Source organism: Eriocheir sinensis, chromosome 21, assembly GCF_024679095.1.
Source record: "Eriocheir sinensis breed Jianghai 21 chromosome 21, ASM2467909v1, whole genome shotgun sequence".
In the NCBI taxonomy this organism is placed as follows: Eukaryota; Metazoa; Arthropoda; class Malacostraca; order Decapoda; family Varunidae; genus Eriocheir; species Eriocheir sinensis.
Window position 1 is genome coordinate 17815894 of NC_066529.1, and position 72089 is coordinate 17887982.

Sequence of the window (72089 nt, forward strand, 5' to 3'; positions counted from 1 at the left end):
TGCCGTTTAAAAAGTGCCCCAGATGGTGACTCTTCACGCCACCTGGTGACGGAAGGGCAAAAGAAAAAGTGGTTACCTTTTGAAGGCTGAAGGGCAGTATACCATTCATTCACCATGGTCTGATCCCTCACTGGACTCGCGATCACCAGCCAGTACCCTCCCGGAATAAGCTTGGAGTTCCGGTGACGGAACTTTGGGTCTATAGCTGGAATCTCACATCACACTCTCAAACACCCGGGAGCCAGGACATAACCGCCTTGTGTGTGTGTGTGTGTGTGTGTGTGTGTGTGTGTGTGTGTTGTCTGATACGTAACCCTCGGCTCTATTCGTCGCTCTGAGGAGGGTCGGCCTGATCCATTCTTTGCTCGAGCCTTTTACTTGGATCAGCAACGAGCTCACAGTGCTATTCTCTCTGAATTCATCAAAATTTAGCTGACTTTTGTAAGTTCTTGCTCAGCCTTCATTTGATGGAAAGAGAAGCTAATACAATACTGTAGTATTCCCTTCGTGTCACTGGACAACACTGAAGATAAAACTAAAAAAATATTTCTACAGACAACAGGGCTTGCAGTGGTGTGCTAGATCGAGCCCGGACGGACCAGCAGAAGCGGTGTAGACAACGTGGATGACCGCTGGCAGTCAAGAGGGTAAATCAAAACAGCAAAACCGAAATTCCCGCCAAGCTCACACTCGTTAGTCACACCCTCGAGACCTTTTCTCCATGGGAAGTGCATGTGAGGGACGGAGGTGTCCAGAGTTCAGGCGCTAATACCATTTTTAACATAACAGAAATACAGGCAAGCACCAAATGGTACTAGCAATGCTCACATCAAAAAGTCATAACCTAGAAACGTTTACGATCAATTTCGGTCTAATTCCGTCCTCCTGGAGCTCACCGACACCCATCCGACCTTAGTTGTCAATCTAGATAATAACAGACGGCCAAACACATAGGAAAGAAAGAATAATAAATGCATCCCTCCCTTATCTGCCAAGCCTTGAAACAGCTAATCTTTCGTGAGCTGACCCCCAGCATGATCAACACTCCGCTTGAAGCTTCCTGGACGCTCTTCTGCCACGTGGGGCAGCGTCCTTGATGACAGACGCGGGCTGTGTTCCGAGGCCTCTCACCTGCCGTTCCTACCTCTCCAGCATGTCTTCTTCGAGCCTCACTTTATTGGTGTCTCATAAAGCATTGCCTTTTCTTTTTTTCTTTTTTTTGTGCATGCATTGTTATTGAGTTGGGAAAGATGAGACAGAGAAGCAAGGGTCGTGTATTTCGCAAGATAAATAACAAATTAAATATTTCCAACAAACCTCTCAGAGTAAATGTAAATCTTCAAAGAAAATGGGTCTGCCTTAGCAGCCTTACTCTACTCCCTTTTTTTTTCAAAGCCATGATGATCTCTATATTCATGCCAAGCTCCGGACAACCAACAAACAGCCATAGATCGCCTCGAGTGGCCTGACAACATGTCCAAATAAGAGTTATGGACCTAACGACCCTCAAGGCCGCTGCCGAAGTGCCACGTGCGCCTTACCTGGGTGGCGGCGGCGACAACGAGGGATGGGATGGTGGCTGGGAGGGTGGAGGCGGTGGTGGTGCTGGCGAAGCACTCCCCCGACCAGCAGTGAGTTGAGTGTCTCCGTCTTCAGCTGGGGAAGACGAGAGGCGCTTGCACCAAGGAGCGATCGAAGAGCTACGGGGGACAAGTGACTACTGCACTGACTCCGTGGAGGGACGTGGATAAAGGCTAGCTTATACACACACACACACACACACACACACACACACACACACACACACACACACACACACACACACACACACACACACACACACACACACACACAGAGAGAGAGAGAGAGAGAGAGAGAGAGAGAGAGAGAGAGAGAGAGAGAGAGAGAGAGAGAGAGAGAGAGAGAGAGAGAGAGACGCACCAGTATATCGCACTCCACTCCTCGTCACGTCTGCCGCACGACTGTTCACGCCAGGACTGGTGTCTGCCGCTTCTTCAGCTCCTTTCCAACTCTCCTTTTTCTCCCTCCTCCTCCACCTTTACCCCCCCCTTCCCCCCTGCTGTTCACATGGAGGCAGTACCACAAGACAACGCTCGACGATGAGGCTTGGCCGCCGTAATTGGGCTTTTTGTGACGCAATAGTTAAGGCAACTCACAAAATCAAGGAAACACTAGCTCACGATCACCAAGAGAATTATTGAGAATATTTTTTTTTACCTTGTCAGTCATATTTTGCGGAGTGTCATGGATTCGTCAAGAGTTTGTAGAATAAACATTGTGTTTTGTAGTTTCGCTTTCTCTTGCGTCTTTTTTTCTATCTCTCTCTTACTCGACAGATGTTTCTCGCGTGAAGCATTAATAATGTGATTATTTAACTCGACCAACACCTTTCTAGCAATTAATGTTGCGGCCAGCGGGGTTGTGGTTGTGTTGGGAGAGAGGATGTTGGAAGACACAGTTTTCGCCATGTGCCTGCGAAGGGTCGGAGAGTGACGGTTTCTTTGAGGACAAGGCAAGATAGACTAAAGGCGACCAGTGGCGGCGATATCACGGCGGGAGGCGGCACAAGGTTTGAACGTGAGGTTGTAAGACTATAGACGATGCAAACAACGCGAGGGAGTATGCTGCATAGGCTGTTCCCTTTCAAGAATCGCTCTCGTGTTCTCTTTTGCCGCTTCCTTGTATTATTTAACACCATGGTTCAGTTACCCCCTCCAGAAGGTCTAACCTTTTCATGCAACATTGTAAAAGCATGTCATACCTACGAAACTCAAATAATGTCTTCAAAATTTAAAAAAAAATGACTGTGAATCATACCCAAGAGGAGTAATTTCGGTGTTTCGTGCGCGCATTGCCGCCACCACTCATATCGGGACAACAATATTAAAAATAAGAGGGGGGGGGGGGGGCCGGGGCGAGAAAATGAAGTGTTTTCACTCGGTCACTGTGTCTCTTTAACGGGGTGAGCATTATATTCTACTGACGAAGAGCACGGTCTGTTGTTGCTCCTACAACCAGACTGCTTCCTCCAAACACCAGCCAAGGCACGCTGGGGCACCCTACGCAGGCAAAACGTATACACTAGGCGGGGATGACGACCAACGAGGACATGTCTGCAAAAATATTCCTACACACACCTCAACCAAAAGGAAGCATATAAAATGTCAGTCACTACCGAAGAACAGCATTTACTCAAGGAAGCAAGCTTAAGTCAAGAAACCTCGCCAAAACAAAATTACTTGACCAGGGAACTTTCTTTCTTTCCGACATTTTATCAAGCCAGGTGGGCAGGCTGCTCGCCACAATTTAGGAAAGTAAAAATATAATAAGCAATAATAAGCAACTCCGAAGCTTGCGGAGCGAAAGCGGAAAAACGTGGACGTGGGATTCGTAGACTAAAGAATGAATATAATGATGATTTCATGGCTCTGATGATGCTGGAGAAAACATGGAAACATGGAAGAGTAAGCAACAGAAGGCCTGCTGGCTGATATAATGAGGCTGCCAGCTTTAGTGATTTAGTCAATTCGTCAGTCACTTCGTTGACTAACTGAACGGATTAAAACACTTATGTACGTTCAACAAAGCGATTAACGACCTGTACGATTCTTAGAGGAGTAGATCGTTTCCGCATTAACTACTTCAGCAGGAAGGAAATTCCGGTGGACCATGACTCTCTTCGAAAAAAAAAAAAATCATGCCGATGTCTGTACCGCATCGCCTTGCTTCAATTGTCTGACCGTTGATTCTCGAGTTAGTTTGAAGTACAAAAAGTTTGGAGTGATCGACCTACATTAGATCCCCCCCCCCCCCCCAGTCATCTCTTTTTAAACGTAAAGGTTGAGTCACTCGAGTTCTTCCTAAGTTTGGTGTTGCCCTTAACTATGGTAATATATTTTCGTGGCTATGATCATGATGATGCCGATGATGATACTAATGGGGATGATGGAGAAAAAGAAGAAGAAGAAAAAGAAGAAGAAAAGAAAGAAAAAGAAAAAGAAAAAGAAGAAAAAAAAAGAAAAAAAAAAGAAAAAAAAAGAAGAAAAAGAAGAAGAAGAAGAAGAAGAAGAAAAAGAAGAAAAGAAAAGATAAAGAAAAAGATAAAGAAAAAAAGAAAAAGAAAAAGAAGAAGTAGAAGAAGAAGGAGAAGATGATGATGATGACGATTATAATACTAATGAAGAAGAAGAAGAAGAAGAAAAAAAAATGACGAAAAAGATGATGATGATGATGATGACGATTATAATACTAATGAAGAAGAAGAAGAAGAAGAAGAAGAAGAAGAAGAAGAAGAAGAAGAAGAAGAAGAAGAAGAAATGACGAAAAATATGATGATGATGATGATGATGATGATGATAATGATAATGATGATGATGATGATGAGAAGAAGAAGAAGAAGAAGAAGGAGAAGAAGGAGGAGGAGGAGGAGGAAGAGGAGGAGAAAAGGAAGAAGAAGAAGAAGAAGAAGAAAAAGAAGAAGAAAAAAAAGAAGAGGAAGAAGAAGAAGAAAAAGAGGAAGAGAAGAAGAGGAAGAAGAAGAAAAAAATGATCATTATTATTATTATTATTACTACTACTATCAGCATTATCATTACAGTGATTAATATTATCATCATCGTCATCACCATTATCATCGTTATCATCGACGTCATATAAGCAGCAGCATTGGCCGAACAGTATTACTAAGGCCTATTTACCATTATGAGTGATTGCAAGCCACCGCCACCAGCGTTCTTACCACTGTTCTCACCACAATTATTCTTCTTCTCGCCACTGCCACAACTCACTGTCGCCGTCCATCTCTTCGCTCCAATCACCGGCACACACACATCACTCGATGCCTCCTAAGGCACCGCCGCCACAACCACATTATCACCACACCATATACTGTGTCACCACGTCTCCCTGCTCAGAGCTTAGGCAACTTTCCTGCGCCAAACCTCTGCGGTCGCGGAAGCTGTGTGAAGGAAGAGCGGGGAAAGGAAAGAAACGCAGTAAGAGGGAAGTGTTGCTGTGTTATGAGTGTGCCTGCCTGCGCTGGAGACCGAGGATGCGGAAATGCGTGAGGTAGAAGCTGATGCAATGACGGACGAAAGGGGAAAAGATGTGTGTGAATATTTGAAGATGGCGGTGTGTGTGTGTGTGTTACAGAGAGAGAGAGAGAGAGAGAGATTTACGGACCACACAGACCCTATGGTCCAGATTATAGGTGGTCTGTTCTTAAACCTAAATGATTTTACATTAATCAGATGGCTCCAAAACTTTGCAATTCTACTTTAGTAAATATCAGTTGAAGAAAGTGACGGTCGAGCTTGTTTTTAAAGGAGTCAATCGTGTTACATCGGACCACTGAAGGTGGGAGCTTATTCCATTCTCGCACTACAACGTTGAAGAATAATTTGGTGGTCTGAATTTACTTGTTTTCATATAAGTTTTGAGAGAGAGAGAGAGAGAGAGAGAGAGAGAGAGAGAGAGAGAGAGAGAGAGAGAGAGAGAGAGAGAGAGAGAGAGAGAGAGAATTAAGCAAAAGACTGTGAAATCGAATAGAGGTGTTGGTAATGCCTGATACCACGTTGGTAAGGCTTTTGGTTAGGGGGCGTACCCGACGACTGTGAAATCGGCTCGAAGTGAGTTTAATTAATAAAACAACTCTTCCTTTATAAACGCATGAACACATTACACTTTCCCTTCACAACAACACGTGCCTTGCCTGACGCCGTGAGAACCCAAGACGACCACCCTGGGGAGCTCTCGGCAGGTCTTCACACGTGTACTGCAATTGAAGATGAGCGCCACCTTCTAACGCGGGCTTGCTTTCCTTTTACCGATCATCCTTTTGTAATAGAGGCGAGGCTGAGTGGCTGACTGGGTTGTATAATCCTGGCGCGTTTGAAGCAAGGGCAACTAACTCCCCATATACCCAATTGTTCTCATGAGGCAGGTTTTTAGACAGATTCGGGTCGGATGCGGATGCGTGATTGTTGGGCTTGTGTACTAAAGTCCAACAGGATGGTATGCACTTTCACTAATTAAGTTTTCCATCTGCTTGTAATTTAAGACGTGAGAGCCGTTGTGGGCGTCATTCATCTAGCTGCCGTCTCCAAGCACTGAGAGACCATCAAAATGTCAACACTTGTGCGCCTTCTTAAAGCGGAGTCATGCGTGAAGCGGTGCCTCGCCTCCTGCTTACTTTCAGTCATAAAAGAAGCTCTATGAACCGAGCCAGTGGGAACAACACCTCATTATGTGTTTTGTTAACACACACACACACACACACACACACACACAATCCAATTATGCTGCAATTTCGAAAAACGCCTCGTCTGCAAGAGAAGCATGATTTCACATTCGCGCAAACAGGAAATTCCACTCGACGTTGGTCAAATGTCAGTAAAAGTATGAGCCGTGTGGCAGGTGGCGCCTGGCGGTCGGGAGACAGGCGGGACGCTGCCGTGTGGGCTGCGAAGGAACGGGTGTACTTGATTGTATTCATGCCAATTGGTAGTGAGCATGATTTAAGATACGTGTGTGTGTGTGTGTGTTTGGAGGGAGTGACAGAGAAGGAATTACTGTTTGCCAGAAAGTGATCGATCTCATTCCATTTATCTTTTTGATTTATTTTTCGTAGGCCGGGCTTGCAGTAAATGTTTATGCAAGATGGATGCAGTGCCTTTGACAGCAGAGTACCCTTCAAGGCACTGTCGCGTACCTTCAGTGGTACAGAGCAGTACGTTTAATAGCACTGGTGAGTACCTTTAATAGCACTGGGAGTACCTTTGATAACACTATACAAAAAAAAGTAATCTTGTGGCATCAGAAGGTAGTTTCCTGTGATAGAAAATGTGCTCTTCGGTACTGCAGAAGGAACTGTCCCGTGCAATCAAAGGTTGCCTGCAGTTCTAATACGAGTACTCTCGGGTACACTCAAAGGAACTACCACCAAAGGTACACTCCAGTGATAACAAAGGTACTCTCCAGTGATATCAAAGGTACTCTCCAGTGATATCAAAGGTACTCTCCAGCGATATCAAAGGTACTCTCCAGTGATATCAAAGGTACTCTCCAGTGATATCAAAGGTACTCTCCAGTGATATCAAAGGTACTCTCCAGTGATATCAAAGGTACTCTCCAGTGATATCAAAAGTACTCTTCAGTGATATTAAAGGTACTCTCCAGTGATATCAAAGGTACTCTCCAGTGATATCAAAGGTACTCTCCAGTGATATTAAAGGTACTCTTCAGTGATATCAAAGGTACTCTCCAGTGATATCAAAGGTACTCTCCAGTGATATTAAAGGTACTCTTCAGTGATATCAAAGGTACTCTCCAGTGATATCAAAGGTACTCTCCAGTGATATCAAAGGTACTCTCCAGTGATATCAAAGGTACTCTCCAGTGATATCAAAGGTACTCTCCAGTGATATCAAAGGTACTCTCCAGTGATATCAAAGGTACTCTCCAGTGATATCAAAGGTACTCTCCAGTGATATCAAAGGTACTCTCCAGTGATATCAAAGGTACTCTCCAGTGATAACAAAGGTACTCTCCAGTGATAACAAAGGTACTCTCCAGTGATATCAAAGGTACTCTCCAGTGATATCAAAGGTACTCTCCAGTGATATCAAAGGTACTCTCCAGTGATATCAAAGGTACTCTCCAGTGATATCAAAGGTACTCTCCAGTGATATTAAAGGTACTCTCCAGTGATATCAAAGGTACTCTCCAGTGATATCAAAGGTACTCTCCAGTGATATCAAAGGTACTCTCCAGTGATATCAAAGGTACTCTCCAGTGATATCAAAGGTACTCTCCAGTGATATCAAAGGTACTCTCCAGTGATAACAAAGGTACTCTCCAGTGATAACAAAGGTACTCTCCAGTGATATCAAAAGTACTCTCCAGTGATAACAAAGGTACTCTCCAGTGATATCAAAGGTACTCTCCAGTGATATCAAAGGTACTCTCCAGTGATATCAAAGGTACTCTCCAGTGATAACAAAGGTACTCTCCAGTGATAACAAAGGTACTCTCCAGTGATAACAAAGGTACTCTCCAGTGATAACAAAGGTACTCTCCAGTGATAACAAAGGTACTCTCCAGTGATAACAAAGGTACTCTCCAGTGATAACAAAGGTACTCTCCAGTGATATCAAAGGTACTCTCCAGTGATATCAAAGGTACTCTCCAGTGATAACAAAGGTACTCTCCAGTGATATCAAAGGTACTCTCCAGTGATATCAATAGTACTATCCACTACTATCAAAGGTACTCTCCACTATTATCAAAGGTACTCTCTACTGCTGTCAGGTACTTTCCAGTACTACCAAAGGCACTCTCCTGAACTATCAGTAAAATATTACTAATAGAATAATTTTCAAACATGTTTTTAGTAAGAAAAATTAAGTTTTATATAAGAATTTGAGAAAATAGTTTGCAGCATTCCACCAATAACAATTTTATAAATCAATAACAAGAAATTCATAACTTTTCATAAATTAAATCAGTCAGCCATTGACCCCCACAATGGCTCTGTGCCCTGTGGACCATGGTGGTGAAATCTGTGTTACAGAGACCCCATGTTAGCCTATAAAATGTGTAGCTGGTACTAAGATAACAGAGAAGTCATTCTTTTCTTCCTTTTTACTTAAAATAACTGAACTCTGCTCAGCTGGGGAGGCAGCTCAAGGCCCTGATATCCCATACACAACTGAGACTGGCAGGTGACTAACTCATGATGGTAAGAAGGGGTTGAAAGGTGTTACCTTGACATGCAAACTGACCCAGTTTGGGAGATGTGTCAGAGCTAAGTATGGTGCGTGGCACTTGTTCAGGACAGTCCAGATATGAATGTGCTCCTATTTACAGGTTATGGCATTCATGGTCTAGGCCAGACCACCTCTCAGACACTTTTAGTACCTTCTGGGAGCACTCATGGTCTGTCCTCAAAGCATGGGCAGGTTTTCCACACAGTCATTCCCTCAGTCAGTTTTTTTACTTACTTTTTATCTTCATTTAGTCATTATTTCTGCCTTCAGTCAGTCAGTTCTTTTCGAGTTTTCCCAAGTGTTAACTGATCTGAGATAATCACCAAAGGATGTTCTCATGTGTATTTGGCGTCAATTTGTTTTTTAGATTTTTTAGTAATGGGGAAACAGACAAACAGACAGACCGAGAGAAAGACAAGCCATTCTCACTGGTAGTGAGATGGGCAATAAGAAACTATCCATAATCCTTGCAGACAAAACATGAAATATTAAAATATTACTAAAGTACCCTCTCGAGTTTCGTGTTTGCTTCATTCCGAAGGTATGGCGCTAAACTCGAGGATTGCGAAACTCGAGGTACTGAAATCCATGTAAAAGCACTTATTGGTTCCGACTCGTGGAAAATAATGACTTTTTCTGACTTTACTTCCTTAACTGTGATCACAATTTTTTCAACTTTACTCCCTTGTTATCTCAAAATACATACCTTGTTAAAAGGCAGAAAATGGGAAGTAAGAACAGATCACTTTGAAGCCCCAGTTGAAGGCGGCTGCCTTACAATTGGCTGGCAGTTCTGAATACACGCTTGTGATCCACGTGGTGTCGTCTGCTAAAGTAAGGGCGGTCGCTCGCAGTCACCGGCTGTGGGACAGTTGGACAAACCTAGATTTTTCTGGTAATTTTCTGTGTTATGAAATAATCTTTTTTTTTTTTTTTTTTTTACTTTGCCTGTTGGGTAGGTATCTTCCTGGCCTGGCCTGGCCTGATGGTCGGGTGGAGGCAGGCCTTCCCAGGTGGGGCCTCTGCCTGGATGGCGCCAGCCATGCAAGCCAGTCAGTATTGCATTGTGCCATGCACATCTTCCATACGCCGTGGCCCTGCGGTCTTGATGGCTCTTGCTTCCTCTAGAGTCTCTCCTTTGGTCTTCAGGGACAGCATGATTGAATGTTTTTGTGCCACAAAAATCCGGGTGAAAATCCAAGTGGCGTGTGGGGATTCGTTCCCGCGTCGTCGTCCATCACCACGGTGAATGTGGGCCCAATGGCAACATCTTAAATACCTGCAAACCCAAACTGCTAACTCTTTCTGTTAAAAATCATGAAATCACTAATATCATGATAGACTCTTCAATGCCTATTGAACGTAAACCGCTGCCACCGCCGCAAAATAGCTCGCAGAGTGGTTCAACTTGCTTACTGTTTCCTTATTTCCTTTGCCGCTCACAAAGATCACAAGCGGACAGACTAGAACAAAACCAAGCAAATTAATACTTTCAATGCTGTGTATTCCCACAGCGTGCATGCGTGGACAGCAGAATGACTAATTTCATCAGGGAGATATTTCTCGCAACACCGGCCAGTGTAGTGGACCTTCCTCTTCTTTTGACCTGTAACGCTTTGTATCACTTCTTAGGTCCTCCTTCTCCACACTTTTATACTTCACAACATGCACTTAAGTCCGCTTTCACAGTCATTTTGTTTGTTTTGATCGTTACCAATGGCGGCGGTCACCGCTATAGTATTTCCACGTGAAACTGGCCGATGGGGTAGTGGCGGCTGCGGGGTTAGCCTAGCCCCGCACTTACCACTTACTCTCAACATCTCTCGCTTTGTCTGCAGCCGCCACTACCCCATCGGCCAGTTTCACGTGAAATACTAAGCGGCGATCGCCGCCATTGGTAACGATCAAAACAAACAAAGTGACTGTGAAAGCAACCCTTAGTTACTTAACAGTGCGCACTTATACACTTCACCCTGAACTTGGGTGTTTTTCTGTCCTTTTCTTTCCTTGATTTTGCTTTTCTATGCCCTTTTGCTACTTTCACTATTACTTTTCACCATCGCTGCCATGCATTACAGGTCAAAAGAAGCAGAAGAAGAAGAAAAGGAAAACAACACCGGGAGATCTACAATTTTCATAGACTTGATAAAAAGATTTCTGGACTGTGGTTCCACAGCACGGGGTGTTCTCTTATCTTGTTAATCAAGTAGTAAGCAAAGCAGCTCTGCCAGTCCATTTTATGAATCTCTTGGTGGGCCATCTTCCACTGCTCCTCACTCCTCAGCCACTGCCGTCGTCTGTTTGTTTACATGCAGCCGTTTGGTACCCACGTACTCACGCTCGTACTCACAACCGTTTTCCATTCATAAGGACAACCAACTCTCTCCAGGTTGGGCATACAGGCAACCGCGGTTGTCCATGGCCCCAATGGTTGGACACTGCCTTTTAAGGCAGCATGCATGACACCGAGGGTAGGTAGATGTGACCCGTACATGTCAAAGCAACATGAAACTCATGGCGGTAATGTGCGAAAGTTGTGATGGTAAGAATTTAGGACTAAGCGCTAAAGTCGAGGATCGCGAAACTCGGATAGCGCGAAACTCGAGAGGGTACTGTATTTGTAAGCCCCACTCCTGAGAGCAGAAACTGGCTTGACATAAAACTATTATGGTGAAAAAGATTTTAAATTATTACTTAATTTTCCTACATTATCAACACCTCACTGGAGAACAAGAAGGCAAGCTGTAAAAATAAGTATAAGATGTAAGATGTTGAGGGAAGAGAAAAACAATATATTAAGCCATTCAGTTTCATATTTACAAAATCTTCAGGCATTTGCATATTTCTAGCTGTTGTTAACATGTTCCTTTACTATAATGAGACACAATTACAAAGATACAAAGGACAAAGGAGAACTTGCCTTGAAGTCCAATAATTCTGTCCCTCCATGCTTACTGTGCAGATTCTATGGCACCCAACTCTTTCAGTAACTCCTCCTTCTCAGCAAAGTAATTTTTGTACCATTCAATGTGGGCCTTCTTACGCTCCACCGTCAGATATGGGTTTTTGGAAAGTCCTGTACACACAAGCTCCATGAAGTGCCTGATGGGGCCTCTTCGGGGACACCATCCCTCCAGGTGCCTCTCAAGGAAGACATGCTCATGAAATCCTACTTTCTTCTCCTCCTCCAGACCTGCTTGGAAAGAAGTAAATAAATTCAAAATATCTTAACTAGGGAAAACATTTTTCATGTGCATTAGATCTAGAAAAGAAAGTTGGGGGGCAATGATCAATCAGCATGAAAGTGGCCATCAAATTTACAAATTTTTATGATGAGATATGCTATGCTGACTGCAGTGATCCTATCAATACTGTGCCAAGAGCGGCAACTTTGCCTTTACATCTAACACCACATGAACAAACTGGAAAATATGACAGCATGAAGCAATTTCAAGGATTAAAAACTTAGTGATTAGTGATTTTTTTCTGATTATAATTGATAATAATCACTTGGTTAAAATTATTTGATTTTAATCATGCCAACCCTGGTTGATAATAATCATCTATATTTGCATTGACAATATAAAAATGACATTCTTCACATTTCAAAAGCCTTACAACATAATCTTTTATTTTCTCCTCCCCCCAAAAATATGGTTAACCCATTACCATGCATGGCATTTTTGCAATACCTTGACATGTAAATATTAATCAGTCCAGAAACTAACTATCTCAGCAGCTCCCTACCATATATATTTCTACATTTCAGCAACTGAAACACTGATGTTCTTCATTGCATATTCAGCTGAACTTACCTATTTCATTGTCTACTGGGAAGGTCCACAGCTTTCCCTCTTTGGTCCACTGTATCATCTCCACAAATGCATTGGTGGGAGGATGTGCCGTGCTCAGCTGCAGCTCATGGGCCTGCAGCCGCTCCCATGTTGGCAGCACTGATAACGGGGCTGGACTCTTGGAGGGGACAGTCTCCTTGCCAAATATCCCCAAAGGCGGAGCCCCAAACAAGTCCACCGGAGTCCTGTAGGAAGGAAGGTAATAAGAGGAGATAAATCAGCTTACAAGAAAACACACAGTGGGTTCATTTTATTTATCATTTATAGCAGGAAAATATATTTCAACTAACTAACTTTTGTTAAATTATTTGGTGACAAGAAATGATTATAAATTTATCATAACTACCAAAATCACTAACTTTCCATATCCCACATACATATGCAGGGTGAGGAGAGTAAACTTTATGAACTGCAAAATGCATCTATCAGGGGACAAGAATCACGCAGGAATTTGGCCACATGACCCACACCCTGCTGTATATACTCCACCACTGGCAATGACTACAACCTGCTCATTGACACTGTGACATTCTGCAGCTCATCCATAGTATAATGTGGCCAGTGATCTCCATGACAAAGAGTACAGATCGAAGCTCATTCACTCCACCATTTACTCTTTCATAAACTTTCATATCACTTCATCACTCACGCCCACTTTGGGGTCATTCATTTCACATTTTAAATTTGCACAGTCAGCAACATTACCAATATATTTCCTTTTAAGATCATGTAATCTGCTCTCCTCACAAACAGCAGATGTTCATTCATTTCATAATCAATTGTCTTCCAAATTCTTTTGAAGCTTTATAGTCAAGGGGACACCAATTCGCAATCCCTAAGACAAACAGAAACAGAACAGCCAGTGGCAATGTGGAGAACTGTCATACACTGTCAAGAATTCTGAAACTCTTATTTCCTATTTCACATAGAAAAAAAATGCATTATGCATGCATATGTGCATGTTATGCACCTGAAAGGTGCCCTGCACATTATTATCCAGATCCAGATTAACATCTCTAAAAAGCCTTCACTCCATCTAGCAGCTTTCCCTTTGCTCCACATGACCCACAAAACCTTTTCTGATAATCTCACATACGGTTCCTCCTGCTTTTCCTGACAAAGTTTACATAAGGGAACCCTAAGGTAATAAGGATAAAGAGCAAACATTACAGGGATCAATATACAGGATAGGAGGAATAGGAGCACCAAAACTAACCTGGGTACAGAGGAGGCTGGGGGCCGAGCTGATGTCCTGCGGTGGCGGGTTGTGTCCTGCTTTGTGAACTGGCTGGAGTCTCTGGTTCCCTTGTCATAAGGGACGGAGCGAGGTGCAAATTCCTTCTGTGACTTTGGCTTCCTCTCTACCTTCATCCCAACAAACAATTCACTGCATCAAGGAAAACTGTCAATTAGTGCCAATCTCATCTTACAAGCAAATGAACTGAGTTTCTAATCCTAAATAAATAAATAAATTTAAAACATGAAATATATTCATAGGATACATAAAAATATCATATCTTGTTGTAAACTGCCATAAAAATCTTTCATGTGCTATATATTTTGAGGCCTGTGATAGTGCTGAAGCAGTTTCACTGAGTATGTGGTTAGCTGAAAGTTATATTGATTGTGAATGTCAGTGCCTTTTAATTAAATTGTTTTAATGTTAAAGGAGTGATGAATCAATGAAATTTATGGAGTACAATGTGAGAGGTACAATAGAGGGAGACTGAATGTGTTATATGTAATAGGAAACCTAATGAAGGGGTTGAAGATAAGATATGTGAACCTGGTTTGGGAAGATATGGAAGGTGTTATAATATGGAAGAGTGGATGGAGTATGAAAAAGACAAGGTTCTATTCAGTGCTGGGCACTTCCTCTAAATAGTCCACAAATCCGCAACAGCAGAAGTTCCATTTCATTTGCGGATTTGCGTTTGCGACAAATAGGTCGCTAATTTGCGGATTAGCGTTTGCGGTATTACTTCCTCTAACCTCCACTAACATGTCAGTGCTGGGCACTTCCGCTAATTAGTCCACAAAATCCACTAATCCGCAATAGCGGAAGTTCCATTTCATTTGTGGATTAGCGTTTGCGGTATTACTTCCGCTAACCTCCACTAACAGGTGGAGGAGCCAACCCAGTTCAGCCCAGAAAGCCTCAATCTGATAGATACTTCAAATATTAAAATAAAAACTGATTAACTTCAAAACTTTTTTTAGCTGTTGCCTTTTCCACTTTTTACAAAAAGCATATTCACATAAACCTCTCAGGGGATCTTATTATAAACATCATAAGTATCTTGAAGGAGATAGGGTATATGAATATGGACTTAATTGTGACAGTCACACTGATGAACTTCCTTTGGTCCTTCTCATTAAAAAGAAGTTTAAAATAGATGCTTATCAGATTATTACAAATTAATTAATATGATTACAAATTGTCCATACTTGAAGTAGCAGTAGAGTATTTATGATCACAACTAGCTACAGCATTACATCACAAAGAGTGAAAAGAGATTCGAGAACTATTGATAATATAATTTTTGTTTGCGGTTTGCATTTGCAGTGTCAAGTTTTGTGGTGGAAGACTGCAAATATTGTGCAGATATTTGTGATAGTGGATTTGCGATTGTGATTTAAACTAAATCTTGAAATTTGCGGAATTGCGATTGCGAAAGTTATGGAATAAGTTAGCGGATTTGTGATAGCATAAGTTCAAATTCGTTAGCAATGCCCAGTTCTGGTTCTATTGACCTGAGAGAGGGGGGAGACTGTGCTGTTGTCTCTGGGGAGTGGAGACGCAGGGTGGAGAGGAGTTCAGACTCAGTCGTTTCTGCATCTCCACCGAGGCTTTTTGCCACTTCTTTTGTTGCCGTTACAAGTTGAGGATCTGAAAGATTATCATCATTAATATCAGAGTACTTAATATAAAAAAATAAGTACAGTCATACCTCGGCTTTCGAGTTTAATTCGTTCAGGAATTGTGCTCGCACACCAAAACTCTCATAAACCAAAACTTATTTCTCCATTGAAATTAATGTAAATCCCATTAATGCGTCCCAAATCTGGACAAAACATTATATAAAAATCATTTAACATGTTGTTTTATCCAAAATTAAAGTAATTTTATTAACAAATAGCAATGATAAGTAATATAAAACACAAATCAATGCGTCAAAATTGTTGCGGAGACTCCCGCAACCGCTAATTACGCTCGAGGTGTAGGCTTCGCTCCGGGGTGTAGCAGCCACAGTTTCCCTATTCTTGAGGCACAGGAACTACGTTTGGCCACCAACATGAAGCTAACCCGACATATGACTGCTAAGCCTATTCCACTCATCCACCCCTGTTGTTAGTAAACCAATTTTTGCCTATGTCCTGTTGAATCTTATCCAGCCTTCATCCATTTATAAACCTCGATCATGTCTCCACACACACCCTTTCCTTTTTCTAGAATGCAAAGTTTGTTGTGTTCTTTAACATTTTGATATCCATTCTATAGTAGGGTGAGGTTGTCCTACACTCAGATACTACTGCACTTCACATTGAACTCCCATCTGCCATTATGCCCAGTCCCATATATAATCTTGAGTTCATATCATCCAAGATGGCAAGTGAACGGGAGTCGGTCACGTCCAGGAGGGCATACAAGCCGCCGAGACTTGCACCCCGTTCATGTTGCGAGCATAATATCCGCCGATCCTGTTTTCTTCTTTGCAGCACCATCCCTTTTAACCTTATTTCTTGGGGACATTGTTAAAGCACAGAGAATGCACACTGTAGTGCTGAAAACACTTAAGATCACATACCAAAGCACAAATCCAATCGAACCCAAGTGCACGGATGTTATCTCTACAACTTACCACCGTTTCCTTTAAATATGGCACGCCATTTGTTTCACATTTGGCTGTCTGAATGGTTAGGCAGATAAAATTCAGTATTTTAAAACTGTAGAGTGCATTTTTTTGGTGAACCACAAAACCAGTCCATACAATTATGTTTGTCAAGGGTCGTCCTGAAATACGTGTAAAATACGCAGCGTAACTTCCCTCCCCCTTCCTCCTGCCTTCACCAATGGGGCAGCAGCTGTCACTCATGGCAGACTAGAGAGATTTTAGGGTTGCCACCTGTTCCTTAACACTTTCCCTGCGATGTGTACCACTGGTGGTACATCACGCATTTTCAACGGTTGCGTGTTACACCACCCGTGGTACATTTGCTTGCAAAACAATAAAATCTAAGTATTCTTAAACCTAGTTTTCTTTTGTTTTAGCATATAATATCATTCAATTCATATTAACATAGGATGGAATGAAATTATGACCAACAAAACATTTAGTGTTATTCAGTTTAAGCACAGAATAATTTTTTTTCAAAATTACATTTATCCTATGTGAAAACTTTCCAGTATTCAGCTAAATTTGGCCTCTTAATTGTAATATTTTTTTTTCAAAACCCTTGTTAAAGGATAAAGTAAAATAAATAGGTTCAGTATCACCAAAGACCACACCATACCTGGCAGTCAGTCGGTTGGTCAGTCAGTCAACCAGTCAGTCAGTCAGTCAGTCGGTCAGTCAGTCAGTCAATTAAGCATTCAGTCAATCGGTTGGTCAATGGTTCAGTCAGGAAATAAGACAGAATCTTTTCTTTTTGCTTATTTAGGTAGACTTTCTGATAGTCAGTCATCCAGTCAGTAAGTCATTCAGTGAGTTACAGTGCGGCAGCTTAGTAAAAGGATGGGAACATGCCGGGCAAAAGCACCAAATTTTTTCCTGGTAGTCTCCAGGGTGATAGCTTTGATTCTAGAACCGGCACCAAGTGATCCAACCACCTCGTCGCCTTAACTGCACACAGTTAGACATTTTTGTTAATTTTTCTGTGAAAAAAATAAACCGTTTATTTTCAGATCATTTTTTTATTTTATATGCATTAAAATGATGATATTTACCAAAATCAAGTGTTTTCTTCTTATTTCAATACATTTCTTGACTGCATCGTGGCAGGAAGATCCATTCAGTTGTATTAGTACAGGGGTATATGGAATGAGGTTCACCATATTTGGGTAGAGGCAAAGTTTTGTGCTAGAAGGCTCCTCGGTCTTAAAACTAGTGCTCTGCAGCGTGTGATTATAATCATAGTCCTATTTGGCATGTGCATATTAATGGGCGTGGAGGTAAATCAAGTGACTTTTACTTGCTGAATGTGCAAATAATATCACTCGTAACACACATGTCACGTTAAACATACTGTACATGTAATTATGTTTACAACAGTGTCTGCTCTATGTTTCAGCTTACCACGTGTTGGAGGGTTGAATATGTGCCAAGATGGACTGGTCACAGTGCATAATCTGCCAGAAACGAACATCTGAACATCTGCGTTGTCCCTTGAATGCAAGAGGAACAGATACCACAGCAGTCACCACCTATGCATCCTTCCTGGAATATCTGACTCGCTTCAGATAACTTAACGCCCTGCCAGTGCCTCTTCCCTTTGGTGCTGACATAAGTGTGGAGGAGTTCTCCACCAACCGAGCACAGTGGCACAAGTCCTGCCATTCCCGATTCAATGCCAACAGATTGGAAAGGGCCAGACAGAGGGAAAGAGACAACACCCCTGAAAGTAGTGTGGCAAGCAGACACCGTCGCCTAAGGCGGTCTCTTGACGAGGCCAGCTGCATCTTTTGCACTAAGCAAGAAGGTACCTTGCATGAGTTCAGAACTCTAAGTGCAGATGAGAGTGTCAGGTCTATGGCCAGAGAGTTGCAGGCGACATAATTGATGGATAGATTGAATGGATTGGCGACCTCATTGCTGTGCTTTTTTATTTTTTACAACAAAAGAGCCGGCTCAAGGGCAACAAAAACAGTGTATAAAAAAAGCCTGCTACTTGCCACTCCCAACAACAGAAAATAGTAGAGTGGCCAAAAGAGAGGTCAATTCTGGGTGGAGAGGTGTCTTGATACACTCTTCTTGAAGGAGGACAAGTCATAGGCAGGAGGAAATACAGACGAAGGAAGGCTGTTCCAGAGTTTACCAGTGTAAGGGATGAAGGAGTGAAGATGCTGGTTAACTCTTGCATAAACGGTTTGGATAGTATAGGGATGAGCAAGAATAGAAAGTCGTGTGCAGCGGGGCCACGGGAGGGGGGGAGGCATACAGTTAGCAAGTTCAGAAAAGCAGTCAGTGTGAAAATATCCATAGAAGATAGAGAAAGAGGCAACATGGCGGCGGAATTTAAGAGATAAAAGACTATCAGTAAGAGAAGGAGAGCTGAGCCTGATGAGACGAAGAGCCTTAGACTCCACGCTGTCCAGAAGAGCTGTGTGAGTGTAGCCTCGTCACACATGAGATGCATACTCCATACGCAGCTAAATATCATTTGACTTGCTTGACTGATTTTAGAAATTGGCATCGATCCCTAATCAGAACAGTTCCAAGGATGAACTAGCAACTGAAAAGAAATTTAGAGTAGAAGATGGTACATTCTGCTTCAAGTTTACCACACTGAGACAGATGTATGAGAGTCGTCTTGCTAACTTCGGGATCAAATGTGAGATCAACAAGGGACGCTTCAAGACCAGATTTTGAAGAATTTTCCACATGCTCAAGCCAAAAGTGATGCAATGAAAGGTGTATTAGAGCTTAAATTGTATGTTGCTTTAAAAAAGTGCATTGAAGTGTATGAGAGTTTAAATAGTTTGATTAAAAAAACTCAATTGAAATCTAAATGCTGAGTTTATTTTTCTTTTTGTATATATATGTTTTTGTTTGTTGGTCTCCTTTGTAAACTGTTTGGCTACCTGTCGCGGTGGATCATTAGTGACACCTGGTGATGATTGGCGTAAAGTTATAATACACACAGCTGTTTCAAGGGTGCGGGTGGTGGTAAAGGTTAGTGTGTGTGTGTGTGTGTGTGTGTGTGTGTGTGTGTGTGTGTGTGTGTGTGTGTGTGTGTGTGTGTGTCATTGATGGGCAATGCTCCTGTAGGAAGGTTCACTGGAGGTGTACAGAATTATGCAGTTGCAGATGTGAAAAGTAGACTCCAACTTCGTACCATTTTTCCTGCTTAAACCATTATTATGGCCTACTAACCACGCAGTAATGCCTGAAAACACAATGAATAAAGATATGTCAATATTGTCCTGAATATTGAGCAATTAGAAACGCTACCAGAAGCCGTTCTCCTTTTTCATGATTTTCGCATCCGCAAAATGGCGTATTTTATAAAATGAGCTCATTCAGGCATCTGAGAGTTCGGATTGCTTGGTGCCAGTTCTAGAATCATAGCTAGGATCCCAAACTATGCATGAGTAAAGTTTGGGGCTTTTGTCTAGCATGTCCCCATCTTTTTTAAATATGGTGACAAGCCGCCACACTATTAGAGAATAACCTAAAAATTTAGTCATCTTATTCTTCAGCTATATATACCTTTAGTGAGTCAATCAGTCATTCAGTCAGTCAATCAGTTTGTCAGTCAGTCTGTCAGCTAGTCAGTCACTCAACATATAAAGTTAAAATGTTAGTCACTCAGCAGCTTTTTCTTCAGTTAGTCAGTTAGTCAGTTATTAAGCATCAGCCTACATCTGGAATTCAGTCTAAAATTTATTGAGTCAGTTCAATGGGAAGTCAGTCATTCATTTATTTAGTCAGTCAGCCAATCAGTTAGTAAATAAGTGAGTCAGTCAAAAAGTTAACTATTTATTCAGGCAGTAGCAAAACAGTAAGTTAATCACTCACGTCATTAGTCATTAAGAAATTAGTCAGTCACTCGGTCAGTCAGTAAGTCAGTCAGTACAGCAGAAAAAAGGGAAAAGAGAAATGTAAAAGAGAGATAGATGAAGAAAGATTAACATGATAGAAAAAGAAAGGTAAAGAGAGGGATGAGGGAAGGAATGGAAGAAGAAAGAAGATTTTGTAGGATAAAGTAATACTAAGAATAAAGTGTCACAAGATCTCATAAGATAGGCTATATCTTGTAATGAATCAACAAGTAGTGTGCTCCACATGTGGTACAAGACGCATGCTTTTGAAGGAACAATGTGTGTATGGCGGCTTGCGCCAAGGTTGGAGCAAAAGGAGCGTGCTCCACTGGTGGCGCACCACGCAATGTGATGAATGAAGAACAAGTCTACGGCGTAGTGTACCACAGGAGAAGCACAAGTTTTATTGTCTCAGTGGAAGCTCATAATCAGAGTGAAGCTGCACACTCCCTCTCAAGTCGGTAGCTCGCGTGGTATTGAGGCTGCGCCGAGCTGAACCAAACGCGACAGGGAGGAGGTGGTGGGAAGTTCAAACGTGGTAAATGTGTCAAAATATGGATTCGTTCTGTATTGGAGAATGAGATGTTGTGTTCCTTATTTTTTAGCTCAAGGTGGCAACCCTAACTGAGACTATTCCCATTGTTTTCGTCTTTGAGCACTCTCATCTTGCGGCGAACAGAGGGAACCCACACTCATGTTTTCGACTTGGTTGGCTAGGCTGATGTCAGCTGATAATCGGTCTATCGGCATCCTCCCCTCCCCTCATGAGCCATCACCCGGCAAAGGTTTGTGGTTCCTCCTCGGAGGGACGTACGCATGACCCCGATGGCCTCCATATAGCCCGTTTCCCCACCCTTGAGGTGGCAACAAATTAAAAAAAAAAAAATTGTGGAAACAGGATGCTCATATACCAAGTCACTGTTCATAAACCAAAGCATTTTTTTTAATTTTGATTTGTTCGTAAATCAAAACACTCATAAACCGAGGTTTGACTGTACAAGGAATGATCCAATACAATCTTTTATGACCCATTTCTATCTACATCAGTTTCAAGAGGAGGACAGCATGAACAACAACATGATGGATATAAATCACAAAAGGCTGTAAAGAGACACTTACACAAAGATTTTAAGGATAAAAGTAGTTTACTGGAGGAGGAATGTGGGATTTGGGAAATACTATGCAATATGCAATCTAATTTAGAGTCAGCCAGTCTCTGGGTAGTTGTTCACATTTACTAACTAGTATCATGAAGAAATGTAGCACAACGCAAGATGTTGGGTTGAAAGGCTGGCTAGTGGCCTGCCATTTAGTGACTTCCACTATACCTCCAGTTGATGACTGTATTACACAAGAGAGGCTGAGGCACACTGGGCTTCATGGCTCTAATTGCAGTGTACAGTTTTACTGAGATGTGAGAAAATAAGGAAGAGGAAGTGCTCTATGCCAAACTCAACACCATATCAGACCATTATTTAATCTTTCATTTAATCTAAATTTTACGGATCACATGCGACCATTTACATGAAAGAATTTAACCAAGCTTTTTCCTGGACTTTAATGCATTCAAAACCCCATCCCATATTCCTGCTTGCTACCCTCAGGCTTGTCTCTACAGTAAAATGTATGACTGCTCTCAACCACTTTGTTTCTCATCATAATTTTGATCTAGACATACACTGGATTAGAAAACAAAACAAAAATTCTCTTTAGTCTAGATAAATGATTGCAGAGTACAACATTATTAGAACCCAAGTTATGCAAGGATGTCACTCGTCTGCATGTTACACTCAAAGCCTTCAAAAATCTATGTGAAAGTTCTCACCAATGTCAGGTTCTGTCTGGCTGGGTGGAGTCTTCTGCTCCCCACGTTTGGCCTTCTTCCGAGCTTTGGGACGCGAGAGCTGCACTTGAGGCTCTACAGGAGTGGGGTCAGACTGAAATTTTTATAATCATATTACTATTTTTCCAGGACAAGCGAGTTGGGCAACAATTTCACGTGCATCTCTACTAATAAAGGTGAGTAAGGTGTCAAATGTACTGAATTCTATCCAAACTGAAGGAGAAGCCTAGATGTTTGTTATCAATCTCATGTATGAAAATACAATACTAAGTGCACTGAGTAACAGAAACACTAATCTATTCAACTGAAATATATTCTCACTGAAGCCAAAGAGGAGAGGAGATCATGTAATTTTTTCTGTCTGGTTGCTTTTTTGTCATCAATCTTGTTTTTTTTTTTTTCAACAGATTCTTCTTTTGCAGCAAAGTCATTGCTTGCTTCAGATGGCTTTAACTTTTCATTCTTTTTTTCTAAAACTTCAGTTTCATGAGGAAGCCCTTTGTCGTCAGCCTGAGTTCCTGCAGTCTGTGATTTTGATAAGTTTTCTTTAGCTTCAGCATTCTTATCAGCATCTGTTTCCTTGACTCCCTCAGGTCCTTCGGGCTGCTCAGGGGGCACTCGGCACAGCGGTCGGGTCAGGCAGACTGGCTGACCTGTCAACCTAGAAGGGTGTAATGAGACTGTTTTATATACAAGGATAAAGTTTTATTTTCTAAAACAAACAAATGATTCTCACGTTGATATTTACGTTTACCTAAGGCGACTTGCCCCCAATAATTAGTAAGACAATACTAAACACTTTTAATTCATGGAATAAGAAACAAATTTTGCTGCTATAGCCCTGCCATTGTTTCCTATATTACTGCTGTGATTTTACCAATAAAGACAAGTGAAGGCTATCATCATCACAATGTGTTTCATAAACTTTCTAATTTATTTTCAAGTATGAGATTAGACTTTCCTTACTCTAACTATATCAAATGTTTCCTCCTAATCAACACAGAGCAAAAACTAAGCAAGAGAAAAACGTTAGACTCATTAATAAGACAGAGGTGGACATAAAAAATCTTAGGCTAATCTTATCTGCCCTTTGGGAAATGCCTTCAGCAACTAACCTTATACCTTAATCTTCTAGGGGCAAAGAGGGGCATAATGTACTGTCCCGCCAACTTTGTCATACGTGTCAGAGCCATGGACATGGAGCGCAGCACAGCAATTAAGAATACGTGCAGTGGAAATAAGTTATAATTATAAGAGGTACATGTGGTGTTTCAGGATGGGATGGAGAAGCGTGTATCAGAGGTTTGATATGGGTGTGACAGCGATGGGGGTTGATTGTGTAGTGGTCGAATGGATGAAGAGTGGTATGCTGAGATGGTCTGGACACATGATGAGAATGAGGAAAGAATTTGTGAAGAGGGAAGGATTGAGGGAGGGGTTGTGAGTGGATCAATAGGCTGAGCAAGTATTGGAGAAAGAGAGTTGGAAGTAGCAGGACTGAGTGCTGAGAGGGAGTGCCACAACAGGGAGAGATGAAGACACTTCTGCTACGACCACCCCCTGGAGTGAAGTTCCCATGAAGGAACAGGGCATCGGAGATATGGATAGATAGAACAAACAGTTAAGATTTACTTATGCACCTTTCCGTATCTCATCTCCTATTTAACCAGCTACACTTTTGTTGTCATATAGTATGTCCTCTACTAACCTTCAAACCTCCCGGGAAAACCTATCACTCTGAACGAAACCATATATATTAAAATCAATGATAATCAAATCATACTCGCCCGCACTATGGGAGAGGGGTCTGCCATTCACCCGCAAGTTTGAACATGGCACGTCATGGCTGACAGAACAAGCTTTTCTCACTCATTTAAGACATTTTAAATGGAGACCTGGAGGTGCTGCAAATGTTTAGGGAACATGGTGTTCTTCTTACCACCATTATCTACCCCACTTGTGGCAGGCTTTGTAATTTTAACCCTTCAAGAGGCACTGTTTATTACAAACCAGTGAGGAAGAATGCAAGCAGGAAAAACCTTCCTGGAATGTGCTGCATTGCTCTACAAACACTCAGACTCACCTCAGTAAGGTATGTAAAAATTAAAATTATGGTGAGAGGAATTGTGAAAACACAGGGGGGTCGGCACTCCTACGGAATCCGGGTCCCACCTGGCTCAGCTGCTACCCGCGGGCCAAAGTTGCCAGTTATGCATTTTCTGCAGCAGTGTTAGCACGCTGGGCAAACAAGCCATCTTGGTAGCGCTCCCTTCCACATTGTCATACATTCACACACTCTCTAACTCTCTACCATACATTCTATTGCATTTTCAATCATGCTTGTAATAAGATATGAAACTACTTTTTACCAAGTATTCCGATTTTTTTCGTTAATACTGAGTAAGGTAGGAAGAACAGGAAATACTAAGGTGTAAGAAAAAAGCTAAGAATGAAGCTGCCATATAATTAGTGTGCCAGGGGTCGGGAGCTGTGTAATTTCTGGCATTTTTACCCACATATACCTCAACATTGCCCAAGGATAAGGAGCGTCAGGCACTGGGAGGCAGAGCCATTAATCAGTGAGTCTTGCACTACACCCCCGCTCCAGCCAATCACACACAAGCCTCAAGGCCACTCACCCCATAATCCCGATTCTTCTTCGCTGCCCTTTTTTAGAGTGCAATGGAAAGTGTGGTAAAGAGTTAGAGAGAGTGTGAGTGTATGACATGGCTCGCTGACAATGTAGAAGGGAGCACTGCCAGGATGGCTCGCTCACCCAGCGTGGTAACAAAGCAGCAGAAAATGCATAACTGGAACTTTGGGCTGCGGGTAGAAGCTGAGCCAGGCAGGACCCAGATTCCATAGGAGTGCCCAAAACACATCAACATCAGTCAGAACAAAAATTATTTATATCCAAAAATAGGAGGGCTAGTTAAAGAACATCTTTACCGAACTAACCACCCTATGAAATCTTTTGCCTCTCCTATGACCCTACCACTCCCTTCTGTGTGGAATACAGGATACAGCTGTGGATCTGAATCTGGATCTGGATATATGATGTGCAGGGCACCTGTACAGGTGTATAACACACATATTTGTGTTGGCTGTTGGGGGGACAGGGAAGCCGAGTGTGCAGGGGAGGGAAGTGAATCAGGTATAATTGTTAATGTTGTGGTGACAAGTGAGTATGTATATATATATTTGTTTTCTGAATGAGTCTATTGTATCGCAGTCTAAAATCTGATGTGACCTTCATCTCTTTAATGTCTGTCAGTAAACTCCCTTCTGAGACAGGACCTAATTACAAAGCAATGCGTTATTAGCCCTATATGCGGAGACAGGTTACTATATATTTAACAATATGCTGTCCTTTGTCTCAAGTTGTAACTTTCAAAACATGGCATGACAGCGCGCAGGCTTGGTGGCGACCTACTCTACTACCTGTAATTCTGGATAATTATCTTAATTTCTGCATTTATTTCAATCTAACATGCGCCCCGGAGGTTCAGGCGTGCCGATCAGATTTTTACTCAAAATTCTTGAAAACTACCTCATTGAAAAATTAGAAGAGTCTAAAGTGGATCTTCACCTCCCATTTTATCTATCTACGCCGCTTTTTTTTCTAATTCTGCCCAAACCAACCTGTGAATGGAGGTGAATAGCCGAGTGAAGGCAAGCGGCCGGAGCGAGGCAGCCATGGTTTGTTTATGGTGATCTTGGACTTGGTCTCGGCTGCGAGTCCTGCATCGTCATCTACTCTACAGCGTTCATTCTGGGAAATGTATAAAATTTTATTATTGTAATGCGTCAACTTCGCATGAAAGAATACATGAAGCTCGGTTGTAGTAGTAGTAGTGAAATGCCCCGAGATTTGATTTTCCCTTTTCTACTACACTCCCGGTCCCACACTTCCTTTGCGTGTATTGAAACACACGAGAAATTAATCAAGACGAGAGGGTATTCGCCGGCTGCCTGGAATTGAACCCGCGACCAGCGTGACGGGGTGACGGGAGAGCCACTCCTTACCGAGTCGGCCAAAGAGGTACCCCACTCGCCAAGTGGGTTATGGGAGGCTCCCTTATCAGGCCTAGTCGCCGCATTACACGGCTTTCCCACTATGTAGATTAATTTCTGTGTTGAGACCTTATAGATAGTGACCACTATCGGGTCACTACTCCACAATGTCCCTTTGAGACATATCTCCACAATTTCCCTTTGAGACATAACACCATGATTAGTGATAGGCAATACCACCGCTGCCACCAGTGAAATGCCCCGAGATTTGGTTTTCTCTTTTCTACTACACTCCCGGTAGCACACGTCCTCTGCGTGTATTGAAACGCACGAGAAATCAATCAAGACAAGGAGAGGGTATTCGCCGGCTGCCTGGGATTGAACCCGCGACCAGTGTGGCGGGACAGCCACTCCTTACCGAGTCGGCCAAAGAGGTACCCCACTCGATAAATGGGTTATGGGAGGCTCCCTTATCAGGCCTAGTCGCCGCACTACAGTAGTAGTAGTAGTGGTAGTAGTAGTAGTAGTAGTAGTAGTAGTAGTAGTAGTAGTAGTTTTTTTTTTTTTTTTTTTTTTTTTTTTATACATATGGCCTATAGCGCCGGTAGGCTATTCCTTATTAGGGGCCTGATGGTCGACCCGAGCCCGTCATGGCGCAGTGTGAACGGGGCTTCAAGCCTCGTTCACACTGTGCCGACTCTGGGCCACGACTATCCACGACTCTAGCTAGGGTACACGAGGTCTTGGGTGTTGATGTGAAAGGGTCGGGCATGTCTTGAAAGAGGTCTTGAGACTGTTGCCGAATGCTGCACCGACGTCGTGACGAGAGTCTGGAGTCGTGAGGGTTAGCACGACATGCTGGCAACTATTTGGCCGAATGTCCCAGACAGTCGGCAAAACATCAAGACCCCAATAAAACCTCTCCCCCTTTTTGGAGCGTGGGAGCCAACTTATCAAATGGAAAAGTCGCTGGGATGTCGTGGCCCAGAGTCGGCACAGTGTGATTTGATTCTACAATAATCAAATGACTCCAAAACCTTATATTTCTACTTTAGTAGATGTTAAGTTGAAGGAAGTGTCGGTCGAGCTTGTTTTTAAAGGAGTCAATCGTGTTGCACTGGACCACTGAAGGTGGGCTGCTTGTTCCATTTTCGCACTACAAAGTTGGTGAAGAAAAATTTGGTGCAGTATGAATTTACTTGCTTACATTTAAGTTTTGTACCATTATTTTGCGTTCGCAAAGTGTCATCGGTCATAAACAATTCTGATTTGTCCACATTCGTAAAGCCAGAAGTATTTAAAAACATTCGATCAGTTTTCTTCGGAGGCGACGTTTCTCGGGAGAGAACAAGTTGAGAGTTGAGAGGCTTTCGTCGTAAGGTTTGTTGCGCAAGGAAGGGATAACTTTTTGTTGCCCGACGTTGAACATCTAATTTATCAATATAGCCTACTTTTCATGGTAGGGAGACCAAAACTGTACCGCGTATTCAAAGTGTGGTCTGACTAAATTATTATAATGCAGAAGTATGTACATCTTTATTTTTGAATAAAAAGTTTATTTTAATTAAGCCCAGCTTCTGTCCGCTTTATTTGCTGCGTCGATGCATTGCCGAAAACTTGAAGGAAGAATACAAGGAGAGGGCATGACGTCACAAAAGTGAAGCCAGCTTGGCTCCGCCCCCTCCACGCCGCTAAAACATTGCCCGACTAGCTGAACAAGCGACACCCACGCACCCAACAGAGGCAGGAATGGCAGCATAACGTTTCCTCGATATGATACAATGATTTTTGTGGCGAAACATTACATAAAAGGCGAAAAAACTGTGCTAGAAAAAGAGCGACACAAAAAAATGCGAATGATTGTCTTTTTTTTCTTCTTTTTTTTACAGCTAAGGAGACAGTTCAAGGGCGTAAAGAAAAAGAAAAAAAAAAGCCCGCTATACTTACTGCTCCTGAATAGAGGTCAAAGGAGTGTCCAAAAAGAGAGGTCAATTTCGGGAGGAGAGGTGTCCTGATACCCTCCTCTTGAAAGAGTTCAAGTCGCAGGCAGGAGGAAATACAGATGAAGGAAGATTGTTCGAGAGTGTACCAGCGTAATTCCTTTTCTGTGACCTTTACACACAAACAGATCAAATTGCTGAAATGTAGAGGTCTTTGGGTGCTATCAGAAATGCTATGAGCACAGTTATTTTCCAAAACATGTGAAATAAGTGCAATTGATATAAACCACATTTTCTCTCTCTCTCTCTCTCTCTCTCTCTCTCTCTCTCTCTCTCTCTCTCTCTCTCTCTCTCTCGCTAACCGTTCTCTCTCATTCTTTCTTACATTCTCTCATTTTCATCTTTCATTCTCTCTCTGTCTCATTCCCATTCTGTCTCTCATTCTCTCTCTCATTCTCATTCTCATTACCTCTCTCATTCTCATTATCATTCACTCATTCTCATTACCATTATCTATCATTCTCATTACCTCTTTCTCATTCTCATTCTCATTATCATTCCCCTCATTTTCATTCTCTCATTCTCATTCTCATTCTTCTCTCTCATATTCATTCTCATTCTCTCATTCTCACTCGCTCTCATTTTCATTCTCATTACCTCTCTCTCATTCTCATTCTCATTCCCCTCATTTTCATTTTCTCATTCTCATTCTCATGCTTCTCTCTCAGTCTCATTCTCATTATCATTTTCTCTCATTCTCATTCTCTCATTCTTATTCTCTCGCATTCTCATTCTCTCATTCTCTCTCTCTCTCTCTCTCTCTCTCTCTCTCTCTCTCTCTCTCTCTCTCTCTCTCTCTCTCTCTCTCTCTCTCTCTCTCTCTCTCTTTTACAGGAGTTATCTTCAATTATAATTATTTATTACACTCTTGTAAGTCTCTTTATCTCTGGTGATCAAGCCATCTCCACCACTCCACAACCATTTATCTCCCTAAAAACACGTAACCAACCCTTCTCAGTAATTGGTGCCTGACCTGCATGTAACATTTTCGCCATCTGCTGGTTAATATACCTCTAACAATGACATGCATAATTGTGTATAACACGGTTGGTTGACGTCGACTCAAATATAGACTATTATTTGCGTATGGGTAAGTTTTTTTTTCCTTCCTGTCCCAATACATCCTTCTATTTACTCGTAGTGAGGTTTGATCAAATCTGAGACGCTCTACGTACATAGAAAGCTGTACATGCTTCTACATTAAAAGTAAGACCATGGTCAATATATAATGAGCATTATATATAGAGGAGGTGTGAGGGATCAAGGCGGGTGTGGAACATTTCTTCTCAACTTCTACGGAATAAGAACAAGGAAATGCTGGGGTTTTCTATTAAAACCTGAACATACATCCTTAGTGCATATACTGCAGCAGTTGAATAACCAAAAATCATATGCTATGTGGAAGAAATAAGGCAGACAAGCTCATTAACGCCGACGATCTGGGAGCTAGAAATGCAATGTTTTGGGTGGAATTGCTGGCTCCGCCCACTGGCTAAGCTCCGCCCCCCAACTCCCTTTGTTTCACCTCACAGTGAAGAGCGACCCGTTGAGGGCCACTCCATGTATTCTTCTTCCAAGGCTTAGAGAGAGAGAGAGAGAGAGAGAGAGAGAGAGAGAGAGAGAGAGAGAGAGAGAGAGAGAGAGACCACGTGTCTCGGCACCCATAGCCTCCCGCACCTGCTGGGCTTGCGAGCTTGACGTGACGTCATCAATAGAGTCGATCGGTCATTCAGTAGTTAACGGGCAGCCATCGTGCAATGAGGGTCAGAGCTACGCTCTGCCGGACATTAATCCATCTCATTTTTCTTTAAAATTAAATTTCATACAAGGTAAGGGTGTTAAATATTTGATAGTAAATCTATTGTAGTTATATATTATTAATTAGGAATATTATTATTTTATTAGTTGTAGCCTACTTGAATCATTCACGGAATAGTTTTCAACTGGTTACTGGTTCCTGTATGAGAGGGATGCAGTATAGCTATAGCCTCAATACACTTTTCAGTGATGATGGTCAGTGTAGGGCTTACAATAACCACGGGATAGTTTTCAAATGGTTATTAGCCATTTCCAGTATGAATGGGATGCATTAGAGCTTTAATACCCATCTCAATGATTATGTTTCATAACTTGTAGATACTTGCAATAATCACGGGCTTTTTTTCAAATGGTTTTGGTTATTTCTAGCAACATAGGAATACTGTATAGGCTAAATACACTTCTCAGTGACTTTATTTTGCTTTTTTCCTTCTTGTTTGTAGCATTTATCCTTTCCCAACCCTTCAAATAATACTTTAAAATAAAACACGTCATATATGCTATTTAGAGTATGTTACAGTCAAATAATTCGAAAAAAAATATTTTGTGCAAAATGTAAAGGCAGGGAACGAGTGTTTGACCGGGAACGAGTGTTTTTTTTAACAAATGAATGAGAAACTAGTAGCTAGGGCACTGAAAAAATGAATGAACTTGTGAGGAAGTGTTTTGCCACGTCCTAATGCCACTCAGCGAGCGTTGATGCCTGAATTTTTATATAAATACCTCGGGCCGAGGGAAGCCAAAGATGGCGGACTGCGGGCTTCAAGATTTGCACGGAGATAACCGGTCCATATATTTTGAGGTCAGTGGTGAATAGCATAGCTGGGCACAATAACAGAAAACCTTATTCCCGATAACCGATAATTGATAATGAAAAACCTTAACGGCGATAACCGATATTCGTTAACTAGAGACACAAATATAGGCGATAACCGATAACCGATACCCGATATAAATCCACAATTCCGATACTAGCTAGCGATAAGTCCGATAGGCGAAAATTATACTATATTGATATTTCAGATAGAACATTGATGAATTAAAATTTTCATTATCTGTATTTTAGAAAACTTACAAAACCTTAAAACCACACGTTGGCACGTACATATGGACGGTAATACTAGAAATGCCTGAACCGGTGTTGTGTTATTTGGCGTCCCCACCGTCAAAAATTGTTTACAAACACTGGTCTCTCGTGAACGGTGCATGCTCAGACCAGCAAGCGTAGACCTGTACAGTCTCACAAAGCTTTTAAACCGTAATTAAGAGTTGCTGGAAGGCTGAATCAGACATATAGTACCACTACCACGTACCATCCTCGCTGTTTTTAGAACGACACTCTGTACGAGTTGTATTTATATGTACAGAGTGTACGTCGTTCTAGAAACAGCGAGGATGGTGGTACTGTATGTTTGATTCAGCTTTCCAGCAACTCTTAATGTGTTAAAAAAGCATTGTGAGACTGTACAGGTCTACACTGAATGGTCTGAGCATGCGCAGTTCACGAGAGACCAGTGTTTGTAAACAAAAGCGCCAACTTTTGACGATGGGACACCAAATAACACAACACCGGGTGCCTTCAGTATCATGGCATGGTCACAAACGAATATGGAATATCAAATTTGAGGCAGTGAATAATCATTTTGGGGGCAAAGTTAAATGATTTTTCTCTATGATATATTGATTTTTGAGTAGCATAAAAAAATAACCTAGTGTTTTAATTTTCATGATCTAAGTATGAAATCTCATCACCGAAGATATTTCATACCCCGAAGTTTTTTCATACAACACCGGGCCACGCATGCGCAGTAGGGAGACAACGTTTTTTTTTCTGAGAGGCGGAAAAAAGTTGCGATTATCGCTAGTTTGGTTACAAAAGTAACGAAGATACTGATATATATTTAAATAAGTAGCGGATGGTCGATAATCCGATTTTGTTATCAGCGATAAAGTATCGCGATAACTTATCGCGATAACGCCCAGCTATGGTGAATAGACTATAGTTAACGAGTGTTTAATATTAAACGAGCAGGGAAACATATGAAAGGTCCATCTAGTGAGAAAAAAAAAAGATCAGTGAAGTGGTGCCACTGAATAACGAAGTGTGTGATAGAAAAAGAAAAAAAAAAAGATGAAAGGATCAAGAGGAGGGTGGACTGAAGTAATATGATGGAGAAGAAATGAGTGAAGTAAGTGGCGCCATTTCCTTGCTGTGAAAGTGAGCTGGGAGTGTCATGAGGAAGTGAGTGGGAGATACGCCCTGTGTGTGTGTGTGTGTGTGTGTGTGAGAGAGAGAGAGAGAGAGAGAGAGAGAGAGAGAGAGAGAGAGAGAGAGAGAGAGAGAGAGACCTATATATATGGGCATAGTCAGAGATAGGATATTGCGAACGTGATTCTGTTGTAAAAATAAAATTCGGTTGGATTATTTCTCTTCAGAGTGTAAATAAATCTCTCAGAGTTCAGCCAAGTTTGTCAAAAAAATATCTCAGGGAGCGCAGTGCCAGTGTAGTCAACGCCCGGACACCCGCACTTGAGCAATACCATTTTTATCTCTTGTGTGCAGATGACCAATGTTAGGTTGAGTAGCTATATACACCTCTTGATTGTTGGAGAAGCTGTAGAGGTGAGTGTGAGCCCCGGATGAGGGAGGGAGTGGCTAGGAAGGCGAGGGAGGGGAGTCAGCACATCCGGTGGAGCAGCGGGTACACACACAATACGATCACTGGCCGGGCCTCTAAGCTTGTTGGGAATGTTGGCTCCTTATTGTACATTCTGCTTGGCTTCGTCTTTCATCCGTCTGCGAAAACATAATGTTACACGAAGGGTACGATCAAGGCAAAACACCCATTGGGTACAATATACTTTTTTTGTTTTCCTTAGCGCCCGCCTTTCCGATCGTTGTGCCGAGATGCGGTTGTGCAGCGAGTTTCGCGTTTCTGTTGTATGTAAGAGGATCGCAGAAAGCACAGGGGTGAGGGTGGAAGGTGGTAGGGTTTATTCAGTTCTAGCCTTTAGAATATAGGTTATTGTTTACTCCATGAAGAAAGTCGCCGAGAATGGACGAATGCTCCCTAATTTTAAACTGTCTTATCGCAATCTGAGCTGCTGCTTACAACATGTGTGAATTTACGAAGGTAGCCCTACTGTTAGTATGCTATTTAAGGCGTGGTTAATATAGAGCCTGTGTGTGTGGGTGGGTGTGTGTGGAGATTGGTGCCGTGGAGTGAGGCAGTGCTTGGGTTGGTAGCGGACGTGCAGCGGTGAGGTTGGCAGCAGCAAGATACTCCCCTGATGGAGGGCAGGGGATGCACCTCCCACACCGCCGCTTATATAACCCAGCTCTCTACTTTAATACACGCGAGATCCACAAGTTAGAGGAAAATAAAAAATGAGGGGTTCAAGACTTATCCATCACTCACATAAAACAAGGTCTTTCTGGCGTGTCGTGTCGGCACATCTCGGGGTGTACGCGGTGCTAAGAACACCTGAGACAGGGAACTGGGAGGTGCATAGTCGCCCTGCCAACGCCAACGCTGTTGGACAAAGGCTGCATGAACATGGCCTCAGCTGCCCCGCCACCAGCCGCCGCTACCATAGTTCCATTCACCCCCCCTCCCCCCCTCCCCTGTGTGCTTGTGCCGTGCGACTGTTTGGCTGAGTTCATTCAGCCTACGGCTGTAGGTCGCTCATCACGACTTTGCTCAGTTGGGAGGGAGGAAGAATCAATGTCATCAGTTCTGCGTTCTTACTAGTAAATGAATGCCACATTGCTGTGGTTTCTGCTGTGCTCAACACTGCTGTGGAGAGAGCCAGTCGAGTATATGTGAGACTCGCTTCCACTGTACTTCGTCTCGTGACAAAACAAATGTACCGAGACTGACATAAACCTCCTGCATTCTGGTATCACAGGACCAGCGTTCACTACAACCCCGCTAATATAGACTAAGTTTTTGGGTGATGCTAGACTGATATGGGTAACATTTTTTTGTACAGAAATTAATTACCTATGTTTATATCTCACCATTGGAAACGATACTTAATTCACCTTTGCTTCTGAATAACAACGAAATGACAAAATATCGACGGTGGAGCAGCTGAGGTCCCACGGTAAACAGGGAAACATTGTTACAATGTAACTTCAATATGCTCGCAGAACTCCACATAGTAATGTTAATAAAATGACACATTTTTTCAAAAGTAATTATTTCACGTTCTGCATAAACTTTAAATATATGATGGACGTTGACAATAAGCTTGTTTGGGGGTACTTAAGCGGGGTTCTAAGGAGAGCACGCACACCTCAATATTCAGCCCTTGCATTGCTGCCAGTCAATTCTACTTGGCAAATTTAAATACGTAAAGGAATATATATGCCATAAAAACATAATAACTCTAAATTCTAAGAGATTTGAAGTGTAATTGCTGAAAATATACCGTTGTTCCTATTAGCGCTACGGGATCATTTTTTTATGTTACGTTTTCTCAAAAGTTTTCGTTTTTACAGGTAGATCCCTGATATTGTTACTTTATTTAACTACTGTACAGTCACTCATTTAGGAACATGTTTAATCCTTCCATAACACTATAACAGTGACATTGAGTCATAGCGTCACATTAAAGCAAACCTCAGCAGACAATATTGATGGATTATAGGGTGTAGGGCTAATGCGGAAAATTCAGACCTCTTCGCGCACTTTATATAGTTATCGTATATGTGGAGTTCAGCTGATTTGATTTTAGTCCGTAATTTACGTGAATAAATACCTTGACAAAGTTAAAGATCTGCAAAGGGGGTGTAAGCACGTTTATTGTCAATCATCCATATATATGGACTGCAACGTTCTCCTGGCAATACCTGGGACCTAGCAACACTGGGTGACTGGGTACAAACATAACCAAGACTTCGTGTATGTTGGGGAAGAAAAAGAGCGAGAAAAGAAAAAGGTAGAAATCACTTAATACAATATAGGTGTAATATTAACTGCAAGGCATGAACTATAACAAGGGAATACTTGCGAACCAACAACACTGGGTGACTGGTTACAAACAACGAAGACATGTATGTGAGGGAAGAGAAAGAGCGAGAAAAGAAAAAGATGTTGAAATCACGTAAATATATTATAGGTTCAATATTAACTGCAAGGTGCCAACTTTGACTTCAGAATAACTATTTTCCTCGGTGAAGGTGATGCTGACATGTTATATCCAGTAACTGCAAAGGCGAAGGTTATTTGGGGACACGTAGCTGCGCGTGGCCTCGGTGCTCTATTCCGTCTCATTGTACTACTACCAGCATGAACCAGGATGGCGTGCGGCTGAACCCATTCTCCCCCTGAGCGCTGTTGGGGTATCCTGTTACAGAACGCTGGAACCTTAGGCATCCTGGCGCTCAAAGCCTGCCTTTGTTTTATGACAAATATAGTGTAAGAACGAGGAACAATCTACTCAGCATGAGAGGTTAATGCTCTTCCCTCTCTCAGTTTGAGTGAGATGTACGTTATGTTCTTTGAAGTTCATGCTGTCTGCCAGTTGAAAGTTTCTGCATCATGGTTTTCTCATTTGTGTCGGCCCAGAGGAAGGATGAAACAGCTGGAGAGGACAAAATGGCCGGGCAAATTGTAGCGCGCGTCCGCCCGCCGCCTCCGTTCACCCAACACTCGCAGCGGCACCACTCCAGCCCCACTGTTACCATGTCGAGCATTACTTTCTGCCAAGAGGTTAATTTGTACATCATGGAATTAAGTTTTACGTGAAGTTAATTTAGCTTCAGATTAATGTATAGAAAGTAAATGAGGTATCCCGTAGTTCTGTGAGCGCAAGTGTTGTCGATGTATTATTTTATTTCAATGCATAATTTGACAACTTGGATTTGGTAATACTGCACCACTCGTCCAGCCACCGTCTGTTCAACTACTCAACGAAAAACCTTCACAATAGCTACCCTTATATCTAAACGGACGGGGAAGAAAGCACTAATTATTGTAGCTGAAAAATTAGGATGAAAAGTTAACAATCATAAGCGGAGCGCGGCGGAATGCAACGAGACACATCAGTGAAAAAATCCGTCTTAGTAGCGCAGCCAAACTTTCAAAATGGAGTGATGATGTTTGTGGTGTGAGGGACCCGCTGGACATTATCGTTATTTTCCGAGTGTTTACGTGTGATGTCGGCTCCTGTAGTGGTCTGAGTGATGTGAGAGAGCCATGTCACTTTAGAATGAACGAGGAAACCGACGAGGAAAGCGTAGAGAGGCTAATATCTGCAAAAGGCCAGCAGTAAGCCTAACACCCGCGGCCCTCTTGGTTCAATGATCGTGAGGCAACACAAACTTGTCTTGGTCTTCGGACGATGGTTTCTCCCCCTAAGAAGAGGCAGATAAAGGGCAGAGCGACGACTGGACACAAGATTGATCGTAGAGGTGAGCATGGCGCGAATCAATGCTGTAAAGGGAAGGGGAGAGGGAGATAAGTGATGGCGGTGGTGGCGGCGGACCAAGCCAGCCAACACCCGCCTCGCTCTCCCTCTCTCGCTCTCTCTCGCTCCCTCTCTCTCTGATCAATACACCCTCACGGCCGCTTTAATGTCAGTCTGTTTTATTGAGAGCTTATGAGGTGTTGTTTCCTCATCGCTATATTCGTGTTTCCCAGGCCGCCCCTTCCCCAGCCCCGGGGTCGAGGTCGGGGCGGCACAGCTTGGGGTGGCTGCCTCCCCCCCTGAGCCCCGCTGACGACTAGCAGGGCACGGGGCAGGGATCCACACTCATTCTTGGCTCCTCTCTTACTCAGCTTCATGACCTCCATCACAACTCTGGAACTTAGTATATACTTATTGACTGCTTTCTTACTGACCTTTCCCTAATCCTGTGGTAAGGTATTTTTATATTTTTTTATATTCATACATATTAACTACTATATTCATTATGCTTAAGTCATTCGAATTCTGGTAATGGAATTGCAGTTTGCAATATTTTAATTCACAAAATAACACAGTGGAACTTTTCGGTTGGTCACTTCATAAGTGAAGCCTCCTTTGAGTTTGTAAGAACCAATGGGCTTGTGGGTGTTAATATTTGATATATCCTGCTGATTAAGAAAAGTTAAACAGGCAGGATTTAACATTTTCTTCATCCTATAGTATATAGTTATTTGCTAATGGTTTCTTCTTTTTTGGTTATTACATTAAGTTTAGAGTATCATTTGAAGGGCTTGGCTTTCATCTCCATTAGTTTAGAACCTTGGAAATATTGACATTAACAGTTTATGCTAAGCACATAGTAAAATTTTCTAATGATAGAAGATTTTGAAATGTCCTCGTGCTAGGAGGGTCAAATATATAGGGTCGTGTCTCTATGCATTATTTTTTTTACGCAAGTTATTAAAGAACTAAGATCGTATATAATATCTCATATGTCATCACATTTTATTTGTTAGGTTATTCTTTAAACTTGTATATTCATTCCATTCAACAATTGTTTGGTTTGGAAAAATTGAAATTTGCACTTTGCACTTGTGCAGTTTCTTACTATGGCTCCTCTCTGGCACACAGTGATGAATATTCCTTGAATTAAGGTTCGCTTCAGGAAAAGGGGGCTATAGCTAGTGGAATTTTTTTCATTTTACGGAATTTTGCTCAGGAAATCTGAAATCTGAAATTATGGACAGACTTTTTCCTGCTCCAACCGGATTGACTACAATAATGAGTTATTAATATTTAGCACATAAACAGTATCGGTAGCTTCCTAAAACTCAAATTATTCTAAACCATATTATTTTGAAAAGGGAAATATTTCCTAAGAATTTAAACTAAGAATATTCCCTCCTATTGGAATTTTGTGACTCGTGTATACATTTATTCTGCGTAACATTATACAGTCGTTTTTTGACATTGTCTGGGGCTGGGGGAGGAGTTCTTGCGAATTTACAAAATTGTGAATTTTCAATGCCTCCCTGAATGCACAAAAGGTCACAATATAACCCCCCCCCTGCAAAACACTCTAAAATAAATTTCTAGTTTTTGAAACACCATACCATAAAAGTGCAAAGTGTAGAGCACAGAATGCACTATTTAGTTTTATGGAATACCATACATCACTAACTCGCGAGTTTCCCACTGACGGGTGGATACCAAAGGATATGCGAATGGCTAATCCATGAAATATTATGGGCCAACAGCACAGTAGCTTGCTCTATGTTGCTCTGTCTGCAGTTCTCCTCTTAAGAGAGTAAGATCTGTTGAACTGTTCTTTCTAGTGAGGTCACACCTAAATTTATTTGTAGCTGACCTGGGACTACTACATGAAATATTGGGCTTGAAATTTGAACCCTGATTGTAGACAGTTATGGGCGAAAATGACACTGGTTGGTGGGCAACCAACACAACAGTCACATCTGAGACGAAGGCAGTTGCCTTCATGCTTCAGCTGTGTCTTCAAAACACCTTGTTTTCTCTTCCCATTCGCTTCCTTTTTTCATCACAATAAAAGATAATTGCTGTTTATAACATCTAAGACCATATGTATTTTGTTTTGCCACTTTTTACTCCTATATAATTTAGGTATTACTTAGAATTAAAGGTTTTGATTATTTTTAAAGATGAACTGTTAAATGGTGGTCTGGCTACTTGTTTCATTATCTGCATCACATTCACATCAACGTAACTTTGCATTGATTTTCAACATCCTGTTATCTACTCAGGTGTGCTCAGCTGAGCGATCAAATTATCATGTATATACATTAGTCATTGGAATCGTAAATCAAAACTGGGGTAGTAATGTAGGTTGATCTATATGCGAAATATCATAAATTGGTAATACATTGGGGACTGAAGGAGACCTGCATATTATCTGTATTGTTACTATCCCATTTTGTCACTGATCCAGTCCATCATCAAAACTGCACCCACTCCACAGTTTTGTCACCATGATTCTCACATTTGTCTGCCAGTTTTTGTCTGGCATCAGAGGAATATCATGTCACTGTTACTACCTCTCGGTTAAAATTTGACATTCATCACTCATTCCCAGCTGTAAAAGATTGGTCCTTTGCTTAGGTCTGATGGGACTTGGCATTATTTGGTCCTTGCACTGCTTGGATGTCTGTAATGTCTGTAAATCATACGAGTCACAAACAAAAGTTTTTTTACAATTCTGAAATTTTCCCAAAATGGGTTGGAATTCTTAACCCCTTCACTCCGGCGACATTGGCGTCCAACGGGCGTCCGACGGCGTCACCGTATGGAAAGGGTTAGTCCTCTTCTAAACCTCTTAATCCTCTTCCATTTCCTCTTAATCCTCTTCTAAACCTTTGAAGAGAAAATGGAAGAGGGTTAAGAGGAATTTAGAGGAGGATTGAGAGGTTTAGAAGAGGATTAATCCTCTTCCATTTCTTCTTGACCCTTTCCATACTGTGATGCCGACGACTGCATCACGGATGGAAAGGGTTAACGCATACTTTTCTTTAACACACCAAAGTTGAGAGAAGGAAATTCGTCTGATGTTTGGTTCCTAAATGTTGATTCAGTCACTGCAAAATATAATTGGATATTGATAAAAGCAATTTAATGTTCAGTAAAGTATTTCTTGTGAAAATACACAGCAATACTGTTTTCAGTCATGATTTTGTTTATGTGGTAGTATTGTGTTCTAGGTTTATTTATTTATCTTTCTTTTTAGGGGAAAAATCAAGCAGTAAACTGCCTTACAAGCCTCTCGCCAACAAGAAATTCTACCTCGACATCAAGAGCAACAAAGGCAAAGTGAGCATCACGGCTGATATACACAACCTAGGAGGGGTGAGTTGATGTACCTTATCTGTACAGGAAATGTCCATAGCCACTGCTCTTATTAAATACTTCAACCCTAACAATAGGGATATTTTTATTTACTTCAACCCTAACAGTAGGGATATTTTATTTAAAACTTGTATTAACTATATACTTATAAAAAGTAAATGAACAGCAATATTATGAAAATAAGTGGAACTATGAAGTATATAATTGATGAATGAAACTTTTAGATGTTGAAGCTTCATATTTCTGGAAGTTTGACACTTCAATTTTGATAATCCAGGTAAAGCTTGATTATCCAGGCTATCCATGCATGGGTGTCCATAAAATCTGATATCATGATCAATTCATTGTTGTCTGGGATTAAATTATAGTCTTGGTGCTCCTTACTGCAGCAAGATTATTACCCTGCTGTTGGATGTACTGCTTGTGCATAGTTCCTCCCAACCACTGTAATTTTTGTTTTTCTCCCAGAACCAAATCTGTCTTCAGCTCAAGGGCAATGGCCATGGTGGATTGATTTTGGAGATTTAAGGACATGAGAAGTAGGATGAGATTTGCCTGCATGAGTAAAGTGATGAAGAAGAGTAGGTTGATGTAGTACTTTGGACATGTAGAAAGGGTGGTGGGGGAAGGGGTAGTAGGTTGAAGAGGATAAAATTATTGGAATTAAAAATATTTTTTTTTTGTCAGATTGTTGAAGAATTTCTCAGCCGAGAGGTTAACTATGTGATCACCACACGAGGGCAGCAGCCAGCAGGTGGATCCAGCAGTGAGCAGCAGCCCTCCCCAAGTGGTGCCCTCACTCCCCACCAGCCTCTTTCTTCCCTGCCATCCACTTCCCATGACTCGCCTCTGAACCTAGATTCGCCAAGGGAAGACACTGGCAAGAAAAGAGTGGTGTGTACTTACTGTATGTTGAAACTCACAAATAGACATCTTTGTGGTATTGCAGTACTAGAGATAAGAGATAGGAATGAGTTTTATGTTTAACCCTTTCAATATGGTGACGCAGACGTCGGCGTTACAGTATGGAAAGGGTTAAGAGGAAATGGAAGAGGATTAATCCTCTTCTAAACCTCTTAATTTTCTTCCATTTCCTCTTATGAGGTTTAGAAGAGGATTAAGAGGTTTAGAAAAGGATTACTCTTCCATTTTCTCTTAACCCTTAACATACTGTGATGCCGACGTCTGTATCACGTATTGAAAGGGTTACCTAACTAACTAACGAGGAACCTATGCCAGGGGACGCACTGTTCACTCGCCCGTGACAGTCCTTCCAAATGACCCCCCATGCAGTTACCCTTCCCATTCTAAGCCACTTTTGGTATGATTAATCAACTTGCCCCAGCCACGAGTTAGGTAGGCATCCCCTTGCTCTCCTCCACTCAAGGCTGTCTCGTACAGAGAAAACCCTGTAAGCAGGACTGATGTCCAGGAAGTGTTCCATGTGCTTAAATAGCTGGAGTTGGTGGTCATGTCTTGTTTATAAATACTAGAGTAGCAATGCTGGGCCATCAAATAAAATTGTTGCATGGCTTGCTCCTAAATCTGCCTCATAGCACTGGACAATATCCCCATATATTGAGCCACTTTAACCCTTTCTTTGCGCGTGGGACGGGACGCGACTATCCCCTCAGGCGCAGTCAGGCAGGCCAATGGGGAGTCTTTTAACCTCTGTATCTTAAAAACAATTCATCACAAGTAAAAACCAAAAACAACATTGGAAAAAGGAGGCCCAGATCTATAGGAGTCGGTTATGTATGCCTTTCCTGTGAACGTACATGCACGTTCAGGGAGTGATGAATGTAAACACTTACATCAGTGCGTGCAGGATGATCAGCCATATTGAAGGAACTGCAGACATCTTTCCTTGAAATTCTGGCAAGGTTGTATTGCCAACTGCAATATTTACAACAAAGAATTGGTCAGGTGATAGGTGAAGGTATGCAAAAATGCCGCTATATTGGACAAGAACATCCATCAGTTACTCGTCCGTAGATTTGCCGCGCTGGGCTGATATGATTTTCCATCAAATTTAGTGAAGAACCCACTCAAATGGCAATCCTGTGTTGTGAAAAATAGTGTTGGAACACTCATACATGGGAGATTTGAGGGCGGCTGGAGCTCGCAGTGAGCATTCAGTTTCACCAGCAAATATGCCTAACGCTCGCTGCGAGCGTTTAGCAATGAAAGGATTAAACACACCCACTCAATTAGTAATCCTATGTTGTGAGAATTAATTGGAACACTCTCATACGCGGGAGATTTGAATGCGGCTGGAGCTCGCAGCGAGTGTTTAGCTTTAGCACCACCAGCAAATACGCCTAACGCTCGCTGCGAGTGTTTAGCAATGAAAGGGTTAAGTAGAGATTGGTCACTTTTAACAATATTTGATCACCTTTTGAAAAAAAATTAAATTGAATTCAATTACACTTGGTTCTCCTGATATTCACATTCAGTAAAAGCAAATGCGATTATGTTATGAGCATCCTACCTATGCCTAAAATGTTCTCAGCTGCAAATAGTGCAGCTGTATATATATATATATATATATATATATATATATATATATATATATATATATATATATATATATATATATATATATATATATATATATATATATATATATATATATATATATATATATATATATATATATATATATATATATATATATATATATATATATATATATATATATATATATATATATATATATATATATATATATATATATATATATATATATATATATATATATATTATACCAGACAGTGTTGATCACTGGGATTAGTGAGGAACACAAAATAGCAGCAGCTGCACTATTTGCAGCTGAGAACATTTTAGGCATAGGTAGGATGCTCATAACATAATCGCATTTGCTTTTACTGAATGTGAATATCAGGAGAACCAAGTGTAATTGAATTCAATTTAATTTTTTTTCAAAAGGTGATCAAATATTGTTAAAAGTGACCAATCTCTACTTAACCCTTTCATTGCTAAACACTGGTGGTGCTATGAGAGTGTTCCAATTAATTCTCACAACATAGGATTACTAATTGAGTGGGTCCTTCACTAAATTTGGTGGAAAATCATGTCAGCCCAGAGCGGAAAATCTACGGACGAGCAACTGGCGGATGTTGTTGACCAATATAGCGACATTTTTGCATAGCTTCACCTATTACATGACTGATATTTTGACCAAATAGTTGTAAACTTTGCAGTTGGTAATACTGCCCTGCCAGCACCCCATCATCAAGAGATCTACAGTAGTTGCCATATGGCTGACCGTCGCGCACATATAAATGTACGTCTTCACAGGCAACACCCCCTGAACATGCCTGTACTTTCGCAGGAGAGGCTTACATTACTGAATCGTATAGATCTTGGCCTCCTCTTTCCAATGTTTTTTTTTTTTTTAGCTGTGATGAATAGTTTTTGAGATACAGCGGTTAAAAGAGCGAGCACTAGCGTCACTTGCTGGTGGTGCTAAAAGCTCGCTGGGAGCGCCAGTCGCACTCGCAGCAAAAAACACCCCCTGAACGTGCCTGTACGTTCGCAGGAGAGGCTTACATAACTGAATCTTATAGATCTTGGCCTCCATTTTCCAGTGGTGTTTTTGTTTTGTAACTGTGATGAACAGTTTTTGAGATATAGCGGTTAAAAGAGATCCCCTTCCCCCGCTGGGGTGCCCGAGCGCGCCTGAGGGGATAGTCTCGTTGCGAGCGCTTAGCAATGAAAGGGTTAAGAGGTCAGTTCTAAACTTTAAGATTTACATGAGTATTGCAAGTGTCTGACTTAGTTTTACATGAATATTGCAAGTGTGTCTTGTTTACAGCGAACAAGAGCTGAGGTACTGCTAGAGAGGGCCTGTGTGAGGCGGCAAGGCACCAGTGATGTCCTTGAAAATGCACGCCTCTGGAATGTCCCAGTGTGGCCACTAGCCAAACTTGTGAAGTGGTTGACGGTGCTGAAGGAGAGTGGGCGCTACAAGCCATCCAAAACTAATGGTCTTGTAGCCTCCAAGAGCTCCTCCTTGTCTTCCTCACCGAAGGTCACACGCCTCCGAGCTCCCTTCATTAAAACAGAGGCCTTTACCAGGTGGGTAGCCTTTTCTTGCAGCACTGAATATTTCATGCCTAAAGGGAATCATGTTGTAATAAGTAAATGGCAAAATTATTCATGTTATCTATTGATTACATTTTTTTTTCATATCAAAAAAAAATAGTTAAATGATGATAAAATGACTATTGTAGCCTATCACATGTAAAGGGAAAAAAGCTATTTGTTAACTCTATATCCTGAAAGTGGGATCGGTGAAGATGACGTTGCTCCCAGTCTCATTTTTTAATGCCATCATCCAATCCTAGGGAAAGGCATTTTGCTTGGAATATTTTATTTTACTTTCAGACAGTACAAGCCTCTGTATAAGGAACTACCCTCTTGGCCTGAACTAAATTTGTTCAACCCTGCTGGAGTGTCGTTGTTTGCTGACCCAAAGCAAGCCAAGGCCCGGCAAGTTCCGAAATCCTCTTCAGTTCTTAGGACCGACTATAAGGAAAGGTCAGTGTTTCTGTCTTTGTATTTTGCCAATCAGCACTTGTAGAGGAGTAGCCATTAATTTAGCTATATTAAGTGGAAGTGCTGTCATGTGCATAGAAGAAGTTAACATTTTGTGATTTTCAAGGTATGGTCTTTCTTTACATGTGTGGACTTCCTCCTATGAACTAAGCATTCTTCGTGGGTTTCAAGGCTAGTTTTATGCACTCTGCCTGTGCAGGGAATGAGATTCTCACCATAATAATAATAATGGTGAATTAACTTTTGCATCCAGACGAATTCGAGAGCGCGCCCGTGGTACAAAGGCCAAGGAGAGTGGCTACTGTGAGCTGTGCAGCACTACCTACACCAACCTGACCCTCCACTTGAAGTCTGAGTCTCATATTGCCTTCGTTCGTAACGACAAGAACTATCTGTACCTTGATGAACTTATCAGTGGGCAGAAACAAAACTGTCAGGTTAGTTTATGTTGCTTTTTTAGAAATAACTTTTGATATTTTGTACATTTTATGTTTTTGAAAAAACAAATTACCGCTTGAATTTACAAGTTCAGAAGGCTTTGCTTGCTTTTTAAACCCATCCAGGGATGAAATTAAGTGGAGTGTTGGCTGTAACTGATGTCTCGCTGACAAGGCTTATTGACATCCTGGAGATATATTGCTTACTGTGGTAACCAGGTGACTTGTAGATATTGTATGTATTGTTTTAAGTCTGGGCAGGGCAATTGATAAGACTCCAAGAAGTCTCAGATAGTTATTCTAGAGAATGAATTGTCAAATAAGTATTTAATTAATTCTACCCTTGCTATGTAAGGAACAATGTAGTGATGATGGTGGAAGTTCGTAAATTGATATTGTGTTACATGCTACTTTTCAGTTTATAACTGAACTTTCTATGTAGACTATTTTGTTTTTTTCTCATGGGGTAGTTTATTTCTGTTAAAAATTCATATATGTGCGAGAATTTATCATGGTAGTCTGATGGGTCTATTCTTCACCTTTTCTAAGCTTTGGTACTGTGCATATTGGTAGTTTGGATGAGTGAATGCTGTCCAAGAGTAGTAGATGTAGTAGGATGAGACATTGATTAATGTGCTTGAAATATTTTGAAAAAGCTGGCAAAAACCTAAATATAATGTCAGTTTGGCCAAATACTGATTTTGTAACTTACAAGGCTTTGTGTTGTTGTTTTTTCAAGATATTTGCTGGATCCCAATGAGGTATAGTGGGTTGATGCCCCCAGAGAGACATGCGGCCAGTCTGAGAAGCAATCACTCCAAGCGACTTCGTAAGCAGATTGTGTTCAAGGTTTGTATTCTTCTTGTTGGTACTTTTGGCTTTACACTTCATGACCTTTCATATAAGTCTAGAGGCTGTAAGTCTGTAAATTGAATATTAATGTCACATGATAGGTTATTTAAAACAGTATTATACATATCTGGGTACACTTATCAACTTAGGCAAGTGTTCTCTGCATACCCATTAAACTGTTCATTGTTATAATAATGAAGATTATGGTAGCTGCTTTGCCAGGTTAGAGTAAGAAATCAGGTATAGCAATGAAGTCAAAGATTGAAGAGGCATGCACTCAGCAGAAGCATTCTCATATCTGACAAGAATCTATATCTGAGTTCAGTTTGCCTACTCCATCCTGACTCCTGAAATTTCTGGGTTGTCACTGATACTTTCATTGTCCATCTGCTATCACTTTTATCCATGATATGACCTGCCCAAGTCCATAGTTATTAGAATCTGACCCATCAAGGGTGTATTTTATATTCAGTGTCATGATTTGGAGTTACCCCATTTCCCAAAGTTATAAGGTTGGAGAGTCAAAATGACCTCTTTCAAACAGAGGTTGAAAATGTTTCTAAAAGATATAATAGCTAAACATATTAGTCAGTAAGATTCTGAGAGTTTTACACACATTATTTTTAGCCTAGCCTGTATGTTGATATGCCACTAAAGTAAACGCATATTAATTAGCAACCTCATAGTCATTGCATTGTTCATCCAAGTACAATTCCATTTACGATGCATTTTTTTATGTATGCATTCCTTAAGGCCTCACCTTCTCAGGTAAGTTGTGAAATAGGTTTTTAGTAACATGGGTATGTTTTTTGTTAACATTTTAGAATTCCATAAAACTTTGCATTTGAGAATAATAGAAATAGAGAATGTATGAATATTGTTTAGATAAAGATTGCATGCAGCAGTTGTAATAATTATTTCAGTGCACATTCTCATTTCCATTATGAAGGAATATAGATATTTGGCAACTGTTCATGGACACATTAGTGTAGCTCTGGCACCGTTGATTGTAATTTTTGCCACCCCAGTCGTCACACCCAGCAGTGTGGATGGACCACCAACTTTAAAAGCTTAAAACTGGTCATAGTGAAAGAATGATGTCCAGTGAAATTAAATAAATTCACACACACACACACACACACACACACACACACACACACACACACACACACACACACACACACACACTAAAAAAAAACCCCTGCTAAGACATATAAGAAACAGTAAAGACTGTGAAAATGCAAGATGACCTGAACAAGATTTGGGAATGGAGTATGAAATGGGAGATGGAATTCATTGTGAAGAAATGTCATGTAGTGGAAATGGGAAAAAGTGAAGGAAGACCAAAATGGACATATAAAATGGGAGATGGAGAAACATTAAAGAAAGTTGAAGGAGAGATCTGGGAATGACAATACAAGATAATCAACAGCCTGAGAGTCATGTTAATAAGATATTTGGTGATACATATAAAATGATGAGAAATATAGGATTAGGATTCCACTACATGGATAAGGATATGATGAAAAAGTTAATAACCACCATAATTAGACCAAAATTGGAATATGTGGAAGCGGTGTGGTCTCCCCATAAGAAGAAACATAAAAAAACTAGAAAGAATACAAAGGATGGCAACAAAAATGGTTTCAGAACTGGAGGGATTGACATATGAAGAGAGATTAAAGGAAATGGACCTACCAACACTGGAACAAAGAAGAGAAAAGGGAGACCTAATACAAATTTATAAATTATTGAGTAAAATGGAAGAAGCAGATTATGAGGAGTTACTACTAAGAGAAGGAATAAACACCAGGAACACAAGAGGACACAGTAAAAAATTGAGGAAGGGAAGATGCTTGAAAGACAGAAAGAAATATAGCTTCCCACAAAGAAATATAGAGGTTTGGAATAGACTAAGTGAGGATGTAGTACCGGCAAAGAGTGTGCAAAACTTTAAGGAAAGTTGGACAAATACAGATATGGAGACGGGACCACACGAGCGTAAGCCCAGTCCCTGTAAAACTAGAACTAGGTAAATACACACAAACACACACACACACACACACACACACACACACACACACACACACACACACACACACACACACACATTTGCACATGCGCTTACACACCTCTTCCACCCACTCACAGACACAGAAGATGAGTATTTTGTCAAAAAGTCAATTTGGATTCAGAAGTGAAAAATTATTCATTTAAATTGATATGATATACAGGAGAGATTGATGGGTGGATTGTGTGTACTTAACTTGGAGGAAGTCTTGTGTACTTAACTTGGAGGAAGTCTTTGACAATGTACCTTATAAGTGACAGTTGTAGTTGTTGAAGTTTATAGGTGGACTAAGGGGAGTTGCTGGAAATGGAGGAGAGAGTGATAGATGATGGCACTAATAAGAGTCAGGATGGTTAGAAGTAGCAAGTTGAGTCTTGCAGGGCTGGTTAGTGGCACCCATAATGTTCCTACTATACACAGCTAAGGAAATACTAGGTAATAAGTAGCTGTGCAGAATTACAAGATATGTCTTGAATACTGTGTTAAATAGGTGATTACTCTGTGCGACTTAATCGAGGCCAATTACCTGCATAGTTTGTTAACATCAACTCTGGCCATATGGGCATGTGACACACTATCCAAGTCAACACTGTCACCAGGTTGTGTCTGTAAGAGATAATCTTGAGTGGGGGAGGCCAAGGGTAGCCCCACAGAATCTGTGGCTTGAACAAGTCAGTAGATCCTGCCATGAGGCACTTAGGATGGGAAGGGGCTCTTCATTGAGACTTGCTCAGTGGAACCTTTGGGTCTGATGTTGAAGGTTGGGTGAGGTGACACCCCCACTTGGTGTATACCCCTATTGACTGATATCTGTGTTCTATTGGTAATTTACCCTTCATCCTACCAGAAGTGAGACTAGAGCATGGTTCTTAAGACCAGGTAGAGAGCTCATTAACTAGCAAAACTGAAATGACTACAAGGTCCTCATTATAAGGTCTGTATGAAAGTATCAAGATACGTTGCATTTCTCCACTCAGGAGCAGATGCAGACTTATCCTCATGAAAAAATGCCTTTGAAAGTGTGTGCACTTTTTGTGAGTTTTCAACAACTGGAAACATTATTGGATGTTTTTTTTGTCCAATATAAAAAGATGATTATTTGTTTGTCAATGATTTTGCTGCCCCCAAATATTTTCACTTGGAGATTGACTCGCAGTGTATGGGAAAGATCGTTTGATCAGGAATCATTGCATTATCAGAAATTGACTGTAAGGATAATTTTTTTTGCAGTCTGCCTGATGCCCATACCTTCCATATTGCACAACAAGACCAAGTTGAAATTCTCACCTTTTCATGCAGGTTTCTGATGGTCAGTCTTCTGGGCTTTCACCAGCCCATGAACATTTCAGTTGTCTCACTTTCTGCTTGTGGATAGTTGACCAAAATGCTTTTCTTCTTGTGTTGATGCTTACCTACCTTCAAGTGTCACTTGATAAACAGCAAAACACATTGCATCTTGTGCATAGACTGTTTCATTTATGTTGTTTGCTTCTGTGCTGCTTTTGCATAACTGTGATGAAATTCAGTGCCCTTGTTCTGCTTCCTTGGTCATTGTGACTGTTCGTGAGTCCTGTCTATATATATCTATATATATATATATATATATATATATATATATATATATATATATATATATATATATATATATATATATATATATATATATATATGTATGTATGTATGTATATGGTGATATTGCCAAGTGCAGGTAGGATAAATACAACCCTAATCAGTATTTCATTATACAGCATATGATAATTTAGCTTGTATGGTCTTCATAAATACTTAGCTGTAATTTTTTAAATCAGATGTTCTAAAAGGTCTGTACTCATTGACTGTTTTATTATACAAGAAGAGTATTACAGATTATTGCATTAAAAGCTTTTGTCCTCCCCAAAATTGCTGTTTCTTGCAGCTACAGTGCACTCTATTCAATAGTGCAAGAAAAAGTGTAGTGGCTGTACAGATGTGAAAACCAGAGGGTTTTTGGGCCATTTTTGCATCTTCTGTCAATACATTGCTATATGAGTGTAAAAGAATATGCAATGTTCAGCCAAAGTATCAGTCAAATGGCACATTTCCAGTAAAGTTTCAAAAAAATACATATATTGCTATTCAATTAAGAGAGGGGATAGTGTGAAAGTTGGGTCTCATGGTGAGTGTACAGTAAGACTTCAGAAAGGTGTGCATGTCTTGTGAAGTGTGTGGAAGGTATGTAAATTGTCCTGTGACTTATATTGCAAGCCAAAATATTTCAATAACTTTTGTGCCATAGTTAATCTAATTTGCTATGGAGTGTGATAAACCGCTGAAAAGTGGACTCTATTAGATGTTTTTTGTCAAATTAGGCAGAGGAAGGAGGAAACTTGAGCTTCCTCAGAACTGTCAAGTATCCATACAATGGGGTATTTACTAAAAGCATAATATTTACTCATTAATTTGACTCTCTCTCTCTCTCTCTCTTTTTTTATGTATGCTTGCATGTCATCCTGCCTGATTGACATGCATAGTGATATCTTCCTTGATTGTTTGGGTCAGGGCTAAAGAGGTACTATTGCAGCTGTCTTCTTTACGGGAGATTCATTTGGGGCAACTTTTGGAAGAAAAAAAAAGTAAATATACAAATATAAATTTAATATTTTAAAACTGAAATGGTATTAGGTTGTATTTCTACCCTCAGAAGATTATTTCTTTGGTTGTCTCCTAGGGTAGTAAGATCATATTTTTCATATTCACTTGATAATATGGAAAGAAATGTAGATACTTATTTTGGGGACTGAAGGAGTACAATAAACCCTTGCTTTTATGAATATAATATAATGAATTTTGGCTTAATTAACTTTTTGGGCCAGTCTGGTATATGCAGGGATTTACTGCACACGTTTGGCAAGTGCAGGATTAGGTTCGGTGGTGGGCCTGCTGAACATGTACGTGCACGTTGGTTGGTGGTGATGTAAATACAGCCGACGAAGTGGTGCTCATCTAGTCAGTTTAGCTTTGTTCGCCTGACCATAAACACCTCCTCATGTACTTCAGTGCCCCACCTTTCAACTGATATAACAAATAAACTTCATTATATACGAAAATGGATGGAAATAGCGAACCGTCAGCTCATATAATGAACAAGTTTGTTATACGAGGCATCTAGAAAAAAATGGGCAAACTAGCCAGTCATATTTTGAGAAAACTCCTTTTAAATTTTTGCTTTATCAAAATACAGTAAAAACTTTGAATGCACCAATTCACTTCATGTAGGTATTGTTAGAAGGCATTTTTAATATAGTTTTTTGCAGGTAGGAAAGAGGTTGTCATTTATCAGTATGGTGAGGAAAGACTTTTAAATGGATTACCCCAGACAGAAATGGAGGAACTGTAGTAAGAAAATTACTTATTTTACATAGTAGAGTAACAAGAAATGTAATTAAAGTGAATGCAAAACTTTTAACCCGTCCACTGCGAGTGGCACGGATTTGGCTTTCACTGGTAGCCTGGTAACATATACTCCCAGGTCTTTCTCTGTCTCTGTGGTGGATAGTGGAGTGTTTCCTATGTGGTATTGGTATGCTGGATATCCCCTCCCAAGGTGCATGACTACATTTTTCTTCATTGAATTGTAGCAGCCACTTTTTGTTCCATTCGTGTAGCTTGGTGCTGATTGGCTCAAAATGTTATGGGCTCTGGTATTTGTTTTGGCAGGCCAGATGGCAACCCATAGCCACCCAGCCATGTGGGGGCCGGGGAAGCTAGATTTGGCTTGCTTTATTTACTTGCTATTTTCAGTAACAAATAGGCGAACTCACCATCAGCTATTGAGGAAAGGAGCCCGCTTCTGGTGGTACCAAAAATTGCATTTTCTTTTGGTGGTGATCTTGTCTGTGATAAGTTTGGATCCCTTGTATATAACAGATCTTTGGGTATAAAGTCATCTTTCCCCCAATTGGTTCATTGAAGCAAGGGTGTACTGTAATAACAACCTTATATTTTCCAATAGTGATGTAGACTTTTCCTGAGATAAAACATGTGGCAATAAGGAAACAGGAAATGCTTGAATGGGTTCATGGCTATGTGTAATTGGATTCTGAAGTCATGGAACTTAGTGAATACTATGTTCAGTTCACACAGGTGAGCGTCAGCACGCAACATGCGATTCAATAAGTTGAGTAGTTATGATACCTGCCCCAGAGAACAAGGCTTGATCCTAAATATCATGTTCATAATTTTATTTTTTTTCTTTATTTTATTTTGAATGTATGGGATATGCTTTTGTCTTGTAGTGCTTGTAGTGTTGGGTAAATAAGTAGAGAATTCATCATGGAATATGCTGAAATAATCACATTCCGTTGAAACACAGAAAATGTGAGGTGGCTTCTTCAGCATCTTTCAGCACCCCTTCTGTTATATGTACCTGCCACTAGAGGAGTCTTATGCAACTATTTTGACAGACACTATTCACTTCTATATGAGGCTGAGATGCACTGAACATATTGTTCACAAAGTTCTATAACTTAAGGATCCAATTACTCATTGCATTTATTATTCCAATCACATTCTTACCAATGTGATTCTGGAGAATATCTAAGCTCCTTTTGTTTTCATATGAGTATATGAGAGAAAATACATTGTGAATGAAAAGTTAGTAGTACCTTCCATTCCTGTATTATGGATAACAGGTCAGCAGTTACCCATGTAGTTCTAACTAGTCAGCTTAATAGGTACATATTTATTTCCATTGCTCCGATGTCATTTTCTCCAGGAGGTTTGCAATAGTCAGTGGCCATGGCAGGTCTCCACCTCTGTCTATAATTTGGGAAATCTTGCGCCAAAAGACTAAGGCCACAGTTGACTCAGCATATTCATATGCAAGCTGCAAAATCACCCTTTACCTTGGTGGTAGTTTTGCTGATGTAGGAATGTCTTGAAAGTGATTAATAAATGTGTTATAACATTTCAAGAAGCATTAAATTTTGCAATAGGATTTTTTTTTTTAATTGTCAGTGATTAAATTAAGTCGGTTACTCTTGAATTATTGATAGAATAGAAATACTAATTGTATTTTTTTATTTTTTATGAAATAATCAAGTATCATCTACATGTAATTGAAATTCATGCTTGATTATTCATTCAGTCAGATTCAGTCTTTAGTTATCAGCTGATATATGAAGGAAGGATAATGCTTCTGTCGCTTTGCGAGCAGGTTCACATATGTGTATGCATTGTTTATTCATTGTTTATCTGAAAAGATATTGTCTGAAAGATTTACTTCTTCCCTAGATTGGAGAAACCATACATTCTGGTCCAACCCTTGCGGCTCCAGCAGTGCTCAAGGATGAGGACCTGAACGCCACAAGCAAGTGTGTCTTCCCCAGTAACCTGCAGGACAGCACTCAGATCCCCATTGGCAGCAATCACCTAGCCCAGATTCCCTCAACCAAGCCACGTTTTCCCCAGTCCTGGGAGACGCGGACTCCTATTGGCCATTCTCTGTCAGAGCCGTGCACACCCTGTACCCAATACCGTTTGGACACCAAAGGCTCTCTTCCAGCAGCTCATGTACCTGATGTTATAGTGCCCAAAATTATTGTGTCCAAGGTCTCAAACATTAGAACTGTTTCTCCAGTGGTGAAAAAACAAAGTGAAAATGACAAATGTACACAGGAACCTCTTAATGAAGCATGTGAGAGTCACACCGTAGTGCCTCAGGACAGTGCAAGTGAAATTCGCACACTGGGAGTGACAGTTTGTGAATTGGTGGCTTCTGAGAAAAAGTTGAAAGAAAAAAATGTACAGACTCAAGTTGCCGTGAAACTTGAGAAAGATATCCAGCAAGAGATAAAGAAAGAACCAGATGAAGGGGAGGTTTTCCAAGAATATTTGAACACAGCAGAAGTTTCTCAGGTAAAGGATGAAAACCTGACCACAAAAGCACCTCAAACTGCAGAACTTCCAGTTGGTATACAAGAAATACCTAAAATAAAGCTACAAATATATGGGGCAGTACCTACTGAGTTCAGCACAACCAATGCTGGCCAGACGTCAAGGTGTGCTGAAGCTCTGTTAAAGTCTTTAGATTTAACCACTGATCTTCCTGAAGCCAGTTTACCTGAAGAAAACAAAGAAATGGTCAGACTCATTCAAGAAGTAGACACTAAGCTTAACTCTTTTTGCCATAAAAGGAGCAGTCGTGCATCTAAGAGAATAAGCAGTGCTGATTTTGATGTGATCGAATTAAAACCAGGACCAGTGTCTAGAGTGCGGCGGTGTACGAGGACTCGTAAGTGTAGTTGCCGATCAGACAAATCTGAGTCTGAAACCTCAGACTCAAGAAGTGTGGCAGATGAGTCATTGTATTTCGATATGGTGGACAAGACTGCTAAACCAGGAAAGCCAAAGAATGGTGAGCCCTTGTTAGATGAGGCTACCACCCATGTCAGTGCCAAGTTTAACGGTGATGTGAGCAGTGAGATTGCCAATGGGGCTCACAAAGTCAAGGGACGCAGAGTTAGCCGCGCCAATAGTGATGAGTCTGACAGTAACTCAGGCTTGAGAAGTAATGGCAATATAGACCACAATGGTGATAAAGTAGATTTTAGTGTCCTCCTTGAGATCTCGCCTGCAGATAGGAAGAAATTTGAAAGTAAAAAGGCAAAGATAAGACGAAAAACAGCTGATTGGTTGCTAATCTCTGAAACTGAACAGTATTATAATGAAAAGGAGGAAATAATGAGAAATAAGAATAAACTGGAGTCAGAAAGTGAAAGTGATGAAAGTGATACCTGTACAGAACAACAAGACTCTAGGAGTGACTGTTCAGATGAGTCTGAGAGCATAGCCAGCACATCACAAAGAAACAAATGTAAAGGAAAACTTCCAAGGAATATTGAAGATGGCTCCAGACCCAGTGCTAAGAGACCGAAGGAGAATCAGTGCTCCCAGAAGAAGAGAGGCCGACCAGTAGGCAGCCGAACGAGGAAGACATTGTATGATCTTACAATGTTAAATGATGATGATGATGATGATGATGATGAAAACTTCTTTGGTTTCCCTGTGAGCACCACAATCCCTCAGAGCACGAGAACCAGCAGCACCTTGAGTGGTTCAGTCTCTCAAACACGGAGCAAAGCAAAGGAGAGCTGTAAGCATTCTTATGACGTGTCCTCCAGCAGCGGCAAGGCCGGAAGGAAACGACTGTCAGATGCCGAAAGATTCTTAAGAGACAATAGGGAGTACTATCACTTTCAGGAGACCCCTGAGAGATTGCGGCGCTCAACTTCGTCATCTGCTGAAAAAGAAAAGGTGGGAAGGTTGGATGGCTGTGATGTGAAACAAGTAGAAAAGAAAGAAGAGCCAAGACTCAGGGACCCTCCTCCACCAGTGTGTAAAAAGCAACCAGCAGTTGATGGCAGGAGAGTAACTCGCAGTGCAGGTATCGTTCTTGAGGAGCCTGATTTGCAGGGAAAGCCGAAATTGAAATGTATAGAAAAGGATGATACAAAGTGTCCAGTTAAGAATGTAGAAAAAGATGTTAGAGACAAAGACAAGAGAAAGTGCACTGAAGATTCCAAAGAGAAATGTTCAGAAGATGATAACAGAAGAGAATGTGAAGGAAATAAAGTTAAGGTTGTTGATGAAGATCAAAAGATTAACAGTCATGTTGACAAGGGAGTATCTGAAAACAAGAAAGACAGTGATGGAAGGAAAACTTGTTCAGATACAGAAAATAGGACTTCAGCTGATACTGTTGAGTGCTCTGAACCTGAGGAAGGAAGAACTAAGCAGCTGGAGGTTTCCACCACCAATGCCCCAGTTGTCAGTAATAGTGAGTGTACAGAGAGTAAAGGAAGAAGTGGTAGAATTTTAAGAGGAGATGTAAGAGAAAATTTGAAAAGTGAATTGCAAGATTTATATTTCTCTTTTGAAGGAGTACCTGAGCAAGAAAGTTGGTACCAGACATACCAGAGACTAATAGATGGCGTTTCTAATAATGAGTTTTCTTATGATGATGATCCTCTTAAATTTGTATTACCTTATGAAATGCCAAAGGAATATGTCAGAGACTTTCTTTGTTACAAGAAAGGTATGTTAGCAAAGAAAAGGAATGATCTTGCAGATCTTGTAAGGAAGTCTCCTAGATGCCATGCATCTACTCTTGCTCTGTTTTCTGATATTATTCCTACCAAAAAAACAAAGAACGCTAAAGTATTACGATCTGCTCCTACCAAAGTGGAGGAAATCTCATCGGATGGAACAAGCACGCCTGGGGCAGAGTCTACCAAACTGCCTCCCCATGAGTCTTTTGAGACAAGTGAGGAATTAGCAATCTTGGCAATGCACATTGACCACATTATGAAGTCTGAAGGATGTTGTGAGGAAGTACCTCATTGTATTCCACCTGTTGACGACTTGAAAGAAAGTGAAGCTGATTACAAAAAGACACCTCCGAAGAAAAGAGGCAAGAAGAAAAGGCTAATGACAGGGTCAAAAACTGAAAAAGGCTTTGAAAATACAGCCAAAGAGTTTAAGTTGTTTGATAATTCATTGGCACAAGAAGTAGATCCAGTTTTCATTGCTGGTCTTTGTGATGACATGAAAGACTTTTTGATTCCAGAAAATATACTTGCTCGAGAGGCATCCGAAGTGGTGGAAGACTCGTGTTTTTGTGTGTGTACTGACAGAGCTTCGTGTGATGATTTTTCTAGTGCAGATGATAATACTGAGGCTAGTTCAGAATGTGTGTCCCTTTGTGATTCTGAAACTATTGACTGCTCTGTTGTTAGTGAACCTAAACGTGGGCGGAGTGCAAAGAAACGTCGGAAAAATTTAACGGGCTGGCCCAAAACTCAGAAGCGAAAGAAGCCAGCGCCATCTCACACATCAGATGACAATGATAGTGCTATGGGGTGGGATGATCTTGAACCAAAGAAACATAGGGGCTGGAAAAAGCATCATGATTTCAGCCTCTTGGAGCAGACTACATCAGAGAGACTCGCTGCTCTGGCTGCATGTGATAGAAGAGCTTCTCCTCGAAAGAAGGCTTCTGTCTTGTACATGGACACGTGGCCAGTTAGATTTCGAACACAAAAATAGATTTTATAGAAGTATACTTATGGTTGAGTGATTCAAATTGGATTGTGTGTTGTATGAAGTGTTTATACATATTTATTATCAACATGTATGGCATGTGCAGTGAATTGTTTTCAAAAGAAGGAACCAAGGAGTCTCAGGATAGCTCTTTAATAGAGTGATTGAAGTTTTTGTACAGGTAGGTTTGCCTAAGTTAATTTAAATTTGAGTGACTGTTGAAGAATGACACATGTACATTTTTAAGATAAGCATTTTCTATGATTTTTCATTTATGCAAAATGATCTATCTAGTTACACGAATAGTTTATTCTATTTATTTTTAGACTGTTAAGTAAAGGCCTGAAAGTTTCTTTACATTGATAGTTTAGGCGCCACTTATGAATTCTCAAGTTTTGTAAGAGGCTTTTATCTAAATTTTGAATGGTCACTTTTCTATGCATATGTTCATACATATATTTTTTTTACATAGGTACAAAATCAATTCTTAATGGTTTTGTGTAAGTGTTCCATTGACTTTTTCCAGACTATACTACTTATAGACATGACTGCAAATTATTTTTATGTAGACTGACAATGCAATCTGAGTAACATATCATTATTTGGCAGTTGATACGACAATTTAATTTCAGTAAAGTCTGATCTCTATGTTTGTGCTCAAGCTGTAGTAGAAAAATCCTACATCTTTCTTACAGTTACGATAAGCATTATTTTTGAATTGACACCAGCCAACACTCGCTTCCAACCTCACTTTAAATTTATAATTTCATTAAGATGTGTGGATCATATTTTGGATTAATTTGATAATGAATCTGTTGAACATAGTGTTGAATGAATTACTAAATCATGACATCACACAAACACCGTATTAGCCGAGTTCTGGTGCACACAGCTGTTTGTGCTGGGTGGTGGACAGGAGCAGTTGCACTTGTCGGAAAGCTGAACTCTACGGCATGAGAGGAGGTTCAGTGCCGAGTCAAGAAGAGAGTTCAAAATTTATATCTAGTAACTGGGATTTCTAAACAAAAACTAAATAAATAAGAATTAAAGTCGGTAACTATTCAGCCCCCAATTTATAATTTTACTTTCATATATATATATATATATATATATATATATATATATATATATATATATATATATATATATATATATATATATATATATATATATATATGAAAAAGCCTGTTCTGGAGAAGAGGTCAAAGACAGTTGAAAGTGTAGGCCTGATATCTAGGATTCATGAATGATCAAATTTTCTTTTCATAATAGGGTGTTAAGCACACTATCTCTTCCCATGCTGCTCAGTTATGTGTACACAAAATAACAATTTTCTTTTATGTTGTAGTTTTCTGAACTAAACCTTCATCTTTGGCCCATTGCTAGGATACATCAATGTTATAAATTCCAGAAATCTAGAAAGAGATGTAAATTTGCATGGGTTATGATATCTTTGAGCACAGGTATATCACTGACATTTACACACAAACCACACTTGTGCTTGCATATTAGATCAAATGGTAAAGGAGTTTCCTACGGCTGATGCTTATCTCAAACATTCTCATCCTAAGATGCTTTGTATTACTTAATTTGCACTAGATCTGCATTTTCAAAAAGCTGAAGCTCTCTCTGCACACACATACACTTCTCTGCCTCTGTCCTCTTTCTTTCCCCCCTAAAAGCCCTATTGCCTCTACGCAGATGTGTGCCTCTTTACCTCCTTGTCCTAAAAGATTAGTATTCCTAGGTTTGATACATGGCATAAATGTCTTAGATATTATATTTTTGTTGTACACCCAAGCCACCAGAGATTTGAATGGAAAAAAATAATGGTTGCTGCACCTAAAGCTTCCCACGTGTCAGCCATGCAAGTAGTCTGCTCCTTTAAAATGATATATTAACATGCAGCAGGAAGTGGTAGACATAGAAGGGCTTATTTCATAAACTGTAAGGGAAAATATATCCCATGGTGTGATGATATATAGTACCAATGCATGTGATAGCATGAACCTGCCTCCAACAAGCAGTAAATTAGTTTTCCACTATTTTCCTTGCCATTAATTTGATATAGGGACTATCTTTAATCACATACAAAATCTGTCTTGCATTACAGCATGGGAACTGTACTTGATGATCTGGCATTACATGTTAGGCTGATGCAAATGTTCCAAATAATTATAATTACTGAGTGATAACTATCATGGTTATTTTTGGATATATGCTGCATGTCTGAAATCGTGTTTTCTTTAGTGACACAATGAAGACACTATTTTTTTATTTTCCTGGTTTGCATGCCAGTATTTACTTTGAAAAATAAACAAATCTATTTATGCAGATTGAATGGGCTTATTCATATGACTACAAAACCGTTTGGCATATGTTTAGAGATTTGTATCATCCAATATGGGTATAAGATTAGCATGGTTTAAACAATGCAGCACAATGGTGACTGTGCAGGTAGCACATACTGGGAGAAACACACCTGTGATCTTGCTCTGACAACACTTACCCTTCTCATAGTGCCTCTATGCTGCATCTCCATGTTGTGTGATCATTCCCTCACCACTGACTGTCATCCCTTTGACTTTAGTTTGATTGAACACGTTATGTGCAGATAGAACAACTTGAGTAACTTGCAGCCTCTCATCCACTTACACAGTTTACATTCAAAGCAGAAAATGTACTGTAGCTTCAACTAGACTTGCATTGACGTAATATATATATATATATATATATATATATATATATATATATATATATATATATATATATATATATATATATATATATATATATATATATATATATATATATATATATATATATATATATATATATATATATATATATATATATATATATATATATATATATATATATATATATATATATATATATATATATATATGTTCCTGCTTTGACTGACAACATCAAAGTAATAGCATCAGAGTATATTCCAAGTGTATCATGCTGTTAAGCTTGATGTATCAAACATTTTATGTGCAAACAAGACTATGATACAGTATGTTAATTTTTGTGTTAAGAATTCCATATTCAACTCTTATTGATATTTCCTTTGGCTATTCTTACTTCATCACTTATTTGTATTCACACAATAAATGCTCTAACATATTAGGGGAGTCAGACAGACTCATGCTTGGTAAGCTAAAGCCTTAGTTAAGAACATAAGGTGGCTGGTAGGCTTGTTCAAGACAGCTCCTGTAAGCCTAATTCCTGCTTCTAACAACTCCCTTGCTGTAAGTACAGTCTAAGCCTGTATCAACTTCATTTTTTACATCAAACAGAACACCCTTTAATCACTCACATACTGCACTTATTGGAAACTAAATAAATTGGTTTCCTTATGTTTACATTCTAAGATATTTTTTGTTGGAGTAAACTAGATGTCATTATTAGCAATCAAATGATATGCAATGATGATATTAAACTCACAAGAAATACACTTAAAATGTGCCTCAAGAAGTGGCTGTAATCATACATATCATTTGAAACAAATGAAATGTATGATTACAGCCACTTCTTGAGGCACATTTTAAGTGTATTTCTTGTGACTAAAATTTTACAAGTAGTGAATCTATAACCCATGAAATGATCTGTAGTGCGGCAGGCTTATAAATATTAGCCCATTTTGGTGTACTGTAGCCATTTTAAAATCTTCATAAAAGGAGGCAAAATACTAGTGCATGATGTGAAGGGCTGGTCTAGATTTTCATCTCTGATAAATTAACTAATGACAAAGTTATGAGGAAGGAAGGAGTTCACTACCAAGGTTCAAATCATTTGGAAATATGAATAAATAAAACAAATAGGTACCATAAAATAGTGAAGTCTGCTAACCCAAGCTGGCATGGCTTCACTGCTATTTAAATCAACAGGCTTTTACTTTACTTCAGCATTTGTTCTTGCAAAAGCCTCTACAGTCTCATTACATTTTCAAATTAGTGACACAGCAGTCTCAGAACTACTTACTACATGATTAATAATTATTAATGCCTGCAACCTCTTCTTTTCATCTCCCATCAATGACTGTGTATTAGAAACTGTTGTTATATTACATGCAGCTTTACATTACTGGTGCATGAACTCACCATGGCAAAAATAGCTTTCATGAAGGATATAAATCTAACCTTTATATATATATATATATATATATATATATATATATATATATATATATATATATATATATATATATATATATATATATATATATATATATATATAATAGATACTTGTAGAAGAAACAATCTAAACTCCCCACCAGATTACAATATTTTATTTTTGACAGGACATCAAAGCGTAGCTCAAAATTAAGTGTCCTGCTTACATGCTGAAAAACTCAACATGTTCCTAACAGGGTTATTTAGTGTACATGAATTTTTAATTTTTATCAAGATGAAGGAACATGTGTAAAAGTGAATACAGTCATCCCTCAAATAGTACAGGGGTTAGGGACCCAGGACCCCCGTACTATTTGAAAATCCGTATAAAATTAGTGCCCCCCTAGAAACACTCCTGGGCACTCCTACGGAATCCGAGTCCTGTCTGGCTCAGCTTTTACCCACGGGCCCAAGTTGCCAGTTATGCATTTTCTGCTGCAGTCACAGTGTAGTGTTACCACGCTGGGGATGTGGCAAAGCTCCCTTGTTAGAGGTCAGGTTATTTAAAATTCGGTTGGAGTAGTTTAAATATGTGTCCCTTAACTATATAATATGGAGGCGTAATGTCATATTTTGGAGGCGCGGAGTCAATCTCCACAACTACCATTTCGTATCTTATATCAAGCATGAATTAGAGAGCAATAGAAACTGTGGTAAAGAGTAAGAGAGAGTATGAGTGTATGACATGGCTCGTTCGCTGACAATGTGGAAGGCAGCGCTGCCAGGATGGCCAAGTTGCCCAGCGTGGAAACACTACAGCAGAAAATGCATAACTGGCAACTTTGGCCGGCGAGTAGAAGCTCAGCCAGGCAGGACCCGGATTCACGTGGTATGCTCTCCCTACCACAACTTAACTCATACCAAAACGTAATTTCTTCTAAATCTGAATTCTTCTGCAAGGTGAATACCTTTCTCGAACGCTTTGGGGTGCATTCAGTAGGTGTTTTGTTTTGTCTCGGGTCCCATGTTCATGTTATGTGGTAATGGAGAAGCATAGCTGAGGTTGTGCACACACACGGACTTAGGGAAAGCGCATAGGTTTCAATCTGGCAAAACAATAATCTTGATGTTGTGCACACACACGGACGGAGGGGATGTGCATGGGTGGCAGTCTGTTAGAATAGTGTTGCCACTCACGCCATGGCTACTTGGTGTGACGAGCGGGAAATTTAAAAATCCTATAAAAATCTTTATGACAATCCGTATAAAACCGAAACCGTACTATTTGAGGGGCGACTGTAACGGCGTACTCAAAAGTTTTCCTGGGAGGTCAATATTCCTGTGCAGATCCTCAAGAAAAATTCAACATGTCCCTAACAGGGTTATTTAGTGTACATGAATTTTTATTTTTTATCAAGATGAAGGAACGTGTAAATGTGAATAATGACATACTCAAAAGTTTTCCTGGGAAGTCGATATTCCTGTGCAGATCCTCCTAGAGGTGCTTGATCTGAAGCTCGTGCACTACACCAGCCACATGAATGCTAAAAAGTTACCCCTACTGTGGAACAATTCAATTCAAAGTTGAGACGAACACAGAGATCAGACTGTTTATGGAATATTTTATCCTAACATTCAAAATATAAAAGGGTAATATTTTCTTTTGTTGAGACTTGTACTTATTTCAGAAACCATTATGCACTAGTTCTTGTAGCATTTCTTTTATTTCTGTGGGTTAAAGAATATTTCAGTGGAATGTTTACCAAAACAAAAAAAAAACTAGTTTGGTGAGATTTCAATGTTAATTCCAGTGTGTGTGTGTGTGTGTGTGTGTGTGTGTGTGTGTGTGTGTGCAAGAGAGAGAGAGAGAGAGAGAGAGAGAGAGATGCATGTATTTTAAGGGGATTAGCACATCAAAATTGAAAATGTGAGCCAGCTTTGTCACAAATGAGCAGCAGTCAGGAAACATATGGAACACTGTATCAACATTAGCATTTTGGTGAGAACATTACTCAGATGTGTAGTTTGTAATGCTTCATTTAATGTTTCATATGGATCGATAGCAGCTTTTTTCCCCTCATTTTCTTTATACATACATATATATATACATAAATATATATATATATATATTTTGTAGAGTGAACCTGTAATGTATAAATATATATATACATTTTGTAAATAACATTCTTCTACTGAAAATAATTGCCAATGATTCATAAATGTGAAATAAAAGAGGTGTTTGTACCATATGTTTTGTTAGGCCCTTCAGTTTAGTAGAAACTGTCACTAGGCTCATTGTGGAGGTCTTTATTCTTTCTGAGGGCCGTAGATTACAAGTCGAATCCGAGAAGTTTCAAAGGAACACAAAGGAAGAACAAACAACAGCAGACCTGCTGGTCCTTACGAGGCTGTTTGTGACAAGCTACACTAACTATCTAATCAAAAGTGGAAGATGAAGGACAGCAAAGGTGAAGGCTCCTCCCCACCCCCCCATCCCTCCAGCCAAAGCTGGCAGGAAAGGAAAAAGAACCATGCAGCATGGAAAAACTGCATGGAAATTTTGTAGGAAAGAGGAAAGAACTACCATTACTGCTACCACTAACCGGGCGATAAAAGCGGACAAGGACACCAGTATTCGAAAGAATTTAACGTTATTACGACAACGAGTAATATCTTAGTTGCTGGTTGGATTAAAAATACTTGTCTAATCTATTCTTGAAGGCCGTAACTGTTGTACTATCAACGACATCACAGGGTAGAGAGTTCCAAACATTAACAACTCGACTGAAGAAGAAGTGTTTAGCTTCGTGCGACGAGAATCTTTTACAACTTATCTTCAAATTGTGATTTTTTCTTGTTCTATTTGATCGATCAATTGTAAAGTAATCTTCTGCATTAATATCACTGAATCCTTTAAACATTTTAAACACTTCTATTAGATCGCCTCGCATTCTTCATTTTGATAGGCTGAATAAATTTACTTCTTTAAGCCTTTGTTCATATGATAAATTTCTGAACCTAGGAATCATCTTTGTTACTCTTCGTTGAACCCGTTCCAACTTTTCTGTAATAGGGAGACCAAAACTGTACACAGTACTCTAGACGGGGTCAAACCAACGAATTATACAGTTTTAATATTACTTTTTCCGATTTATTATTAAAGACTCGTCCGATGAAGCCAACCAGTTTGTTTGCAGTTTTAACTACCTCTGAACAATGCTGACCGGGCTTTAAATTGCTTGATATAGTGATTCCAAGATCCTTTTCTTTACTTACTGCAGAAAGTTGTTGGCCATTCATTACGTACTGAACGCAATTGTTATTTTTTCCAATGTGCAACACTTTACATTTGTCAACGTTAAATTTCATTTGCCATTGATTGGCCCAATGTGCAAGTCGATCTAGATCTGATTGTAAAGCTTCTTTGTCGAGTGTCGCAGTTACTTTACTAGCAATTTTTGTGTCATCAGCAAATTTTGATACTTTGCAAGTGAGCCCATCATCGATATCATTAACATAAATTAAGAAGAGCATGGGGCCCAGCACTGATCCTTGAGGTACGCCGCTTCTGACATCGAGCCAGTTAGATCTAACACCGTTTAGAACTACTCTCTGTTTCCACTCAGAGAGCCAGTCCACAAGCCAATTGTGAACGTTACCCGAGATACTGTGCGCCAGTAGTTTGCTGAGCAATCGTTTGTGGGGGACCTTATCAAATGCCTTTTGAAAATCCAGAGATATGATATCTACTGATCTGCTTTCATCGAACACCTCAAAAATATAATGAAAAAAATCAAGTAAGTTAGTTAAACACGAACGTTTACTACGGAAGCCATGTTGCGAATTATTTATTATATTATTTTCTTAGAAGAATTTCACCATATTGTCGCGAATGATAGTCTCCATTAACTTACAAACAATCGATGTCAGGCTAATTGGTCGATAGTTTCCTGGATGAGACTTGTCCCCCTTTTTGAAAATTGGTGTGACATTTGCTAGTTTCCAATCCGACGGAACTTTTCCAGCTGTTAGAGATTTATTGAACATGATGGAGAGCGGTTTACAAATTTGATGTTTGATTTCTTTTAAGACCCTTGGGGTAATTTTGTCTGGACCAGGAGCTTTGCTTACTTTAATCTTTTCAATTGTGCGTAAAATGTCACTTTCTACGATAAGCATGCCACTTAACATCTTTTCTGTCCTTCTAACCTCCGGCGGTTGAGGTGTTAAACAATCTTCGTCGGTAAAAGATTCGGGTCCCTACAAAGGTTGAAGGGACCTGAAACTTCTCGGATTCGAGTTGTAATACGGCCCTTAGTAAGGACCTGATGAGTCATACACAAAACTACCCCACATAGTTCTCTTGTCTACTTCATTGTGTGCTTTCTCTAAATTCAAAAGCTGAGGCATTGCTCCTATGGTATAAAGGGTAATTGATTTTGGGCTTGTTTAAAAACTTGCCCAAATATCTTTTCCTTGCTCCCTTGTCTATTTGTTATGTAATGTTAGTATATTTCATTGGTATAACTGGACATCTTAGCCCCCTTATGGTAGTCAGGCATATATTAAGCCTTCCTGGCCATATTTGAAGGTCCTGGGTGCATATTTCTCAGCATTGTGATAATTTGTACAAGAGGAAATTAAAGCCAGTCATCACAAAGGATGCATAAAGTTCCACTCCCTATTCAAACTTTGTGCAACTTGGCTCTCAAAAGTTAATTATCATATGCTAATATTTTTTATAATACCATCACAACCCTGTCAACACAAATCTCGTGATGAACAAGCAATTCAAAATACCATTGCCTCATGAGTGTTGTGCTCCATTGAAACTTCTGTAATTACCCTTAGCCTTCAGCCCTGCAACTTGCTTTTTATGCTGCTGCCAACCAACTATTAATTCTCTCAGTGAAAGACATACCGAATTCTAAAGAATGTGGGTTTCACAATGTTGAAATTGTGAGCGTCTTGTATCAAGATTTTAAGATGATGTGACATTAGTTTTCAGAGCGACTCAATCTCTACATGATTTCAACACTGAAACTAACCTTCAAAATTCAGACTTATCCATTGAGAGAAACATTGCTAAACTTCACTTATTCCCATATAAACTACTGGGTAGTTTATATGGGTGTTTATAGAAGTCAGTCTGCTAAACTTCACTTATCCCCATATAAACTACTGGGTAGTTTATAGAAGTGTTGACCATCTTGAAAACCAGACCCCTAATTAATGAAAGAGTGGGGAATATCAAGCAAGAGGAATAAAAAATGAAGCCAATTAATTGTTTAGGAATTTTTTTTAACTCTTGCTCTGCCAATGATTCTCTTATCAGAAGGAATATACAGAAAGAAATTGTCAACTGGACTTACTCATTTTACTATGGGTGCCAACAGGAATGTGGTCTACTTAACCCAGGTTACCTTTTCTTGTCTGATTTCAATATGTAATTTCTCTTCAAATATTGACACTGGTTACATTTTTGTGCAATGCGAGATGTGCTCTCTTCTTGAGTAGACTTATACTACTAATATTTATATACAGTTTTATTACATTTATAAATAATTCCACAGATCTCTCAATCACAAAGGGAAAATAACCGTTTTGCTCCAGAAGACTTCGGGTATAGGCCAGGGCTACTCAACTATTAGGAGCAAAGGTCCAGCTAGACAAGTTCAAATGTATGCAGAGGTCCAGATAAATATTACTGCTGGACCCCAGGCTCCAGGAGTAGAAAATTATAATTAAATAACATGAAGGTCCTGGTGTATTTCTTGACTGTAGGGTCAACGGTCAGTGGAGGAAATGCACTGGCAAGAATCCATTGGCAGGACCTTCATGTTATTTTTTTATATCTATCTACTCCTGGAGCCTGGGGTCCAGCTACAACACTCGCAAGGTCCAGATTCAGACCGCAGTTCACCAGCTGAGTAGCCCTGGTATAGTCTCTACAAACACTTTATATTTTTCATTCAAGTGAGGGGAAGAAATGACTACAACATTCCCCGAGTGATCACACCAGCTGGAGAAGGACCTTCCAAGGAGTTCAAACCAAGTTCTGCTTGTTTGGCTTTGGCAACTAGTGTGAGAGCCTGAGGGAAGAAAATAACATGACTGAAAATGTGTTGTGTGAGGTAGGATCCAAACTATCACAGCCCAAATCACTAAACAGGGCTTCTGAGGTCTCCAATCAAGAATGCATAGCATACAAGTTAGGCCTGAAGTTATTATGCAATTTTTACTAATAACAGTTATAATGCTGTAGTGATAGTTATCCATAAGTAAAGCAATTATAACAAACTAGACTGAAAATCATTTGACAAAAATAAGTGCACAGTGAACACAACAATCACCCAGGAACAAATACTACTACCTGGGGTGGCAGCAGCCTCAGTCAGATCAGCAGAAGACTTGTTATGAAATTCAACCAAAAGAGTAACCAAATTCACAAGAATGGAATCTCAAAATGTTGCTGAAAATTTAGCAATTCAATACAACCAGAAAGTTCTCATAATGCACCTTAAAGAGTGATGATTTTCTTTAATGGATAGGTCATTCATTAGTTCCTTATTCTGCTTTCTCTGCAATTCTTACATGGCTCAGGAAACTGCAAGGCACTGCACCCTTGTAGGTATTACAAACCAGTATTACTCCTACTATAGTCTGTTTCATTCCGTCTGTCCACTCCTGAACGAAGATGTGGCACCTGCGCATTGGTAGTTCGTGATTGTGTGATCAACTTTACATTTTCAGTGATATACTTGAGTGTTTGTGTATACATAAAACCCTCAAACCCTCTTATATGAACCACAAACATGCCGATTTGCGTCGATAATCAACCAAACAAGCATATGTAAGAACAACTTGTATATCAAACAGTATAGTCTGATCATACTCTAACGACTTATAGCCTTTCAGATACCCATATTTCATCTCATTCAGGTACATAAAGTGACATCCGACTCTGCAAGTGTCTAGACATAGGGAATTTCAATGTACTGCATGTAAATAACATGGGTAGCCTAATATTCAAAATAGCCTAGCCTCACATTCAAGAGTTATTATTTACTATTTCATGTTATTTTGATTATTAATCAATATTTAAATGCATTGAATTAAAATACCCATTATTTGCACTTGCACAGCCAGATGTCTTTTAATATACCTGAAATGAGCTATCAATCAATGAATTTGAAAAACCAAAGATCATTCGAGCATGATGGGACAATGTTATTTGATACAAGCTTGTCTTTTCGTGTGCTTGTGTGTTAGGTTATCGATGCAAATGACTGAGTTGTTTTTTGTATACATAAACATTCAAATATATTATTAAAAATAAGCTTGAATGTCTATCACAACAGTTGATTTTCAAGTATTCACGAATTAGAAATGCGCAGGTGCCACATCTATCAAAAGTCCTGCTTTGTTGGTGGACAGATGGAATGAAACAAACTATATCAGCAGTACCTTGGAAATCTCTGAGAATAATCCACTGTTAGCCTTATTTCATGCAAGGGTTTAAAAACAAATCAGGCAGATGCTTCCCAATAGCTGGGCGTTATCGCGATAAGTTATTGCGATACTTTATCGCTGATAACAAAATCGAGTTATTGGCCATCCGCTACTTATTTAAATATATATCGGTATCTTCGTTACTTTTGTAACCAAACTAGCGATAATCGCTACTTTTTTCCGCCTCAGAAAAAAAAACGTTGTCTCCTCCCTACTGCGCATGCGTGGCCCGGGCACCCGGTGTTGTATGAAAAAACTTTGGGGTATGAAATATCTTTGGTGAAGAGATTCCATACTTAGATCATCAACATTAAAACACTAGGTTATTTTTTATGTTAGACTCAAAAATCAATATATCAAAGAGAAAAATCATTTAACTTTGCCCCAAAAATGATTATTCACTGCCTCAAATTTGATATTCCATATTCGTTTGTGAGCATGCCATGGTATTGAAGGCACCCGGTGTTGTGTTATTTGGTGTCCCATCATCAAAAGCTGGCGCTTTTGTTTACCAACACTGGTCTCTCGTGAACTGCGCATGTTCAGACCAGTAAGCGTAGCCCTGTAGTCTCACAAAGCTTTTTAACACATTAAGAGTTGCTGGAAGGCTGAATCAGACATACAGTACCACCATCCTCGCTGTTTCTAGAACGACACTCTGTACGTATAAATACAACTCATACAGAGTGTCGTTCTAGAAACAGCCGGGATGGTGGTAGTGGTACTGTATGTCTGATTCAGCCTTCCAGCAACTCTTACAGTTAAAAAGCTTTGTGAGACTATACAGGTCTACGCTTGCTGGTCTGAGCATGCGCAGTTCACGAGAGACCAGTGTTTGTAAACAAAAGCCAAAATAAACACAAACAAAGCCAAATAACACAACACCGGTTCAGGCGTTTCTAGTATTACTGTCCATATGTAGGCTATGTGTCAATGTGTGGTTTTCAGGTTTTGTAAGTTTTCTAAAATACAGATAATGAAAATTTGAATTCATCCATGTTTTTTATTTGAAATATCAATATAATATCGTTTTCGCCTATCGGACTTATCGCTAGCTAGTATCGGAATTGTGGATTTATATCGGGTATTGGTTATCGGTTATCACCTATATTTGTGTCTCCAGTTAACGAATATCGGTTATCACCGATAAGGTTTTACATTATCAGTTATCGGGAATAAGGTTTTCTGTTATCGTGCCCAGCTATGTGCTTCCCCCAAAACACAAGAATTCAATCTGAAATGTCTCTTACCCGGAAAGATCGTGGCTCCCATATAGCCAGGTTTTGCAAAATACCTCTGTCCAAGGCAATATTGGTGTTGTCCAGCACACTCTTCATGTCTGTGTACTGTGTGCCTAACTCAGTGCAAGCAGCAGTAATGCGTGTATCATATAACTGGCAGAAAGAAAGAATTACAAGTATTAATATGCATAGAGATAACATTCAGTATACAAACACTTCAACTCATGTATAATAATTTTACATGTATGACACTTCTGGTCTATAATTCATATTTCTTGGAATGATGTACTATTTGGTACAATTAGCTTTACTCTGAGGCTGCGTTTACACCAAGCAAATCAATTTGATTCAAATCATGAAAAATCATTGCACTCGAGTCATATTGAATCTGCACAGTTCCCACTGACTGAGTCAGAGTCAACAGGCAGTACCTAGGTTGCTTCTGAGAAGCATGGATGCAGATGCTCTCGTTGAAATAGCAGTGTTGCTGTGGCTGAGGTGGCATAGGCATAGGCGTACACAATGAATATGGGTTCATGAAATTAATGCTAAAAGCCCTGAAATTGACAGCCACGGACGCTTGTTTCCAGATTTGGTGAATAATTTAGAAAAGTTTTATGAGTTTTTTAGGATGAGCAAAGTGTAGTTTAAAATGCTGGTGGAGTTGACTGGATCCTACGTAAGAAAGCAGAATACCATTTTTTTATTTTATTTAACGTCGCGGCCTATTGTGCCGGTAGGCTTCTTCCCGGTGGGGCCTGATGGTCGGCCCAGCCTGTTCTGGCGCAGGCGAGTGTTTATAGTGGCGCCATCTTGTGTTGGCTCATGCTGCCCCCCGGAACTCATCTTTGAGCCTCTCTTTGGAGAGGTTATCTAGAGCCCAGGGTGATGGGTGCTCTTCAGGCCAGCATGTGGATAGTCTTAGGCCACTCAGCAGTGACTGAAAAACCTCAGCTGTGCGGCGATCAGAATGTCTGGTAGCATGATGGTTACTCCTCTACTGACTCGCTGTGACTAATGAAAAATGGGCCCGAATGAATCATTGACTTGTATCACCACGGTGCGGTGTGATTTAAACCAATTCGACTTGCCTGGTGTAAAGAGCCCCATTTGAATTAGTGTGGTGAATCAAGATGAATCATGAGTCACGTTGATTTGAATTTAATCGATTCACTTGGTGTAAATGTAGCCTGAAGAGAACAACTGAAACAGATACTATGATGTAAACCTTAATTGCATAAAATTAAATAATGCAGTTCATGAATTCAAAATAATTTAAGATTTAATACCATGACAAAATCACCAGAAGAAAGGCTTCATAATCTGAATTACAGTAATATTATAATGTAAGAAAGGAAGAAACTTACCTCCTTAAGGTCACGCTTCTTTAGCTGTCGTGCCAGAGTGTTATACTGTAGAGCCCGATGAACATATCTTATAGCAGAAGTGTAACAATTCTTCTTTCGGCCATAGAAGTGCTGTGATAAAAAAAGTAGTTAGATTTCAACTTGGAGCATATAGAAGCATCAGCCAACCATTACCTTTCAAAACATGAGACTGTGACAAACAGGGACAATTGTGAAACAATAATGATAAATATGCTACATAAGTTCAAGGATAAGATGCAGCTAGCTGGAAATAAGCTTTAAATATAAAAAAAATCAGATATAAAAGAAAATTAACTCAGTTACTGAACTTCAAGGTGATAGTTCAATTAGCTCAAAATTTTTTCTTCATTTCTCTTTCATGTAAATCCGATGATCACTTTATTTTCTCAAAAAAGAAGAAAAAATATTATCTCATAAAAGATTTAGTAACAAAAATACTGTGCATATTTGTGTAAAAGTAACACTTTCTCTAATTTATCATGTCAACAAGCCCTGGCTCTACCATGCTGGAACAACTATAAACTGCTGGGAACAGCAATGCTTCATGGAGTGAGGGGGATGGTGCCCCCACAAACACGTAACTACATACTATATTTTCTTTTAGTGACCCTGAAACACATCAGAAACGAGCATGCTGTTCCCTATGGGGAGGCTTCCTGCAGGGTCACTAAAAGGCAGGTAAATATATGTTTGTCACTTCCTCATGGGGGCAGGGCCCTGCCTACAGCCACTGACATGATGTGTGTGTGCATGACGTGTGTACATGAAGTGTGTGCATGATGTGTGTACATGACATGTGTACATGGTGTGTGTACATGGTGTATACATGAAGTGTGTGCATGACATGTGTATATGAAGTGTTTTGCAGGATGTGTACATGGTGTGTACATGATGTGTGTACATAAAGTGTGTACATAAGTGTGTACATGGTGTGTACATGAC

The 72089-nt window shown here is 40.2% G+C and overlaps 4 protein-coding genes across 12 annotated transcripts in view; 1 reads left to right on the top strand and 3 right to left on the bottom strand.

The window, feature by feature from the left end:
• The window catches only part of LOC127001777 (uncharacterized), a 23065-nt gene extending 21073 nt beyond the window's left edge, over nt 1–1992 (bottom strand). For 2 of the 3 annotated variants that reach the window (XM_050866933.1, XM_050866931.1), the window contains exons 1-2: nt 1942–1992; nt 1542–1700 (exon numbers count right to left, since the gene is read on the bottom strand). The gene's annotated coding sequence lies outside the window, so the exon portion shown is untranslated. The remainder of the gene's footprint in view (nt 1–1541; nt 1701–1941) is intronic. The other variant, XM_050866932.1, reaches the window with a different exon arrangement.
• A 9589-nt stretch (nt 1993–11581) lies between these two features.
• On the bottom strand, nt 11582–32788 carry LOC127001779 (28S ribosomal protein S31, mitochondrial-like). The gene is made up of 8 exons (XM_050866939.1): nt 32674–32788; nt 25888–26017; nt 22567–22906; nt 22228–22339; nt 15395–15530; nt 13857–14027; nt 12602–12825; nt 11582–11979 (listed from the first exon to the last, which is right to left on the bottom strand). The coding sequence occupies exons 2-8, from the start codon at nt 25941–25943 to the stop codon at nt 11738–11740; spliced, it is 1281 nt and encodes a 426-aa protein (XP_050722896.1). The 5' UTR covers nt 25944–26017; nt 32674–32788; the 3' UTR covers nt 11582–11737.
• Nucleotides 32789–35998: 3210 nt separating this feature from the next.
• On the top strand, nt 35999–58008 carry LOC127001778 (protein DBF4 homolog B-like). Of its 7 annotated transcripts, none has more exons than XR_007755448.1 (8): nt 35999–36495; nt 39748–39866; nt 40554–40760; nt 43705–43967; nt 44277–44429; nt 44701–44884; nt 45011–45103; nt 45624–45666. XR_007755448.1 is itself a non-coding variant. In XM_050866938.1 (7 exons), exons 1-7 carry the CDS (start codon nt 36426–36428, stop codon nt 45642–45644), a joined length of 1017 nt encoding a protein of 338 aa, XP_050722895.1. In that variant the 5' UTR covers nt 36002–36425; the 3' UTR covers nt 45645–45733. The 7 variants fall into 7 exon arrangements, 4 of the variants coding, with proteins under 4 accessions (XP_050722895.1, XP_050722892.1, XP_050722893.1 ...); XR_007755447.1 differs by lacking the exon at nt 45011–45103 and adding an exon at nt 53079–53227 and having other exon boundaries at nt 36003–36495; nt 45624–45733; XR_007755446.1 differs by lacking the exon at nt 45011–45103 and adding an exon at nt 49038–49116 and having other exon boundaries at nt 36003–36495; nt 45624–45733.
• An 8361-nt stretch (nt 58009–66369) lies between these two features.
• Nucleotides 66370–72089, bottom strand: part of LOC127001781 (39S ribosomal protein L20, mitochondrial-like) — a 7256-nt gene continuing 1536 nt past the window's right edge. The window contains exons 2-4 of the mRNA XM_050866941.1: nt 71127–71237; nt 69769–69912; nt 66370–67098 (exon numbers count right to left, since the gene is read on the bottom strand). Coding sequence (XP_050722898.1) covers nt 67000–67098; nt 69769–69912; nt 71127–71237 — 354 coding nt within the window. The 3' untranslated portion in view covers nt 66370–66999. The remainder of the gene's footprint in view (nt 67099–69768; nt 69913–71126; nt 71238–72089) is intronic.

What these genes read in the sequence shown, in the direction of transcription:
- LOC127001778 (XM_050866935.1), top strand. Translation starts at nt 45,641, where the DNA reads ATGAGGTATAGTGGGTTGATGCCCCCAGAGAGACATGCGGCCAGTCTG. An exon ending in GTAAGCAGATTGTGTTCAAG is followed by an intron (nt 45,734 to 53,078) that starts GTTTGTATTCTT and finishes CTTCTTCCCTAG; the next exon opens with ATTGGAGAAACCATACATTC.
- LOC127001779 (XM_050866939.1), bottom strand. Translation starts at nt 25,943, where the DNA reads ATGGCTGCCTCGCTCCGGCCGCTTGCCTTCACTCGGCTATTCACCTCC. An exon ending in CAGTCTCCCCCCTCTCTCAG is followed by an intron (nt 14,028 to 15,394) that starts GTCAATAGAACC and finishes TCCTTGATGCAG; the next exon opens with TGAATTGTTTGTTGGGATGA. An exon ending in CCCAGTAGACAATGAAATAG is followed by an intron (nt 11,980 to 12,601) that starts GTAAGTTCAGCT and finishes CTTTCCAAGCAG; the next exon opens with GTCTGGAGGAGGAGAAGAAA.